We start from the raw sequence: 69910 nt of genomic DNA on the forward strand, positions 1-69910 counted from the left end.
GATATAAGAAAACAAGAACAGTTACATACTTAATACAAAAAGAGATATATTTAAAAACTTGTATTCCAGTCATGTTGATTTTGAGGACATAGGTTTGGTTATGATAGTTTGTGAAGATTGTTTTGAGATATATTGGAAGAGATATTAATATGCTCATATTCTTATTTTGGTCAAGTGCTTGGTTTTCCTGTATGGTTTATTTTTCTTTTGATTTGGTTTATTTAATGTTTGGTTTGATTTTTTTTGGATAATGATTCATTAGGCATCCATTAATTTTTTTTGACATCCTTCCTTTTTTTTTAATTATGCTTTTTTAGGTTCGTCTGTGCTATGCTATTTTCCCTTTTGCATCTATAAAAGATACGTGGTGTTTGTTATTGTGGTCATGTATGCACGTGATAATTTGTTTTGCTGGATTTAGAAGCGTTCATTGCTTGGTTTCTTTCACGCATGTTTAGCCTTTTTGCTCAGGCTGGATTGGGTACTTGGTGTTATTTGGTCTAGGTCTGTTTCTATATATTTGAATAACCTGATGTTTGAGCTCTTTTTCCGGGCTTAATTAGTGGTATCCATCTATTTGCAGGTTTGTTAAGTTACACCGCGAAACCTAAGTCATTCTAGTATGTTATCATCTTAATATTAAAAAAAAACATATCATCGTGGTTTTTTTAAGTCGGACCATATTTTTACCGTTGTTTATGTTAACTTTGGACCCATCAAGTAGACTAGATCAGATAAGAATAACTCTCATACAAATTAATTTTAAAATTAGACTAGCTAAAGAGTCAAATCAAGAGGTTTTAAATATAATCTGCTATGTCAAGTTTAATAACAATGTTAAATAGTTTTTTTTAAATCCATTTTCCAATTTTTTTTCTTTTGGTTGAATCTTTTTTTTTTTAATTTTGTTTTTCGATTTTATCCTTTAAGATTTGATTGGTTTTAAATTGATGTTCATAATTTATTTTGGTTTGTTTTCTATGAAGTTATCGCGGTCTCAAACAAACATTTTAGCCTTTGGTTGATACTTAATTTTACGAGCATCTATTTTGATTATCATATTATTAAGTGAAAAAGAATTTTTTTTAAAAAAAATAAAGTTGTTAAATTCAATAAAGTCTACGATTCAGGGCACGGGTTTAGCGGGTTAAGTCATGAAGCCCAAATCAATCTAATATGTCATCGTCTCTATATTAAAAAAATATTATCTTGAAATTTTTTTAAGAGTCAAGCCATATTTTTTACCAATTATTTTGAGTTGTTTTTTAATCAATAAAATCAGTTGAGTCATGTAAGAACAATTTTAACATAAATTTATTTTAAACTTGGATTAAATAAAGAGTTGAATTAGAAAAATTTAAAATTAATCCATTAAATCAAGTTTAATAATAATACAAGATAACTTCTTGCAGTATATAATTTTTATTTGATATTTAAATAATTTTTATCCAACCCACATCATCATAGGGCGGTAGATAAGCTAGTTTATCACTGTATCAATTTTATTGTAAATAGCGTATTGATGTGTTAATTTTAAACATAATTTTCTGAAGGCTTCCTTATTTTTATCACCTTCAATTCTCTAACTCATCAAATTCCTCATCGCAACTCATCATAATTTACATAAAAAAGTGGTATCTGGGAAGAAACATATTTTTCGCTGTTCTTGTGTATTCAGCTAGTATGACTGATGGCATAGTCACCACCACCATGTTTTAGCCTTTGAGAAGGTGGGATGTTTGGATCTGGGATCAGATAACTGCAGCTGTTAACTAATCTTCCAATGTCAGTGGTGAACGGTGTCTGCTTGCTTTATTTTGTATTAGATCAAGGTGGGGAGCTTTTGTTTTAACACAATAAAAGCTGAGATTTTGATAGGCTTCTTGAGATAGTTGATGCCTTTCAGCTATGTAATTTGAATTTTCAGACCCTCCATGCTTGGTTCATGTATAAGTTTGTTTCCTTGCCTGATTGCAGTTTACCAGGTAATTACATGTGTAAACGATATACTACTGGTTTAACTCTTGGCAAAAGAGTTTGGATCATGACTCTCAGCGAAGAATTTCTTGTTCTTCAATGGCATATAACTGCTACATGGAGTTCTGTATTTGTTGGCTTGTGATTCTGTTACTGTTAAATGTAGTTTGCTTGCACGATTTTCTTAGCTATGTACTTCCCCAGATAATCGTATCCATGGAAGTATAAAGCTTCGATTTCTGCTCTTTTGCCACTCTGAACCATCAGTGCCAATTCTTCTCTATGTTTCTCCTGTCAAATGTAATCGACTTGGTAAAGGTGCTGATTATGTTAAAAAGTGAAGGTGCAGTTTTGTTGTTCTACTGTTTCTTTTTATTCTCCGTAACTAATCTGTTGGCAGAGAGAGTGTAGGGCACCTCCTCACCAGAGCAAAGATCTTGAGAAATTGAAAGAGGGTAATATGCTTGCTAGCATACCTGCAAAGTTTCTGAGGACATCAAACTTTTAGCAATCTGCAAGTCTCTTGGCTTCAATGAGACTAAAGATTCTTCAGGTATTAGCTGAAGATCGTCCCCTCGCAGTCCCAGCCACTTCACATTGCATGCTTCAGAAAGGAAGAACCCCAATTAGCATTTGTTGTCATTTCGAGACAAGGGGACGTAATAGATAACAATCAGAATGACAACGCAAAAACTTACCATATCTGTAAGCCTCGAGACCCATTCCTATGCTTCCGAACTTGAAGGTGCATAGTATAGCTAATCCAGCTGGATTCCTTGTAAAGGTGAATCCAGGAATAATGTATAAGAGCTCAAAACAGAAGGCAGAAGCACGCCCATTAGAGTTACAAGTATTTAAGGTCATCCATACCAGTCAACCAGTGCCATAATTGGCAACTCAGGAAAAGCCCGGCTCATTCGGTGAAGAAGAAACCTGTAAGGCATTTAACATTGTGATAATAATTAAAGCAACCAAGATAAAAACAAAAGAACTTCAATTTTACCTTGTGGCTATATCTGGGTATCCTTTGGCTGTAATGAGAATGCTTGGAATGTGATTGAATACGCGATCCTCAGCCAATCGCTGGAATATTGCATGCTGCACAAATCCACGAGTGTCACTTACTGCCTGGAAACTGGAAACCCAGAAGAAATTTGATAAAAAGGACCAAAATAAACAAATACCTTCTCCACAATAATAATGTACCGGGCATCTGTCTTCATAACCAATCTGTCTAATAAATCCAAGTCACCAGAAATTGCATACCCAGAAGATCCACATTCAGAACAGTCCACCACCTCTTTGTCTGGCTCCTATCACATAAAACCAAGAAACCAAAGAGCATGAAGAGACCTATAGATATTTGCTTCATAATCTGCAAACCAAAACAAATTCAACAATCAATTATTTGCCTGCAACAACAAACGGCCAGCAACAATTCCTCTACTGGATGCCATGATTCCAAGACTATAACGACTGCACCGAAGCAAACCTACAACATCTGTGACACGCAAATTTAACACCATTCTCTCAATTGAGCAAAAACCAATACGCAAAAAAAAAAAAAAACAGACCTTGGATTGTCCGATTAACCTGCAATTGAGACGAGAAACAATCCGGCGAAACACAAAGCAGCTTATAAAACAGCTCACGCTGCGTTACCCGCTTTTCTTGTGACAAAATCTTAAAGCACATCTCCATCACCTTCCACACTGCATTATTAGCCCAAACAAAGCGAGATTTTAATTATTAAAAAAAAATGAAAGAAATTAGCTGCAGTAATTTTCATTTAGTTACCTCTAATAAATGCTTTAGCCGCGTTTGCTCTCATTAAAGTCCTTTTACAAAATGAACGGGAGAGGAAAATCCACGTATCATCATCCGTCAATAGTCCTTGACTTACTCGCCTATTACTCGATTTTCTATTTATCTTTCCCATCCATCTCAAACAAAATCAATTTAGCATATCTGAACCCCAAAAAATTTTCAATTATTTAACCCAATTCGAATAAGTTTTGCTTAATTAATTATCATACCAGAAGGAGGTCTGATATTGCCGGATCAGTACAAGTCAATATCTTGAGAAAATTGAGCACCGCTACTTCGATTCTCGCTCGAACCTTATCCAAACCAAAAAGAAAAGAAAAGAAAAGAAGGAATCATAGCTTGTTATTATTATTGTTATTAATTGGTTGAGGATGATTATTACCTCTGAAGGAGGGAGGATATCGGCGTAACATATTTCTCGATCGGCGAAGAATCTCATCGGCGACGATTTGCGGAGATCTTCCCTTTTTTCCCCTGAATTCGAACAAGAGAATATGATTAAAAAAATTGAAGGGGCGAGAAAGTGTAAAACAATTGAACGCGCGCCATTTATGATTTGAATTTTAAGAAGCTTCCAGCCCATATATTAATCTGGGCAACTTAATGGTCTAGACGTAGTCAATTAATGGGCTTTCTTTTGAATTCACAGCCGCCGTTTTATTATTTATTGTGGGTCTTCCTAAATTCACCGAAAGCACGGCTGCAAATTGAACAAAAATTCCATAATTAATGACGCTCTTTTAAAAACCATCTTTTTTCTTATGGCAATTAAATGAATATTTTTAAAAGTGTTACAATTTAAATTCCAAGAAAAGAAATAAAAAAAAATTTCAATTATTTTTTTTATGATTGTATGAAAAAATAAAAAATAATTAATAGAAGTAAATAATATAAAAACAAAAATTAAAATAATATTAAAATATATGTTTTGTTTTAATTGAATATTTATGCATAAATGTTTTAAAACCAGTACATATTAGTTATATATAATTATAAAAAAAATGTTAAAATAAAAAACTTAAATATTATTAAACAATTATGGAATAATTGATTTAAAAAAAAACATTATTGTAATTGATTATTTAAATATAATTTTATTTCAAGATGTAAAAAAATTATTAAAAAAAAACGAGAAAAGGAAGAGGGCCTTAGAGAATCAATAGGGATGTCGGTTTGAAAGGACGACCTAAGCATATTGGACTGGAAGACTAGTCCCACATGTTTAGGCTTAGAGTCTAAACCAGTTTTTTTAAAAAAAAATAATGCACTACGCATCGTTTGCATACAATAATTTTTTATTATTACAAAATTAGGGTCCATATTTTTAAAGCCATAAACAAAAAGTTCAACTGTTTTTTTACTCCAAAACACATCACATTCTAAACACATTAAGCAGTAAGGTGCTTTTACTATAGACTTTACACTATGCATTCTCTAATATATAAATAATTGTGGATTGAAGTAGAAATTTTTTGATATAATTTATAATTTGGTTTTTAAAACTTTTTTTTTCACAATTGAACTCTTTTGAACCTAAATTATTACTCAATTGCTTTTTTTTTTCTTTAAGAAAGGGCTTAATAAAAAAAAAACAGATAATTAAAGTAAAATAGACGGGGAAAATAGGTGGCAAGTTTTAATTTCATATAAAAAATTTAATTTAGTCCCCCAAATTTTTTGGTTAATAGGTAATTGATCCTTTTAGTTGTTAGAAATTTAATTTTGAAATTAAATTTAATTTTTCTCATTTTTCAATCCTTTTTTATAAGATGAGAGAAGGCTCTTCAAATTCTGATACAGAGAGAGAAAGTCATCATTAATACCTATTCTAACAACCAAAATAATTAAAATTAATGTTAACGGGTTCCATTCAGTGAAGAGAGTATTATAATTGTTGTTTTGGGTCTCAATATTGCCTACAAAACAAATCTAAGTTAAGGATGAAAAACTTTGTTTGAATTGATTTTGTGATTTATGTCATCTTTTGTGTTTATTGGGTTGATAAATTGGTTTTAAATGTTATAAGAGTATTTGTATGGTGTTTTTAGCTTTAAATGAGTTGAAAATAAGTTTTTTGGGTTAAAACTCAATAACTCTTATTTTTCAGCCACCATTAGGCTAGTAGATAACGCTTCGTCTGCCTTGGCGGATGACATTTTATTTGCTTATTTTTTAAAGAAAAAAGTTCAAATAACATATTGTCTATCTTTTTAAATAAGAAAAAGGCCCAGACTCTTGGGTTTGGACTTAAAAGCTCACACACGTGGTCTATTCCTTTCAAAGGCATGCATTCAGCCTTTTTTTACCTTATTTGGTTGCTCTTTTTTTTTCACTTAGGTTAAATATAGATTTATGAACAAAAAAAATATTAAAATCATTTGAGTTCAGATCTAGATCGCAAGTTTGATGAGTTAGGCTATAACATCCAGGTTATTATTTTTTTTAATGCATTTTTTGTTCCTCAATTGTTTTTTTAAAAAATTTAACTCACTGTTTGTTATCGATGATCTATTTTTTATTTAACTTAAAACTAAAAAAAAAAGCAATTTGATCTTTTGTTATCAATCATTTGTTTTTGTTATCTCAGTTTCACGTGTTTGTCATGGTTTTTTTTTTTTAAAAAAATATTTCATACAAAAACATTACATGCGCTTTATTGTCATATAAATTTATTAAATAAAAAATAATATCTAAGATAAAATATTTATTGAATCAGATATATAGCATGCATAATTTGTGTCGAGAGTTTGATTGGTTAACTTAGATTCACTTGCATTATTCTTTTTACTAATTTCATCCTTTAACGTTGAGTTAATCAAAGATTTAGCTTTTTTGTTTGTTTTTTTCAAGGTTATATCAAAAAATAGCTATTAACAATGAAGTCAATATATTAATATGAGATGATAAACAATAAATATACAGTAAAACACTCATTTTTTGTATAGAGTATTACTTTTAGGCATAGTTTGTATCTAATGTAAAGGAAACTCAACACACAATTAAGATTAAAATGACATGGAGAATTAGTTTTAGGCATAGTTTGTAAATATTTATTTATTTATTATTTTAAATTAATTTTTATGTATTTTTAGGTAGTTTTGATATGATAATTTTAACAATAAATTTATAAAAATTAAAAAATATTATTTTAATATGTAAACCGGCTCTTGCACGCAATCAGTTCAGAGTCATTACTTTTCTTAGGAAAATTTATTTTCCAATTGTTCAAAATGATGAAAATACAATGAACAATATATGGCATGTAGTAGCTCATAGCTAGGTCTTTGGTCAAATGTCGGTGGTGAATCACGAATTTTAATCTCGGTCCGTACAAGTCTTGCCTACCATTTCATTCGAAAACTTTGGCCTGTGAAATTTGTTGTGCCGTTGAATTTGAATTCATGGTTCACTCGGGGTGTGGTAATGATTGACATGATTAATTCGGGCGATTAGCCTTAATGATAAGAGAGTTATACTGTTTACTCGAATCATGTAGCAAATTGGATCACGGTGAGATTTTTTGTATCCCAATATTCTTACTATCGAACCAAAAAAAAAACAAAGGCATTAAATTGGATTAACCAATATTCTTAAAATTGATACTATGATCATCTCTTGAATTAATTTCCAATTGTTTCTGTAAGAATGCATTAAATTCCCTTATTGAACCAAGTAATCTTTACAATACCGAATAATTCCTCTTTCTTCTTTTTTTTTTTACTTTTCAGTCAAGGCATAACTAAAGAATGAAAAAGAAAAAGAATTAGCAAACAACATATATATCAATTTCAACGTAATTATATTCTTGAAAACCATTCAAGGACCAATTTCTTAGTATTTTTCATGGGTTGATCCAGGCATAGAGCAACTAGCACAAATCATTAAGTTTCGTAGCCAATGTCGTGTGTGAATGACTTTGCTTATAGAAAGATTCCTTGGCATGTCTCCTAGGGGCATGCCATTTTCAATCCGGGCCTGGACGAAGAATCTTATACTCCAAAGAATTGACGAAATTCCAGCCAATAAGAAGTAAGGTCTTGTCTCATTTTCAAGCAATTCAGCATACTAGGAAAAACAAAAGCTCTTTCCCAGCGTTAATGTTTGAATGCAAACCTAACAACTGACCCATCAAATTCCAGCATGCTTTCCTCTTCTGGTCATTTTCAATTCCATAAAAAAAAAAGAAAAAAAAAGAAGGAAAAACCCAGTTACTTCCCGGCTTGAAAGTCGCTGCCAATCCGCGTCGCGCAGCTCCTCCCAATTCACAACCGAGAGATTTCTATCCTTTTCAATTTTTTGCCACGCTACGCGCCAGTTGCCTGGCATTCTTTATAGGCAAAAGAAGCTGGGGCATGTCCAAATAAATAAAAATGAAGGTGAAAAGTACAATTACGTCCCTCTCCTATTTATCTCACCAATATTACCCTCGGACTATGAAAATCATGCCAATCTCATCCTTCCATCAGCAGGATGCTAATTTTCCATATTGAGTTACTAGCTAGTTTAGTTGTCTTCTTTTCTAATAGCCATTTTTAATTGTCTTGGCACCCACTTTGTTGTCTTTATAATGTAACTTTTTTATTACAGTAATTAACATATAATTAATGTTTCTTAACGTATATATGGTGTTCAAATCGATTTTAAGGAATCTGTGATCATATAAATTGGAGGAGAGTAACCCTGGCTAAGTTGAAGTCTAATTGACGAAGAGGAGATTGACACATGATCCAATTTTGATAACTCGATTCCAGAAGGTAACATTTGTGCAGGTAGTAGGAGATCAGGGACCTAATTGAATTCTATCTAATAGGTGGAGGGCGTGTTCGTAGTTCACCCAAAAACAAAAGACAATCGACGAATGGGGACAAGAAGCATATTCTTATGCGTTGAGCTGATATCACGGCCTGCTACTGCCGTATAACCGCGTAGTTGAAAACTTTCAAAATTTATTTTAGTTTTAGATTATTTTTTATATTTTTATTGTGTTAATATTAAAGATAATATTTTTTAATATATTTTTAAGTAAAAAATATTTTTTTGAAATAATTTCTACTGTATTCTTGGACATGCTTTAAATAGACCGAAAATCTTATTTCTTGAGCTTCCCTAAAATATACGTAATAAATACAAAGATCATGCCTTGCTTGCTCTTCCATGACGATATTGCTTCACGTTGGATAGAAAGTAACTACCTAGGTGCCTAAGATTTCCTTGCAACTTGCTAGCTGGCGCCTACCGCCGACTCTCTTTTCTCTCTTTGACCACCGATTGAACTTTTTTTTCTCGGAAAATATTTGGCAAAACAGGGTACTTAATTTGGAGGAGGAACTTGCTTGCAGTGACTTGGCTAGTGAGAATGAGCGAGAGTTTTCACTCGTTTTCTAGCTGCTAGAATGGAAATTATGGACACATGCATGCATTAGATTTGGTAAAAAGATCTATATATGTTAGAACTGAGATTTACAGATAATATAAAAAATTCTGAAATAACTAATTGAAAACAAGATTCCATAAAAAAAATAAAATCCCATTGCATTGAAATAAACTAAGAGTTCATTTGACGTGATTTTTTATTAGGATTTTTATTTTTAAATCATAATTTAATACCTCAACTATTATACTATTAAATAGTTTCAAGAGATAGCTTCGTCCTCATGAAACTCCTAATAAAAAGAATTGCTTGATTTCGGAGTAAATAAATATATTTGATTTGAAGTTGAGATACAACATCTTTTAAGTATAAACCACACTTTAAAAACTTAAAAACACAATTCTTTTACTAAAAAAAATCATAAATTACCTCTTATCCAAACATAAATAAACCGTAATATAGGTCCTTTGACGTGTAGGAGAGAAGAGACCGATTATGGTATTATGAGGATGTTTGATTTGGAGGTGTGGTAACTTTTTTTAAAAAATATAATACATTTTAAGTACAAATCACACCTAACAATATCTTTAAAAACTATAAAAACATGTTTTTTACAAAAATAAAAATACAAGTTACCTTTCATTCAAAGACTCTCTGGCAGCAGCAACTAAAGCAAATAAAAGACTCTTCACATTCAATTATATATTTATTTATCTTTTGTAGATCCTTTCATTAACAAGTTCCCAATAATTAAAAGAAAAGAGAGCCAACTTTTTTTCTTTTTCCTTTACAGAAGCAATGATAAGACTAACGAGTCTAAGCAAGTTGGGTTTGTCCTATGGGAATGTACAAAATCCAAATTATTGGTCCATATTCTGTTGTTTTACGTCTTTGACTTTGTAACAAAGTCAACTCGACGGAAATGCAATAGCAGCAGCAAAAATCAAATCCACCCTAGCTAAATGGAGAAGCATAAGACTTTCAAAGTATAGCAGTGCCTACTCTCCATTAATATTATATATAGACAGCCTGCCTGGAATCTATCCTTTCACATGTTTTCATCTCTCAAATTTTATATCTATTTCAAGTTTCAACCACAAAATCTGCTCCTCTTTCTTTCCCTGATCTCCTTTCTGTTTTAGCTGACAAATGTCGAGTGAATCTGTTTGCATGGAGGAAAGCTGGGATCTGCAAGCCGTGGTAAGGTCAGGATGCAGTACTAATTATCAAGAGTTTTCCAACATCATGAACAACCCACCTTCGTTATTTGCTCCTCTGAGTTTTGATCAAGATGAGCTTCTAAATTCCCAAGGAACTTATGAAACCCCAACTGATTTTGATGAACTAGATGGCCTTTACAGGCCCTTCTACCCTGTGTTGCACCAAACCCTTAATTCCTCACAAAACAATATCCTTGGTACCTGTACCAACACCACATCCATGTCTGCTCGCAAAGAAGTAAAAGAGCGACAAAAGGTGCAGAAAAAGAAACCTCTTTCTGAACCTGTTACCTGTCCAAATAGTAGTATTGATGCCACTAGTGCAGTCAAATCAAAAAGGAGGTCAGTAAATTTGTGATTTTTCTTCCTTAATGTGTTCACAATTCAATTCTTTTATCTTAGATGTCCTCGAACGATATTGATATTACTGAGCAATTGATGATTCAACAGGGAGAATCAGCACAAAAGAGTGGTTCAACATGTGAAAGAAGATGGCCTCTCTTCTGACATGTGGGCTTGGCGCAAGTATGGGCAGAAACCCATCAAGGGATCCCCATATCCAAGGTAAAGAAACCTCAATTTGTTTTTCTTTCAAAGTTTTCTGTTTCTGCGTGGCCAAGCAAGATTATACAATCCGAAAAATCCTATCATTTTCATACAAGCTACAACTTGGAGTAGCCTGGAAATGGTACAAATAATGATGCATGCAACAAGTTTGTTGAAGGTGTCCTTTGCATTTTTTGATGGTCCTTTATTTGCTTGGTGAACAACAAACAGGAGTTACTATAGATGTAGCAGTCTAAAAGGATGTTTGGCAAGAAAACAAGTGGAAAGAAGCAGTACAGATCCATCAATATTTATCATAACCTACACAGCTGAGCACAGCCATGCCCATCCTACTCGAAGAAGCTCACTCGCTGGTAGCACCCGAATTAAGCGTGATGCTATTCCTAAAGGAACCACTCCCAACATTGAGCCCAACATGCCAACAATCAAAGACCAACGTTCGCCGAATTTCGATGGGCTTATCTCTCCAACAACCCCTTCAATGACTTCCACTGAAGATGAATTTGTGCAAAACCTGAGTATTAAGAATGAGGAATTATTAGATCAAGGGCAGGTTTTGGAAGGAAATGAAAGCAAAGAAATTTCCGTGCCAGATTTAGTATTCAGCGATGATTTATTTCCAACTTTAGAGGATTGGGAAGGGTTTCTTTTGGATCAATAATTTGCAGATGCAGTTCCCTGTTGATCATTTAATAACTCAATGGGAAGCTACACCAATGAAGCTCCAGTTTATTTTCATTTCCGTTTTTGTTCTTGTTGCAATTTCAGTTTTTTGCATATTCCGTCTTAGAACACAAGATTTCAAGATATCACAGAAAGGTACAAAGTTGTATATGAGGAGATTACGTAGATTTTGGTTGCTATCTTATGGAATAAAAAATTAAAGAAGAAGAAGAAATTGTGCTTGTTTGTGTCACAAAGATATAGTGAACACTTTTATATTTTATATATTTGGTTTACGTGGGATAAAACAAAATATATATAAATTGCGTGTTATCATGAAACTTGCAATGTTCATTAATTTGGAATAATAAAAATAGAGATGGCACATGCTATGCCATGAGCCACACTAAATATTTTTTTGAACTAAAAAAAAGAGAATGACAACCCTTTCCTACTCAAAAAGAGAATGTCCACTTGGAATAATTCAAGCTAAAAAATTAAACCAAATTTCTAGGATAAGATTATATTTTGTAAAAAATATTGAGATAGTGATGTATATATTGAATTAATATATATGGGCTCAGTGGTCTAATCCATGTTTTAGATTATAAACTCTAAATTATTTAATTTTTTAAAATTATTTTTTATTTAATTATAGAATATAAGAGTTGAGTGATGTACTCAAATTGATTTTATTACTTCATTTTTTTGTTTAATTAAATGATAAAAATTAGATACTCGTATATTTAAGCACCTGTTAAATATTGAGGTGTTTGTTTAAAATAATAATAAATTTATAAATATTAAATCAAAATAAATTATGTAGTTTAATTTAAAATAAATAAAATATTAAAAAATAAAAATCAATAAAAAAAAATAATGGTGAAAAGAATCAAATGAAAAATAAATAATAAATAAAAATAAAAAGTTCAGATACGTGCGTCTACTAGCTATAGGCATAAAAAAAAACTTAGGCACGTGAATTCAGGGAAGCTTATTTTCAACAATTTATTTTGTTACGAGCAACTTGGATTTTTTTTTGAGAATTTTCTAATGCAAGTGGGGCTACAATTTCACTTACCGTCCATCATCTATCTAAACTGCGATGTTAAATGACATTAATTAATTAATTGGTTATATTTAATTTGAGTTGAATAGGCTTAATCAATTATATATGGACCTAACACCATGTTTAATTGTTTATATATATTTAATTGGTTATATTTTCATGTTTTGACTGCTGACTCTGGCAGTTGAAATACGCAAGTGGATTGTTATTATTATTTTTTTATAAGAGGGGAATTTAATTGATTGTTTATAAAATATCTTAAAACTTGACTTTCATGTTTTTATTATTTGGAGCGCACCCTATGTTTTATTTTTGGTAGACAGTCTTTGAGTTAGATCGATCTCTTGTTTTTATTATTTAAAATTAAAAGAATAGTAATCTATTTTCTCTTGGTGATAAATATGTTTTTTAATTAATTAATTAATTTACATGTCAATCGAGATTAAGTCTCTTGATCGTGGGGAGTGTACCTTTATAAAAGAAATAGTACTTGATTAAATTTTTTTAGTTGCTTAAAATTAAAGACTAGGATGTAATTAATAAAAAAAGAAGAAGTCTGAGGACACTTGGTCACTGGGGTGCAAATGGATCGAACCAACAGTTCTTGATTTTATTCATACCGGGAGAGAGGAATAGTGTTATTTATATGCTGTAATGGACCTCTCATTGGCATGTACTGATTCCCATTGATCCAACTTTTCGCTTATTTTTCAATTAGGTACCCAAAGTATCATACATTTCTCAATTAAGCCTACAATTTGAAATCCTTTCCTTTTTCGGACTATAAAACGTTAAATTTTCACTAAAAAAAGAAGAGAGTCATTTTATACGTTTTCCTATGAATGTTTAGGACACTCACCATAGCGTTTTGGGCCAAGAAACGACTATAAGCTTTGCATATTGATAGATGGTTTGCATTTGCCATTAAAAGGGAGGTTGAGAAAATTTATTCAAATTTTCTTTTATGTATGATGGTGATCACAGGTTTGCTTTTCCAAGCTATCATTTTCCTTGCCATCTTCTCCCTGTCGATAAGCCATCTAAATCGAAGCATTTGTGCCTGCCACGTATCGGAAGCTTTCTCCCGCCCTATTCGTCAAGTACCCTTGATTTGCGTGGAGTGCCTTTACATCAAAGTGACATTGATAGTATCCTTTCTGGTCGCTTGAACCTGACATGGCTGAGGCCGTGTTGTTCCAAGATGCCTCTTACCTTATACATACATGGTCAGCTTCTCAGTATGAAAACCTTGAATATTGCTGGGCCAACCTTCTATCTTGTCGAGCTCAAAACTACAAGTCTTGAAAGCTTTCGAGTTTCAAGGTTCGATCCAAATTGTGTTTTTGTTGGAGTTCCATTTCTGAAACAAGGTAGTTTGCTTGCAACTATGTGGAGCTCATCAATAGCCAGGATGCTAATTGCAACAGATCTTCCTCGGCTTCAATTTTTATCTCTGTTTTTTACGAGTGAGGTCTGCGAAGAAAAAACCGTGTCCTTGTAAGTTCGTTTTTACACTCCTCTTGTAACCTTTGACATTTGATCAGTAACATGTAGATTTTTTCTCTATACGTGCTCCCCCAACGGGCAATAACTCCTAAATTCAACCTTCGAGAATAACTGGTTCTGCTTGTTAATTAAGAGGTCATCAGATTTCGATATATTCACAATTACCCGCCTGTTGAGGGTTTCTCCTGTCCTACAGATACTACATGCGAAGGCTGGTCCTTAATTTTGTTTAAACCTAATATTCTGACATCTAAATTGATCTATTATAGATTATATTGATTTTTTTTTTATCAGAACATGAGCATACTACTCCATTCATATATATCACATGATGCATCCTTGTCTCTTTAAGAACGTAGTTGCCATCCTTAATTCCTACAGCAAGCAAGCTGCTCCATTTATATCATATGCACTAACTGGGATATCAGATGCCTTTATGACCTCACATTTCTTGGTTAAATCCAACACTGTTTATGGATGTAACGTCCCGCATTGGGAAGAGTAAAGGGTTGCCTTCTTTATTGGCATAGCAATCAATAGCCTTGTATATATACGAGAATTTGAGGATGAATCGAGAATGTGGCTAGAGCATTCTGGGAATGTAGTAGGATCATTGCAGTTAGTAGGTTTATATATATATAGACTGCTTGGCCCATAACAATGATATGAAAGCCAATTCAAAAGGATCGGTGCAGACTTGTAGGATCCTGCCTAATATCAAGTTGACGTCATTCGACAATAATAACTTGTATTGTTTCTGGATGGGAGACGTTATAACATCCCACGTTGAAAGAGGAGAGATGGATCGGTCTAGCTCAGGGTACTGAGCAATTATACAGAGATATGCTATATCAAAATAGGGATTTGCTACTAACAGTCTACTTGAAAGGCATGTTTTTAGAGATTAGTGACACAAGTTTAAAAAGAGATTCGTAGCACCAAACTAAAATAGTAATTAAAATAGATCATAAATTTTAATTTAATTATTGAATCAAATTAAAAATTTTATAGAAAATTCTCGACTCTAGATCTATGAAGGGACCACTTTGCCGGTCCATCCATTACGTTGATTTTCTCAAATTAGATTTTGAAGATTCTATTTTATTATTTTTTCTTGATTTTTTTTATTTTTATGATTTTTAGCATATATCTTTTTTTGTTATAGTATTTTGATTTTTCTATATAAAAACTTGTAAACCTTTTAGAGAGATAAACTCTGCCAGATTAATATTTCATAAATAAAAATAATATTTTAAGGTTATGTTTTTGTGTTTTAACTCTATTTCAACCTATTTTATATATTTCTATGGTCGTTTTTGTTCTTGTGGTGCTCCCATCTGGATCGTAGATTTCCTGCTATTTGTATCTCGGGCTTCACTTAATCAAGTTACTGCAGTAGTTGGAGGATAGATGGAAGTTGATAAGCATGCACCTCTTTGCATGCAATTTTTTCTGTGAGCACCTTTTAACTTCTGGATTAGAACATCTCTTTTTGTCTCCTCAGCTACAATCTTTACCAGCTTTATTTCTCTCAAAATAATTTATGCTAACTTATTTGTATCGAGTCTATAAACTCATTTTAAAGCACTTAGGTTGAGGAGAAAGGAGGAATTTTTTTGGGGATGGTAAGGACGCTACAGAGAACTTTTCATAGGATCGATCAGGTACGTAGTTTAAATCTTTCAAGCGTTGCATTGTTTCTCATGCCAACCATTTTACGGTTCATAATAAATTAATGTGCTTCTCGCATACCTCTCTTTTTAATTCTAACCTAACACTCCTTCGAATTTAATTTTCACGTCGAATTTATAATCTTCCAAGTACATGAATGGTACAGCGTGATCGATCTTAATTATCAAGAAGTTTCATTAAAGGTTTGATTCTTGTTTGCATAGTTTGGTTTACGCTGTTCAAGCTTGATGGCTCTTACCTATCCACCGGGACGAATTTATGATAGGTCAGCTTGTGTTATAATTCTCATTCTGGTATTTTCGCTGAGAAGGTCTGAGATTGTGCTAATGTTCACCATGATTTACATTTTACTTAACCTGCATTGCATGAGAGACTGAAGTTGACATAAATGTCCAAAATTAGTCAATTCCTTGGTTTTGAAAAGCTGTGCATATTAGTTATAGGCACTGTTTTGAAGAACTTGGTTTTAGGCCATGCCTTCATGAAGGCTCGCTGGATTTTAGTGACGGGTGAAGGGCACCTCTTAGAAATTTGGATATGTTGGGAATTCAATGGGAATTCATTAATTTTCTGCATGGTTCAATATACGTTGTTGCATGTTTACACACACACACACACACACACACACACACACACACATATATATATATATATATATATATATATATATATATATTTTTTTTTTTCTTTTGGTAATAAGCCATTTATCTTCATCATGTTTGGATCATATAGCTGAGAAGGTAAGAAAGCTACATTTCATGAGTTTCACAAGTCTACCTTTCCATATGAACTGTGAACGTTTCTTTTTCTTTGTGGCAACTTGATGTTGACAGTTATGGACCTAGAAGACAAATTTATGAGCGAGCATTATTTGCACCTACATTTAAAGTTGAAGGGAATTAAATTCGGGGGATTTAGTGGAGTATTGATGAGCTGGAGCTCGCAATGTATTTGCTCCGAATTGCTGTTGCACTGCTGCAAATGGTTGGTTGATTGTCTTTTGATTAGCATAAACTTTGAAATTGATTTGTGGAGTAAAAGAAGTTTTCAATCTGGTTCTTATTCCTGTTCTTATTCGTATTCACACTATTCTTATTCTTCCTGTTCTTATTCGTATTCTTATTCCTGTTATTATTCGTATTCGTGTTCTTATTCTTAATCTTATTTTAGCATCTTCTAGAGTGGTACTGTTCAATTCATAATTAAGGTTTGGGATCATCAACTATACGGATTTAAAAACTAAGTGGATATTTTTTGGCTTAGAGAATGGAGGTTGATGTTGCTTGATTAGAGCCCCTTAGCCATTGCCAGAGATGGAGCTGTTGTCCTTTTCGGGATATTGCCCCTTAACTATTCAAAAAAATCTAAACGTTGTTTTTAACTGGGAAAACACTGGAGGGAAGTTAAACAATAGTTGTGAGTGAAATCTTTTTTTTATTATTAAATGAGAAATGAAAATAAAAGTCCATAGGAAAAACTATAGAAAATGAAGAAAAATAAAGAAAATAAGAGGTTTGCCACAAAATTTGAAATTCAGTAGACCTTACTTATATATATAAATTGTTCAGTAGTTCGATATTATTTTGTGGCTTAATACAAATTCATGTCAGCAACAAAGCTTATAATTGAACATAAGAGACAATTTATAGTACTAAATACTAATTACATTCACTTCATCTAAGCTACATGTAATCAGCCACCTTCTTGTTTCCAGTCAGCTGCCACAGCTGTGACGGGCAGTCTGCTTTGCTTTCAGCTACTAAAGCAGCCACTGAGCCCACGAAAGCTGCGTTCATATAAGTTGTAGGTTCAGCGTGAGAGTAGTCTGATCTTAAATCTTTGTATTGGTCATTTGAATCTGGACCTCCGACAATGGCACCTACATGTGTGTTTGGATTTGGTTGACTAGAAAAGTAATAACTAGAGTAGCCATCATTGCAGCCAACCTTTGATGGGAGAGCTTGGACTGAGGGGATGGATGCGCCCCTATGGTGCATTTGAGTTGGATATTTGCTGCCAAACCCCACCATATATGACATCTTCATGGGGTTGCTCCCAAGTATATAGTCCACCTAAAAAAACACATGAATGAATTCACATGGTTAAGGAATTTTCTCTTCTTTTTGGTGATCCATTGGAAGGATGTGGAATCTACCTGTGATTTTGCAAAGGCTTTAATCTGAAGTGCAGAGAAATGTGCAGAGCCACACTGGACTCCATTAACATGAGCTGCTGTCAAGGTATTGGAGTAGATAAATAGCAGCATGGAAGAGCTTGTGACATACTGCAAATTAGAACTATCTCTAGTATACAGAAGCCCACCTTCAAATGAACAAAAAATCTCATCTATTAATGATACTATCATAAATTTGTGCTGTTCAAATTAGCTACTGTAGTGGCCTTAATCATCCCTTTTGTTTTGCTTACCAGGAGTCGTTTTAATCTGTACGGAACTACTCCCTGGCATCAATGCACATACAAATGACTCTGCATCACTCTTAAACTTGTCCAAATCCTGCTTCCCACCATAGAACTCCTGTACAAAAGTTTAGCACTTGCCTTTCAGGTTCTCAAAGAATGAGGAGTCAAGTTTTTAGTTTTCTTATGGCAATACCTTTGCAAGTAATGTCTGAGCTCCGGCAAATTTGTTGTCCCAACTGAATTCTGACACTGCCTGACTCCATCCTTTATTGCTCGAGATGTAGCTCAAGTACTTGTTGTCTCCACTTGCCTTGTATAGCCAAGTTGCAGCCCACAACAATTCATCCTTCACAGAATTCAGAAATAGTAATTTCATGACAAGACATAAGTATTACCAATCTCAGGGCCAGTTTCTACGGGCAGCTTTTATTTTTACCTGATAACCTGAGAATGAGCAGTAGAAAGGGCAAGAATCTTTAAAAGATGATCTATAGTTGTCTGCCAGATCAAACAACTGCATAGCATCCTTAATGAGTCAGCCAAAGAGTTTTTCATCATAGCTTAATTGGTAGCATTTAAAATTTTTGGCCTTACTGATTGTGATTGTTGTAATAGCTTGGTGGAATAGCTGGGGTCAACAGCCTTAAAAACAATTGAAGCGGCTGAAAGAGCGGCTGATGCCTCGGCTGCAGCCTCAGTTCCTGGCGAATTTGGAGTTATCTTGTAGAGTGTTCGAGGAGTGTCCATATCTTCAGGACGTTCCCAGCATTGATGATCAGCATTTCCATCCCCAACCTACGATAGTATCAGAAAAATAAAATAAAAAACAAAAAAAATACTTCAAGACTTTTAGATATAACTCCGATGCTACCAATAAGCCATCACAAATCATATGGAAAAGAGAGACCACCTGGGTGTAAAATGCTGTGGATGAAGTATGACATTCCAGAATGAAGTTAGTGCCCCAACGGATTGCGGTGTGGAGATAACCCAGCTGGTTGACAGAAGATATCTCTTTCTGGTACTCAATTCCAGCCCAGCTCAATAAAGTAACAGTAAATGCCATTGGCCATCCAAATTTAACATTATCCCCAGCATCATAGTAGCCTCCTGTTAAATTCACCTGCCAAAATACACCACATAAATTATCAAATTACACCACAAGTACTAGCTTTGCACTTGCTGGGTGATTTAATAAAGTTGTTCATAATTCTGTTATGTTCTTGCTTGTTATTTAGGCAGAGAGAACAGATTCTAGTCCCTCCAAAATAATGGTGGTTAATTTTGTTTACCATACCTTTTCAGGCTTGCCATCGGAGAGAGCAGAATTTCCCCTCCATTTTACTCGCTGGTCGGAAGGCAGTTCCCCAGAACGTTGCCCTTCAAAAAACAATATCGCCTTGCCAAGGGCATCACCATAGCTAGTAGCTCTGGAGCATGGCTCTTCACTTTCCATGGCAAGACTAACCAAGACACAATACAATACAACACCCCAGACAACTCCACTATGCCCCATGATTTTTTTTAACTCGATGACTCCCATGTGTCTAATTTAGATCACTTAATGGTATTTATAGACCAATTTACTACAAATATGCTGTATGGTTATTGAGTGTTCCTTTAAGTTATTTTGTTACGTAATTGTAAAAATGGTGTGGATTCGTCAATGGTTTAAATGAGGATGACAAAACAGAATGGAGATGGCGTGAGAGGTTCACACAAAGTCTTTGTGAAGGGATGGGTGGCGTGAGAGGCTTACACCAAGCCACAAAGATTATACAATCATGATACTTAGATACTGGCACCCACTCCTTAAACGTCATTAGCTACCATCATACTCTTATGCATGTATTTTACATGATGTGGAAAAAAATAAAATTAAATCTCTCTTTTTCTTGGTTACTCCTTGACGTCTCTTCAGCAGAACAGTAACAGTAGCCCTAGTCTAGCTCTAAATGGAGATTTTTTGTATTAATCATAAAGCTGTCTCCAAGGGGACAGTGAATCTTTTTCTTTAACATTCATCTAAAATATTATACCCTCTGCTGTATTCGAACTTGATAAATCTTAAAAAGAAGCTTTGCCTTTGGGCAGCGAAAACATATGAACGAACGGCTACCCTTCGATGTGAGACGACTGAGCCCAGTCCTTCTTTAGGTGAAACAACTACCGCCTGAAACTTTTTCATACACGGCAATGTAAATCTCATTTCTGTCTACGTTCAAGGCGATTCTTCTAGCCATGACTGTTTCCTTGTGGTGTCTTTCTTGCGTGTATCTATTTTCCAATTAATGTTGGTAGAAATACACATGTATAGCTCTTTTTAATAGAACAAGAAGTAAACTTTATCACAGGATATTCCCCGGACTTAACAGCCCGTTTTTTCAGTAGCAACAGAGCCGCTGTCAGTCACTTCACTAAACAACCACATGTCCCTCTTGAATTTCACATCGAGTGGCCTTATTTGTTAGGCATTCTTGAGAGATGAGTCTTTGCCTTCGTGTGCATTTGCTTGTGCTTTCTGCAATATTTAGCTTGTAAGATTACAAATTTGATCTTATGATATCCTTATCCCCAGTTATTTGAGAAATCAAATTTATCTGACAGCCTTTGTCATACTGAGTTTCGAAAATGAAGCATAAAATAAGTTTAAAGCATAAGGACCGCGACCTTTCCAATGGATGACATATAAAAAAAGGAGTTTACATGCATGGACTGATAATATACAAAATCCTCGTATATGTAAAAGCAGCATCTGTGATGAACTTGTTTTAACTACATTTTATTTCAAAGAAATCTTCAAATTTGAGTATATGTGCAGAGTGGTCTTCTGTTTCTCGCTCCTTGTTTGTACATGCTACGAAGGCTTTTCCCCTGAATTAGTATTGCATCAGATTGCAGAATATCCGGGTGCTGTCCACAGGCATAGCCTTCCTCCATAGATGATCTTTTGTTCTGGTTTTTTAATGTGATGCAGGTAGCTTCTATTCTAAAATCAAATCGAACATCCATATCCGAAAACATCAAGAAAATTATGATTTCATGATCTCACAAAAAAATACTTAAACATGCTGTGAGAGGAGGATAAGCAAACCATACACGCACAAGCTACACTCTTTTCATTTGTATTTGTCATGTTCTTATTCTCCGCTGATTCTTGCAAGTATTAGAGCATATTGCAGCAACTGCACTTGGTATAAATGGTGCAAATGGTAATCAGCACAATAGTGAATCAATAATTTGAACCTCAAAATGGATCTTGATATCCATTCCCAACAAAATCATTTTGAACTTGGATCTTCCAAAAAGATATGAAGTCCAGCAAGATTCTTCGCAAAGTAGATTCTGAAAATGAACTCTTTTAATTATAGCAAGTTACAGAAGTGTTTCTCTTCAACCGAGTTCTCTAACTTTTCGACTCCTATACAAAATCTCTGAAGCAAATTTGAATTTATAAATGACTGCAATATCCTCCCCATTTCTTACATTCTGCCTAGATATGTACCTCCTTTTAGGAAAAGTGAAACAAGAGTTAGGAAAAGTGAAACAAGAGTGTAAATAGTGTATACTTTCATGCCACATGAAAGCCGTAGATATTCTGGGAAGCCAGAACTGCGCAGGAAAGCTTCAAGCATTATAAGAAGCCATAGAAGAGCATTTTCCTTCTTGAGAAGGAAAACCTAAATTGTTCTGTCTGTCCACAGAAGCACTTCTTGAGACTAACTGAAGCACGGTTTGTGGCACCATGTAGGAAATCCTTCTGGAAGCTTTGCCCATAAGAATGCGCATCATTTGATATTTCTCTTTTTCAGTGAATCAGACGTTTGTGAAGAGATGACATGATGCTTACAATGGAAAAGCTCCCAACTCCAGACCATGCCTTGATAGAAGTACCTTCCGTTCGCCAACCCATTGTAGCTGGTAAGAGAGGTCCAGATTATGTATTAACAATTTCAAATTGTCTGCATAAGTCGAATCCCGGGCTTTCTCCTAAAAAAAAAACATCACAAAAGTGTCATAACCTTTTCAAATTAGCTGTGCAAATCAGAGGAGATACTTTTGGTTTACACTAATCTATCTTGTACGGGATTAAATTGTCCACCAAAGAAGATACAGCAATTCAACAAAAAATGTAATTTTAACCACTTGAGGTAGCATTTTGCACAGTTCACTAGCTAGAAGGAAAATCACCTGCAAATTGGCCTGGTTATCATGCCCCAATATGCTTGCCATTATGCTAGACCTAGAAGAATTGGGTGAAAATCCTTCCCATGGAGGTACAAATATCAGTTTGGTGCACTGGACAGGAGCCAAGTTTCGACTAAGTTTCTCCCACCACACAGATCCTAGTGACCACCATCTTATCATCAAGCCATGCTCAGAAAATGCAACCAGTCCCTGCACGTTTTATAACAAAATCAGATAATTGCAGGAAAATCTTAAACAACTAACAAATTACTATTTTCATCTTTTGTTGACTGATTGCACCAAAAATTTAAGAGGCTTCCAAGCCTCCAAACTATTCAGGATCTTGTCAAAAAGGTAACATTGATAGGTTTCATAGCCAACAAGGTTGCAGCAGATACCTTTACAATTACCCCAAGGATATATGAAGGTGTTAAAAAATTTTTGAAGTTCTGCATGCTTCATACATCTATCAGAGCTACTCTCAACTTGAAAATAGAACAATTCCACTTCATGCCACATGTATATATGACTAAGTTCTGCATTCAAAATATATACTTTCCTAACTCACATGGAATTCCTATTTATATCATGTGTTCCTCAGACTAAACTATGAAAAACTTCAAACCAAAACTCGCAGACTCTTTCTTGGATTCAAAGAATAAAATAGAATGCATAGGCATGGCAGAACAGCAGATGACACATGCCATGATCATGTGTGCATGTGTGTTGTGTGTGTGCGCGTGTGTGTTTGTGTGTGTGTGTGTGTGAGAGAGAGAGAGAGAGATCAAATATTATATGAATAGCCCACAAAAAAAGTTCAAAACTTTTATGCAGAAAGTCAATTTGATTGGCGGGTAGCCCAATCATGTCCATGAGTCAAAGTCAAGCCTTTTAAACCATGTTGATTGCACAGTCTGAGCCAGAATTGGCTGGCTAGTACAAGTTTAAAAATTGTCTATTTGAGGCCTTTGAACAACGTATACCTCTCCATCAGGGGCAAAGCTCAAAGCTGATATTACAGTGGTCACTGCCATTTCTGATGCTCCTGAAAGCAAATTTGGAAGACCAGGGGGTCCACATGCATCCAAGACTTTTATTTTTCTCACACTAACATTAGAAAGCAAAGATAGACTTAATATCCCAACAAATAAAAGATATAACAAGCAAGAGGCGTCAGAGAAGTATAAAGCCAACTCCAGCAGCACATTCAAAAAAAAAAAAAACATGAACTAATGGCAAAATTTTACTATTCGCTCCAATAATATTCTCTGACTTACAGTACAATTTATCATGCAAAACTCCAACTTCTGTTAACAAGTAAGCAACTAGTAATATAAGCATTGATTGATTTGTCCTTATAATCCGGCCAGGCAATTATGTACTTAAGAACATCTTTGAAACTAAGAAAACTCCAAGAAATTTATAAGAAGCCAGTAATTCTCCTGTGTATTTCGTTGGGATCTCAACTGCTAAAAGGACAGGTAGGATCAGGGAAGAACTTGGCTTAAAAACATACTGAAAGAAGAAAAGCGGAAAAAGGTATGCTTGTTTGCCGGAATAGTTCTACAGATAAGGGACAAGCAACCTCTAGGGCTGTGGGCCTTAGTCCTGAAAAGCAAGGGTTCTTATATCAATGGACGCTTTGAGCCAAGGTAATCACGGAGGCAGATTGAATGGCACACACAGCTAATTGAAATCACAATTGTCTTTCACCTGGTATTGTGGCTGTTATATGAGCCATCTAGCTGAAAACATAAACCCAACTTGATACTTAACCATTGACACCGAAAGAGCTGGGAACTTTAGTTAAGTGATGGCCATCACGGCCCCCCTTGGGACAAATGATCTATGAAAAGGAGAAATCTTAGAGCATATCCAGACTTGGCAAACTTGACTCCTAGGATGACATGATTCAGTAAACTTGACATAGATAAACATGAGAATTGTACAGACCCCCCCAGGTCCCGAAAACAAAATATAATAATGTGAAATTCTTTTGAATCTGAAAATCATGCCAGCCATACCTTTGCATGTCATAAACTGAAATAGTAGCATTATTTATCATTCCAATTGCATCGCCAACAGCCAATCTGGTAGATGTGTCATTCAGGGCTACCATAGGAAATGCCTGTACCATTTCCTTTAGTGCTGTCATTGAACTTTGAAGACAAGTTTTGCGCATGATTGAGTTGCCAGGATCCATAGTGTGTAAAATGAAGCTAACCACCTGCAGATCTGTCCATGTGTTACATGAAGATTCAAAATATGAAGCATACAGTCTAAAGTATTGTGCATGATTTTATTGTAGGAATGTAATCAATCCTGCTGACCTTATCAAGATATTGAGCCAGGTGCCGTGGAGAACCACGCACAACCCTTATTAGTGTTGTGAGGGATACCAGATGAACAGGCGAATCAGATGCAGTAGACCAAATTTGGCCCTCTATGACAGTTAAAAACCCTGGTATATCAGCCATAGCTAAACTTGGAAAAAGAATCCCAACCAAAGTCTCTCGAATGAAAGATGGTACAGATGAATGATGTCCATCAGAGTTGGCAGATTGACCACTTACACACTCTATCTGGTAGAATATATCCCCAATAAGGCGAGGTATTTCAGAACTAATGCATGCCTCCCATGTACTCTCCATACCTTCTGCAAGGAGCTCTGCTGCAGTGGAACTATATGTTTCATTCATGTCCATAACCAACTTAATTAAAGGATGAGCAACTAATGTGGCAATACTCGGTTTGACAAGGCTAGGGTACCACACTGCCAATGCAGCTGCAACAATGACGTGAGATGTCATTGCATCTTGACTTGTCCCTCCAACACATGAAATCCAGTCTTGCATTTCAAATGACTCTAGCCAATCAAGTATTTTGGATCTTGCTGCTTCAGTAATTCCCTGTTTTTCCAGTGACTTGACAGGAAATTCTACAGCCTGAGGGGTTGCTTGTGGTTCAGGTGACATGTCAGATGCCAAATCATTTGTAGATGTCCCTCCTACATTTGAAACTTCAGCTTCATTGTCTCTAATTTCACTCAAAGATCTCACAAGTTCTCTGTGTGCATTCATTTTTTTATCACATAGAGGGAGTGGGATAGCCCGTGAAGCAGCACAATGGAATAAAGTGCGGGCAGCCATGCGTACATGTTCACTTTCATCTTGCCAAAAACTAACCAGAAGCTGTTTCCAAAAAAGCACACAGAGACTTCAGTTAAAAATAAAAATTAGAGGATAAAAATAGTAACTTGTCAAGCACAATTCCATCAGTGCAAGTTTCAGGACTGATATGATTGTCAAGATGCTTCAGGGAAAAAAGTTGACCTGGAGTAAAGGGGGCTTTATATCTGGAATTTTGTCTGCAAAACTCCGAGTGTAAAATGCTGCTAAGGCACTGAAAACAATGTCCATTAAATCAGAACTTGTGAAAGTTGACAGCAAAATGCACATGGGTTTTTGAAAATTAGCAAACAAAGAACACTGATTTGATCTGTAAGACTAGTGATTTGTGTATCATGGTACTAGTCTTGCAGAGTAGATGCTAGCGTCTGCAGGAAAACAAATATGCAGTGTCATAGAATGCCACATGAAGAATGAAGACATGCAATAGGTTTCCTCTGAAGGTCTCCTGCAACAGACCAAAATAAGGCTATTTACAATTTTACATTTAAATTATTATGTAAAAATAAATTAAACCAAGAAGCTAAATATTATCCCAGTGGCCATTTATTGGCAGCCTAATATTGTAAAAGCATAATTACAACCAGAAGAACAATCTTGACCAAACTTCAGAATTTGTGAAGGAAAAGGTCGTTCACACACTTCGTTACCATAAACCATTCAAATTTAAATATCTCAATTATAGCTATTTCCATTTCCACATTTTGATTTATCTCACGATCCTCTACAGAATCCTGATAAATAGCAGATTTAGTTTTAACTCAGAAAAACTATATTAATATAAAGAACCATAATACATAATACTCAGCAGCTTACAATTTTTGGAGAATTCGCTAAGAATATGTAACAGAAGTAGTCTGATATCATAGGCGCTTCTATGGAGAAGCATCACAATACCTGCTGACTGGTGAACTGCAGTGAGACAAGCTAATCATGCGTTGGGCAATGGACACCATCGTAAGTGACCTCATGGCACAAAACTCTGATGATGATTTCCAGAGCTGAAAAGTTATCAACGTCTCAAAGAAAGTTGAAATGAGCCAAATAGGAAAACAAATCCCAGTATTTAATAGGTTCATCCAAAAGTACCTCAAGAATAGAACTCAAACCAGGAAATGACAGGGTCAAAGACCCCTTGTCACCTTGCAAACCAGAAGCTATGATCAAATTCTCTGGCCGATTTAGCTTCATTTCTGTTACTAGCAATTTATCAAGCTCACTATCCAGATTCCACAAATGCAAGAATGACAAGCTAAATCGAAGTGAATATTCTTCTAGTGACCTAATCCAGTCATGCTCCTCACTGGTATCAGTTGAGGTCCCATTCTTATCAGAACCACCATCAAAGTTCATATCATGAGTTCTTGGGGTGCTAGTTCCCTGTTCCTTGACATCTATATTCTCTTGCTTAACAACACCATTAGCTGCCGGCTCATGTTTCTGAAAAGGAAATATCAAGGACGCAAGGTCAAAACTCAAGGCTGCAATCCCAGGGAACGGGCAAGTGCATCCAATGGCATGCTTGTTCATTTGTAGGAAAGATGGCGTGGTTGGAAATATTCCTTTCTTGACCTGTCCTTGGGAAGCAGTGGGGTCCATTGCATTTTTCATGTTTGACATCATTCTTGGTGAGCTGACCTTCTTCTGCAGAAGCTTTGAGTGGGATTGAGAGAAGGTTTCATCTTCAATTATTGGAAGAAGCAATGAGGACACTGAAGTGTTTCCATTCAATATAGAACCAGATATAGAATGCACACTGATTTCTTTACAAAAATGATCGAACATTGAGTGAGAGGCTGTTCCGTGAAGAACGCGCTCTCGGGCACCGGTTTTTACATCCCATATGTACAGAGCATCGACAGTATCAAATAATCCTAAATGGCTCTGGCAGAGACATGCAATGTAACCTCTTGCACCATCCCACACAACCTTTTCAAGATAGCTTGGGTGCCCTGGAAACATTCTCTCTACACGCAAAGTTTCAAGAGAAGTTAGAGCAACACATGAGTCCTCCCCGACAGAGAGAAAGCAATCAGCCCAAGGACGTTCTGTCCGTGCTGAGGGTAAGATTATTTGACGCACTGAAGCTATATGTTGGTGCATCACAGTAATGAGGTTTCCAGTGTCAAGATCCCAGATGCGAACTGTGCAGTCCGTGCTTCCAGAAACTAAAACATGACTGAAACTCCATCCTCTGGCAGCACCCAACATCCGATGCGCTGCCAAACAAAGCACAGCGCCTGTGTGCCCTGAAAAATATTGCCTGGATACAGGAGAATCTACATCATTACGTGGACTTTCACCGTGAGAATCTGGTTCAAGAAGCATATCAAATCGTACAACTTCTATTTCACCATTAAAGAAGCCATATACAACAGCATAAGGGAAAAAATGATTTTCAGAAACAACCATGGAAGAGGATACAGTTTTTCCGTTGCACACAAAACCAAAACTTTCATCAGCATGTTTATTATTTTCAGTTCTTGAATTTGGAACAGAGCTTTGAGCAGAAGTTATCCTCATTTTCCCGACACCTTGGTTATTAATTCCAAGGAGGCTAGAGTTTGAGACCCAATCAGCAAAAAAATCGCTTTCACCAAGCATTTTGCATTGTTGGGATGACTTTCCATGGTTATCATGCTTTCGACATAGAGACCAGATTGTGACATGGGGTCTCCACTGTAAAGGCTCTTCGTCATCAAAGCAAACAGATTCAATTCGAAGAAGATAATTGTTCAACTGAATGAAAGAAAACAACAATCTCACATCAGCAGGATAAGAAGCAGCAGGAATCTCCCAGAGAGTTTCAGATTTAAATACACTGTTCAGATATGATACAATATATACAATAGCAGAACCTCTACTATTCCAGACAGCAAAATGTCCACAGAAATTATCGTGCTGGCCCTGGGCACTCTGCATTTCACCAGCTTCACCAATTTCAAGAAACATGCCTCCCAAAACATGTGATTGGGCAAAATGGTCCTCGACACAAAGGATATCTTCAGCAAAAGAAGTCTCTCCAATTGTAGTTTCGCTGGTCAATAGCCTAAATATGCAACGTGTTTTTAACACTAGAGCAATAAGGTTCCCACGAGTTGCACTTGACACGACCTGTCCTTCTTTACTCAAACCATTGCCCCAGTTAACCACTTCCAACTGAGAACTCTTACGCAAGCCACTCCCACCATCACCAACTGGATTTGACTCCTTCAAGATCGGAACCAATTCCACCTTACCAGATGAATCAGCGATAAAAACAGAATGCTTCTCCCCATCTTCACCCAACAAAACTACATCCATAAAATCCAATCGCTCAATTGATAAATTCCCATGAAAAACAGACTGTACAATAGTGAGACTATACGTATCAACAATCACAACAGTACTCTTCGGATGTTTCCCGGGCAGACAACCTTTATCCACTGAAACCTCACCCCCTTCAAGAGAATCGATAGAATGACGATCTGATGAATGAGCAGCATCAATAAAACAGCACCCTATACACACATATCTCGAACTCGTAGGCAATGTCCGAACAATACACGGACTTCCAACCCAAGGGGGAAGTTTCCTTCTACGCCGGCAGTGTCCACTTCCTCTACTCCAAACACACAATACACCAAATTTACACGCACTAATTAACGCATCATAAGTATCGGAAGCAGAACTTCCATCACCATTACTCGAACATTTCGTTTTGGTATCTTCTCCCGTGACCACCATGGGACAACAAATGCTAAGATCAGCTATCGGTGCAGCGTGGCCACACAGCATTGCAACCGGTTTAATTTCCTATCAAATAAAAATTAAAAATAGTTAACCTAAATCATCAGCGACAATTTACATTGATAACATAAGAGAGAATAAAAAAGAAGACTGTTTGGTTGCTGGGAGATTAAATGATACAGCTAACAGAAAACAGATTCGGTAACTAATGACGTAAGTGTAGTTTAAGAGAAGGAAGGGGCTGAGGTGAGTTACCGTGTTGGAATCGGAAGAAGAGAGGTTCCAGCAGAGAATGGAGCCATCGGATCCACCAGTGTAAAGGGTTGGCGGGTGGTTAAGTGAGGCGGAGGCGGTGACTTTGTGAGATGGAGGTGTGTCCGGCCATATACACGCCACGGATCGGCACTTCATGAACTGTCTGAGTCAGTTTTGGAGTGGGAGAGAGGAAGGAAATGAAGGAGACGAGGAAGGAAGGAAGCAGAAGTTGTTTGCTTCCGTTGAATTACTCTTGTTTCGAGTTTGTATTGTAAGCGGAGACGGGCTTTGTGCTTTGTATTAATCGGCTTTTTTTTTTATCAATGGGCTTTAGTATTACCCCAAATGGACCCATCTTTACGTAAAATCCATAAAGATGAAAAACAATATTTTATTGGCCAACAATAAAATAATAAGTCATTAAAATAGTTGATGAATGTGATATTTATAAGTAAGGTAAGCTAAAATGGTGGCTTATCCTAGCCTATTATAACCACTACCCTTATCAGCGGGCACATGAAGAGATATTACTATGAATTTTATATAGTTATTTTCAAAATCTAAAAGTAAAAACATATTATAGTAAGTAGTGATGGATAAATTTATAAAATAAATACATTTTATTATATCAACTCATCCATTTAGAGCTCAAGAAATAGCGTAAGTATTTCTTGATTACTTTTACAAGTTTCATGGATTACTAGCCACATTCATAAGCTTATTTTGGAATGAGTTATTTAAAAAGCTAGGAGTAAAGCTGTTAATAAGTTCAACTTATCATCCCCAACAACATGGTCAATTAGTAGGGTAAATTAGTGTTTGGAAACCTACTTAATGTGCATGACAATGTACAATCAAAAGAAATGGCATGTGTGGTTATCATTGGCTCAATAATAGTATAATTCAAGTTTTTAATCGGTTATTAAAATGATTCCATTGCAGGTTTGTATGATTATCCTCCACCCTTTAGGGAAACAGTTACATAAGAAGTAATCAGTGTAACTATTGTGAAAAAAATGGTGCGATCAAAGAAGAATATAGATCAAATTATTCAAAACCAATTGGCATTGGCAAGGCATATGATAAAACAAATACCAGATAAATAGAGGACTGAAAGGAAATTAAATGTTGGTGATCTAGTCTATCTTAGATTCCAACCATAGTTTTGAGATAGAGTTTCAAGCTTAATCCAATATTTTATAGTCCTTATAAGGTTATTCAGAAAGTTAGTGTTGTGGCTTATTGTTAGATAAAGCTTCAATACATCCAGTTTTTTATATTTTCATTGCTTAAGAAGAAGATTGGGAATAATACAGTAATGTTTTATAAAGTAACAGTTGTTGATGAATATGAAAATGTTAAGGTGAATTCAATGGCTATTCTTGATAAAAAAAAAAAAAAACTGGTGAAGAAAAGCAATAGAACTATCATAATAGGGTCAGTGAATGGTTTAATTTGTTTTAAAAAGATGCCATATGGAAAGACTTTGAAGAGTCCAACAAATAATTTCCTAATCTTTACATTGATGGCACTGATTCTTAGGATAATAATCCCTTTAAAGAGAAGGTGATATTGCTAATCTTTACATTAATACTTTTTAAAGTTGATTTTGTTTTTCAATCTCGTTCATCATCATTTGATTTTATTTAAAAAATTTATCAAATTTAGTCTTTATTTTTTATAGTTATTTTTTTGTTTTTATTATTTTTTTAATTTATTTTATCTTTCATTTTTGTTCCTTATTGTTTTATTTCGTTTTGTTTTTATATCATATTTGGTTCTTATTTTATTTATTTCTATTTATTTTATTTTTTAATCTTTTCTTGATTGATTTTTTTTTTAATTTTATCCCTCAATATTTGGATAATTGGGGATTTTCCTTTATGATTCTTTAGTGTTTGCCTTTTATAGTGTAATCTCGATCTTATAAACTCGATCACAGGCTTCGAAGATTAGCCCAATTTGATTTTGGTTCCTTTTCTAGGTCTTTTTTTAAAATTGATTGTTTTTATTTTTATTATTTGACATTAGGTTGTTAAAACTTGAGCCTCATGACTTTTTTTGCTTTAATTTATATGGGATTATCTTGAATCTCGTTCTTTTTTCTAAGATCTCAGGCTAATTTAATTAACTTGAGTTGACTCAGGTTTTTTTAATATTTTTTTAATTGATTTTTTTTTCACATTTCATCATTTAGCTTGCTTGAAAGTTGACCTTCATTGTTGTTTTTTTTAATTTATTTTATATAGAATTATTTCAGTCTCATGATCGAGCTGTGGATGTGCCATGCCTAACTTGAGTCAAGTTTTTTAGTCATTTTTATTTTATTTTCAATTCATCATTCAACTGTTGATTTGTTAGTAATTGAGCTTTGTTTTTCTTTCTCTTTATGAAGTTATTTCATTCTCATTCAATTTTTATTTTGTTATTATCGTTGAGATCTTTTAACAATATTCAACGGGTATCTTTTCATAACTTTGGTAGACGTTCATTTTTTTTCACTAATAATTATCATTATCATTTTTATTTTTTTGTCGTTGGTTTTTTTTTTTTATAATCATATTATTCAATTAATCAAATTTATTAAATTCATTTGAAAATGATTCAAGTCCGATATTTTTCTTTTTTCTTTGAAAATGTTATCATCACTCGAGATTCTTTTTATATATTTCAAAAATTGACTTAGCTCCCGACATAACACTAACAATTTAAATTAGGATAAGAAGATGGACTTGGTTTTGAGATTAATAGCGAAAATACCTTCTAGAATAGGTGGTCAGTATTATTATAATGGGATGGTTTTCTTGAGTCGTCGAGTGTTTGACACTGTAACTTTTAGGTAATGTTTGATATTATAATAATGTTTGTTTTTTTAAGTATTTTTATTTTAAATGTGTCAAAATAATATATATATAATTATTTTTAATATCGATATATTAAAAAAAATATAAAACAAAAAACAATTTAATTTTTTTTAAAAAACGCAATTCTGCCTCAATAACAACCAATTCCTTATGAACTATGAAAATCAGGTGGGGGTTTGTTTGTTGCCAAATGCGAAATTATTACGTGGTAGATTATTCATTAATCTCTTCGGTTTTTTTATTATGAATGAAAAAGTAAATAAATTAATTTCTTTATGTATTTTACTTTCCTTTGTTTTAACTTTTAAGATTATGAAATTAAAAATTTCGGTCAGTATTCAATACTAAAATCTCAAAGGGATCCGGCTTTAATTTGTAAGAACTAGTTTACAAAAAAAATCATCATCATCATTGAAAAATAATTAAATTTCTTGCAAGTCAGGATGTGTTTCATTATTGAAAGTCACTTCAAATTGGATTGCGTATGCAAAAGTTATATATAAAAAAATACTATGCAATAGTTAAAATACAAATATTCAAAATAAAAAATAAAAACTCATCTACAGTAACATTCAAGAATTTTGCAGCTAACGACACTCAGAACAGGTTTGCATGATGTGATTCATGAAAAAAATATTCTCCAGAACTGTGCAGTTACAGCTCAGAAATCATTTCTCATAATTAACTTGTGCTGATAATAATTTAGATTTAAATATATATTTAACAAAAATTAGCCCAAAGCAATCTTCTTAAAAAAGGAATGTAGTACAAGATAATATCAATATGTTCAATTTTCTTTGCTAATATTCCAATAATTTATTAAATTCTTTAAATTTATGACAATATTATAAAAGATATGTTTTAAAAATCATCTAAAAAAACTGCATAAACTAATATGAAAATAATCACTATATTTGAATAAAAGAATATGTAGAAAATCAATTTTTTGGTAAAAGCTAAATTTGAACTAAAATTTAAAAAATATATTTTTTTTACCCAAGTCAAAACACAAGTCAGAAGTTATATTAAATCATATGAATAAATTTAGAAAATATTTGAAAATGTAATAACATTTGCTTTTTAAAATATTATTTTCTCAAAAATATATTAAAATAATATTTTTTTATTTTTAAAATTATTTTTGATATTAATATATTAAAAAATATAAATAATAATATTTAAAAAAATCAATTTTTTTTAGAAATACTGTTTCTACGGAATTCAAAACTGCCACTTAAACTTGCCAAGAAATAGTTCCCTTGTACAGTTAACAAGACTCGTTTAACGTGAAAAGCAGGAACCGAAGATTTGATGAATTTGCTCAGAAAAAATGAATTACCAAGGGAACTGTATAATAAAAAATTATCTAAAAGCAATTCGTTGCCTTCACTGCGTAAGATGTGTTGATGCAATTCAAACACAAATTCCAACTTTTCGAAACCCAATAATTATATCCCAAAATAATGTTTCTCTAGCAACGAATAGTGGTGCAGTGATTCAAAAGGATATGCTACCACCTATGCTAAACAAATCTGGTTAAAATGTCACTGTTCTTCATTAATATTAATAGAGAGCGCGCCAAAGCCAGGGAGGCGAGGAGAAAGAAGCGTGGAACATCCAGTGCCAAAATCAATGGATAAGTCCCCAGTGCCTCTTTTTTTTTTGTTCTATGGTCCAAAATCATAAAATGAGATCAAATTATTGAGCAACAAGCAAATCACAAACATGCTATGCGAGGTTTGTGACTCGGTTCCATATCTAAAACATTGAATAGGGGATGCAATCCATCATAAAATGGTAAATAGCATAAATCACACTTCCTTTCAAATGAAAGTGTTTTGCCTTAATTGAAAGCAACTGAAAAGGAAGTATTCTCATGAGTCGAAAGTTCCATTTTACATCAATTAAAACATAACTTTATTTCAAAGGATAACAGGAGCATCAACTCCTTTAACAAGGTTCAATAGCATAATGTCTCCACGTTCATCTTGCACAGGCGCCTAGGGTTTCTTTCAAAAGGTGCAGGAACTTATGCCTTCACATTTTATCTTTTGTGCCAAAGGTGGACTCAAAAGTTACTGTGATTATGCCTAACCATAAAGAAGATGATTCTGGCCAGAATGACTTGCACAAGACAGAGCAAACCAACTCCATTTGCTATATTCCACTTCAGATTTTTAATGCTGTGCAAATCAATCAGCTCTTCCCCTTGAGAGAAATGAGGGGTGTTAAAACTCATTAAGCTTTCATGAAAATCTAAAGTTCACAAAGGTTGCAGTAAGGCTTCAGGCTAATAATTTCACAATGTCTTGCATTGCTCAAAAGAAAATGCATTGCAAACAGAAATTGTGGACAAGTCAGCACACAGCACAAGGATAGACATATGATGCCAAAAGATGGTAACAATTTTGGATTAAGTAGAATAGTAAGAGAATTGGTTGGTATAGAACCATGGCAATTGTGTTCACCTTAATTGTTGCAGAAGAAGAATGGTTTACATCAATTCTCACAGGAACAAAATTCCAGAGTCAAACCACCCCTTCAGATATACATTGTCATTCTAGGTGAATTCTCATGTTGAAATCTGTAATGATGAATTCCCAATAAGATATTCTATTTTGCATTTTAGATCTTTTGATAATGTTGCAGCCTTTCTTTATTTTTTCCAATTTTTGTTGGGCGAGGGGAGGGGAGGCTTGAAAACGATTTTCAGGAATTTAGTCTTAATAAACTGACCAGGATTCAACCTTATCAAGTCTTGGTCATAAGTCAGAACAGTGCTTGTTCAAGAAAAAAAAAGCCAGAACAGTAACACAATGCCAATCTATGGGGTGTGACTAAATTCACATACCTTGTGAGGTGGAGTTCCTGGTCTCAAAATGTTGTTGCCAAATCCGCCTTTGCCTTTCTTCTCAGAGGCTCTAAGGATTTGAAAGGAACAAGTCAAAGTATCATCGACACTCATCATGGCGCCAGCATTATCGAACTCACCACAGTAATTTGGTGCAGAGAATATTGTGACCAGCTGCCGCTTTGCAAAAAACTCATAACCATCTTCAACAACCTATTGATCACACTCATTCCCACAAACCGGATAGACATTAATTAAGCACTTCATGATGCTAACAAAAGGATTTCCATGCATGGCTCATAACAAATAAGCACATAAAGACACACTCAGAGAGTAAACTAGCAGGCCAAATAACAATGAAGACCCAATTTTTTTATCAAGCCTAAACACATGAAACAAGCAAGAACAAAAAAGGAAACCATTAAGCTAGCAAACTCTACAAGTATAAAATCTTTTTGCACATGAACAGTAAAATGCATGCCCTGCATCGCCAAGGCCCTTTTCATACAGCTAGAAATCAAAAGCATGAGGAGAAACACGAATGAAACACAAATATTACTAAGTGAAGTGATAGGGCATGCCCTGAGCATGCATAAATGTGTGCACTGGCATAAACACACATGATTGATAATGATGTGATCAATCCCATCTATTCTACTTCACAAGTTTCCCGGGAGGTTTGACATGCAAAATTCTGCTGATAGAAATTTAGAAAGTCATTCACATGTCTGCAGCTTTCACTAAAACAGTGAACGATAAATGTGATTCTTGGAGATAGTCCACCCAAAAATGACAGGAATCGAAGTTGGATCAAGAAAGTTTCAGGCTTTCAGCACAAATGCACCAATGCTAAAGTATAAGGGTTAATTTAACTAAAATTACCTGATGAGCTCGGCAAACAAGATCAAGGTCCTGTTTCCGAAGAAATTCAACAACCTTGTCAGCCCCAAATGTGTATGACACACCCCTGTCATTCTCTCCCCAGCCTTCCATATCTTTATCCGGGTCAGCCCACAATAGATCACATAAAAGACCATGGTCCGGCACATCAATAGGGCGAGCAAGATTCCTGATCTGATCCAAGTTCTTCAACTCAGGAGACAATCCACCATGCATGCAAAGGATCTTTTCATCTATAAGAGCAGCCACAGGCAGACAATTAAAGCAGTCAGTGAATGTCTTCCAGACACGAACGTTAAACCTCCTCTTGCACTCATCATAAAACCCATATATACGGTTGATGGAAGCACATTCATGGTTGCCCCTAAGAAGGAAGAAGTTCTCCTTGTATTTGATCTTGTATGCAAGGAGGAGGCATATTGTCTCTATGCTCTGTTTGCCACGATCAACATAGTCTCCCAGGAACAAATAATTTGCCTCAGGTGGGTAACCACCATACTCAAACAATCGTAGAAGATCCGAGAACTGACCGTGAACATCACCTGCCATACTGGTTGTTAATGTATAGAAAGCCTATAGAAATTATCTGCAGTATTAGATTCCTTATATGTGACAGATCAAGAAATGAAACAAGTCAATATAGATGATATTCTATTGCCAAGTTAGGTATGAAACATAACTTTCTAAATCTCTCTAGTCTATTAACCCATCACCAATACAGTAACAATAGAAAACAAAACCAATAATAATAATACTGACAAATAAGGCACAACAAAAAGAGTTCCCTCCAGAGTTCATTTATACCATTAGGCATTGGAGACAGAGTGATGAAACCATGAGCTCTACCTCCCTGCCACACCATAGCTTCTTATATGACAAACTATATCAATTGTCATTATAGGAGACAAGATTCAATGTTGAATGACCATCAAGACCTACAGGCACTAGAACCCTGTAGCCAAAATAAAATAACCAACCAACTAGTATCGATTCGCCACATCATCAATGAAATTATCCTTTCAAGATGAACGTGGTTGATCATCTAACTTTAAGCAAAATTCAAGCTGAGAAAGGAAAAAATTATCTTGCTTGACAAGTATCACTGAAATCAAATTATTCTCCATTTTATTCCTCTAAAATAAACTTTAAGAGTTTTACAAATGTGTTTACTTAAAGGTTGGAACCAAATCATACAAGAAAAGAGGAGATTGATTGATACATTCAAAACAAGAAGGCAGTAGGCTACCTTTTTTGTTTCAATAAAATATTTGTAAATCTCTTGTAATTAGAAATCATCTATGTGGAGGTTTTTGAACCACATAAATCCGAAAAATCAACTCGAATTACAACTCTCATCTACATCTTCCTGTAAGGCTAAGAGCTTGTATTGCGGTAGCAAAAGGGGATCGTGAGTATTTCAGGTTTCTTACAAGATTTGTAAATATCTTGTAATTAGAAATCATATATATGGAGATTTTTGAACCACAAAAATCTGTAAAGTCAAGTCATATTACACCTCTCATTTAAGGCTTCCAGTAAAGCTAAGAGCTTGTACCACGATAGCAAAAAGAGAATCATAAGCATATTCCAGGTTTCTTAGAAGACTAACAGCCTGCGGAACGGGCAACTCAAAAGCTATAGCAGCAAGAATTTAATTTAACAACGGTGATGGTAAGAACTGATAAAGGCTGATTCTTGACCTTTACTCAGACAATTTGATGCAATAAATTACATTTATTTCACCTTAATCGCATTACATAAAATAAAAAATGTATTCCTTTCCGAGGACAAGGCTATCACCACCTCCCACCTCCCCAAAACAGACCATAAAAGTTTTAGAAAGGCTCCTGCTCAAAGCATGCATGCATTGTCATGGCTATACAGTCCCCAAAGACCTAGAAAAAGGCAAAGCTGTGTGTTTTATATGATACCAGTCAATGCTAACAAGTATGCAACTCCTTGCAGTTACCATCAACTGAACGTAAGACCAACACTATCCCTTCCTAAAAGAAGTGTTATTAACTCAATTCAGATCCCAAGCACTTACTTGAAGCCTACATACTCTGCTATGTGTCACAGTATCCCAATAAAATCCTAGGCAGAGAGATCGAAGAGTAGGGAAACTTACAAAGGCTAAGCTACCAAAATTCCTCAATGACTGTCCATAACATAACCAAAACAAACCATCACAAGACAGTCATGGAATATCTACATGGAACACGCCCTGCCTAAGGCTCCAGCAATTGTCTAATTATTTGTTTACATTTGTTTCCCTTCTTGCCAACCATAACAGAAGAGAGGAACATGACAGCTAAAAAAATTAGATAAGATATATCTCACGTCATAAACACAATTACAGGGACAACCACTGCCTAAGTCATTCATTCAATTCCAGTAGTTTTAGCATCATGATAAATTAAAAACCACCCTCTACTCGCACTGATTACATGGATACCAATCACTAGTTATACAAAAAACAATCACTCACACGGTTACTATCCTAACTACCATACTCTCTAATGATCCCATGACGCAACTTCCATTCAATTAACACATACTACCTCTTCCAACAACCAAGCAACTCACTTGCCATTCGCCATCCAGGTAGCCAGCTTATAAACAACACAAAGCCAATAGTCCATTCAATTAATACATACTACGTCTTCTACCAATCAAGCAAATCACTTGCCATTAGTCATCCATGTAGCCAGCTTATAAACAAACACAAAGCCAGTAGTCATCTCAGAACTACAAATATTCAATGATGTTTAAAACATTTCCTATTGAATGCTCCTGTCTTACATTCTTAACTTATGTCTCCACAAACTATTACAGAAAAAGAATCGAAGTTCACATCCCTGATCCTCCTTTTATCATCTATCAGGAAAAAAAAAACAATTATTCACCTGCTCGCTTTCGCAGCTATTTTCTTACCGGCGTGAATATTCCATTCTATTTGTCCACAAATGAGCTCTAAAACTACTTCTCAAATTTCACATAAATAAGTTCAAATTCACAATATATTAAACCAAAAAAAAACAATGAAAAACTGAAAAGAGAAAGAAAAAAGAGCAGACTTTTCCATTTCTTTACCACAGATCTTAATAGGTGCTTCAAGCTCGAGAAGATTTGGCTGACTAAGAAAAACCCCCTTAGAAGCCAAACAAAGCTGCTTGATTTCCGCCTCAGTCAAATGAACTTGTTTCGTCGTCCTCCCATTCTTCGCTTCCACTAACCGCCGTATTATGTCGTCAAGTAAACTCTCGTCCATTAAAACAAACCCTAGCAAAAAACAAACCCTAGCAAAAGCTGCAACCAAAACAACTCTCCCTCGCGATAAAGATTTCTTTGCTTTCCTTAAAGTGACAAAAGAGATTGCGGCGTTAAAACTAACGGCGGGATATGTGAGATTCTGGCAGTGGACAGTATCAGTGGGTAAGGTTAGTGGCGGCTATTTTCCCGCTTGGCGTTGACAGACGGAGTTAGAACAAAAATGATATTTACTGATGATTCGTGTTTTTTTTTGAAAAAAAAAATTATATTAAGTTTTATATATAATTTTAAATTTTTAATATACTAATATCAAAATTAAATCTTAAAAAATGAAAAAAAATATTGTGTTAATATATTTTTAAATAAAAATATTTTAAAAAATAACTAAAAAATTACAAACAGTAGTTATTATGGTAGATGAGGAGCCCAAGAAAAGTTGAAAACTAGCCAGGTTTTATTGTTTAATAATTCAAAAAGATTTTGAATTTGTGATGAGATTAGCCCATCCTTTCAATTCTATTGAAGTCAAAATTATGAACCCAAGAAAGACGCGTGGCAGACGTTGATTAGCTGAAATCTCAATCAAAGTTTGACAACTGGCCAAATTTGATCTAGACAGAAATTGGAAACTTGGATGACACTTGAAGGAACTAGCTATACCCTAAATATTAGAAATCCAGTCGTTTTTCTTTTTTGTTGTCTGTATTTTTTATTAATTAGATAATTGAATTCTCATTATTAATTTTGAATTCAGTTAAGTCAAGTGTTGTCGTTTTATAATGCATTGAATCATACCCATTTGATTTAGATTTAACATGGGAGGATTTCAATTATCATATCTACAGCTTTAAATAAAAAAAAATGAAAACATAACCGAACTAATTTAGAATATTTTTGCCTTTTCTTTTCTGTATTATTATATATTTAAGTGGTAATTTTTTTATTTTATTTTCAAGTATCATTACAATTGTACTTGATACATGGGTAAACTTCGATTTTTTTTTCCTTATAATTTTATCAATATTCTGCTTTTACTCTTATAGTTTAGATTTTTTTAATGTTATCGTTTTGATGCTATCCCTTAGTGTTAAAAAGTCTACTTCAAAAATTTTATTTATGAGTTTTTCTAGGTTTTTAGTTATTTGCTGTGAGATGTCATGACATGTATCATATATGTGAACTTGAGAGGGCAAAATGAGAAAAGAGAGCAGAAGTAAAACAAAAATATGAAAAAGTTGGCTTTGTGTTGGTTATTTAGTGGCAAATAGGAGAAAATGAAAATATTTATAAACTCTTGGGAAGAGATGGAACATTGTTAAATTTACAAGGCAAAATATAGGTTTTTTCCTTGATATATATATAAGAAAAAATATTGATTCATTAAAAAAATAGATGGAATCCTTCACATTTAATTAAACTAAAAAGATCAGTTCTTAACAAATCTATTGTCGAAGTATGAAATTAAAAAAAATCAACTTTAAAAAAGCAACAAAAAAAACTTGAGTCAACTCGAGTTAACTTGTTGAATCTACCACTCGATCGGTGAAACAATGATAATTTCATTAAAAAAAACTATGCTTTTCTAGAAACACAAACAAAGCGAAAAAAATATTCATCCCATCATAATCCAAAAAATTTTTATTAGTGTATGATTTTTTAAAAAATAAAATCTTTGATTTTGATTTTATTTAAATGAAACAAAAAAATCTCTTAAGGAAAACTCTTTAAAGATGAGCCTAAGAGTCTGGTCCTAATGGACTAGTTTGTGGGCTCAAAGCAAGGGCAAGCATGTGCGCCTGCCCCGTTTAAATTTATTTTTTCACTTAGTTATGCAAACGACATGTTATTTGTCTAACTAATTTTTTTATAGGTGATGCAGACGTTATGTTGTCTATCTCTTCGATTCTCGATGACTCTCAAATCATTGAAAAATCAAGGTTGGGGTTTTTCAACCCCCAAAGTTCATTCTCTCTCTCTTTTTTTTTTACCCAAAAACACCTACAATCATAACCTAAAAACCAACATAAACCCTTTAATTCCTTTAAGCAACAAAAAAAATTGGTCAAAAAATGAGAAATTAACCTGAAATTCAAAAATTTACTAAGGTTCGATCTATTTTTTCAAGTCATTTTAAGGCAAAATAATACCTAAGCTAAATCCCTCTCGTCGAATGGAACCTGTGGACACCAAGACCGAACTTTTTTATGGCCAGAATTGGTGTTAATGGTAACTTTCTCTTTTTATTGCTATAATTCAACAACATTTCTCTCTCATATCCCTAACCAGGGAATAAAAACAAGAGAAATGAAGTTTTGTACTAACATTAAATTTAGAAATCTTGAGAGATTGAAAATGTATCATTGGAAAAGTAAAAGGACAAAAGTAAACTTTCTTGTGCAAACTTTAAAACGGTCACTCATTTTACTTGTTCTTTTCACCTTAGTCCTCTGTATTTAATTTTGTATTCCTTAATAATTTAACTTAAATTGGCCTTAGATTTGGTTTTGGAATAGTGAACTTGAAAAAAAAATTGATGGGAAAAAAGATTGTGAACAATGAATTCATGGTGTTTTACGAGGAAATCAACAATGCATTTTGAACAATGAATCCCCCTCCCTAATTTTGTTAATGTGGATGTTCTTCATTTGTACATGTCCATTTACACATACACACATTGAAAAAAATAGAAACTAAAGGTGAAGGAGAAGTTATTATAGCTCAAGACTCAAACTACTATTAATTTGAATAATGTAAAGACAATTGTTGCATGACAATTAAACTTTTAAACTAGATATTTGGCTCAAGGTGGTCTTTTCATCATAATATAAATGTTTTTTACAAAATAAATAGGGTTAGATTAGTCATTTATTTTTATTGCACGGTAAAATTACTAATTTAACTTTATAATAAAATAACCTAATGCCTAATACTCGGGGAATTTTTTGTATTTTCAATTTTTAAGAATAATATAATCATTTTGATGTCCTTAAAGACAAAACCAACGAAACTCCAACTCAGGGGTTGTTTTGTTATTTTACATTAGTTTTATTATAAATTTTAAAGGTACTCATGGGTATTGTTGTAAGTTATAGTTATTAAATATAATAAAAAATCATTGGTATGTGCAATGCATGCACTAGTGTGTGGACGACCCCCGAATTATTTGTGCGGTGTAAGAAAGGTCGTATGACCCTCTATCACCGCCTTTTAGGGTAGCTTTTAGAAGATCTTGGCTCCCCTAATGCAATAAGACAATGTAAGTGTAATATTCCACATCGGGGGGTGAGAAGTTGATAGCTGACTTTACTAGTAATGTTGGATGCTAACTTGTTAGACGCGTTTTAGAGTCATACGTAGCCACCAAGAACAAAACCGTGAGGGCAGTAAGGCAAAAAAGTGGACAATATCTGGCAGGTTGGGTCGGGTTGTGACTTTTGATATCAGAGCTTATCTCACTAGCTGTCCGGTGGTGCCGACGGGGTTGTCGGGCTCCTTAACGAGGATGGATTGTAATATCCTATATTGGTGGGTGAAGAGTTGATAGTTTACCTTATTAGTAGTGTTGGTTACTAACTTGTCAGACGCGTTTTGGGGCCATACGTAGTCACCAAAAACAAAACCGTAAAGGTAGTGAAGCTCAAAGCAAAAATATCTGGTAGGTTGGGCTGAGTTTTGATTGTATGCCTCTAACAAGCATCTAATTTGGCTATAGTGATCGTTTCTTTTTATATTTATATAACAATGAAATTACTAAATTATAAAGGTATTTTATTGATCAAATATTTCTATAGAATTCATGCAAAATAAACTCCCCTTAACCCTTTTTTTTATAATTCTGTAATAAAAATAAATGCTAATTATTGTGATGTTATGTGAACTATAAAGATTGACATGTAACTGGAAATGAAGCGCAAAATGTTGTGCTTTGAAAAATAAATTCAAAACCACCTTATTTTTTTTTTTTTAAGAAAGAATAAAAAAGACAGAAGTTTCCATCCTTCATGATCTTCAAAATTCCACCATTTGAGCCACCTAGTTTCCTTTCATTTACAAATTCAATAGGATAAATCCACTTCATAAAGCACAAGACTTAATTACGCCCGCTCAACAAACCCAGACGTCATGGATTAGGCTGATGTTATTGTCATTGGTTATGAGTATATTTGTTTTATCTTTTAAAAGTGTTTTTTTTAATTATTATTATTATTATTTATTTTAAATTAATTTTTTGATATTTTTATATATTTTTGATATGTTAATATTAAAAATTATTTTTTAAAAATAAAAAATATTATTTTAATATATTTTTAAATAAAAATTACTGTAAAAATCAATCATTTTCATATTGCTAAAAATACATTATCACTATCAATCATATTAACCTATACATAACTTACACTATGCATAATATTCTTATAAAAATGATGTGTAAGTAACATATGGTATTATAATTTATCAGATAAATAAATTATCAAACCACTTTATTGAATGTTATTTATTTTAATAATATTTTCCACTAAAACTTTTACCCTATGTCAACAAATTCAATTTGAGGTTTTTACCCGTTCTGAAAAAAAGTTTCAATTTCTCAAAAAATATTTGAAGATTTTTACTCGCTAGAGTGAATCTTATTCATAAAATAAAATAAAAAAAATGAGGAGGAATATCATGAATGCCTCAATCAACAACTTGATTATTATTGTGATAATGGTGTTTTATGTTTAAAAATATATTAAAATAATATTTTTTATTTTTTAAAATTTATTTTTAGCGTTAGTATTTTTATAACCCAATCTTTTATTTTATTTTATTTTTGGTGAAATAAAAAGAAAATGAAATGAGAAATGAAATGAAAGAACAAAAATTAGAATTTGGATCAAGACAACACAAATTGAAAGTTTTCAGAGTTAATTAGGGTGGAATTATAACTTTTAAAGTTAATTTTGGTAGGAATTGAAAGAACTGATAAATTTAATGACTTAATTAAAACTTTGAATACGTTTAATTAATGATATCAAGAGTTTAATTGGAGAATTGATAAGTTTTGGGACATAATTGAACTTGAAATTAGTTTAATTAATGAAATCATGAGCTTAATTGAAGAAATATCAAAATTTGGGGTTGATTTAGAACAAAATTGCAAGAAATTAAAGTTCAATGATCAAAGTAAAAATGAGGGAGTATTATAGGGAGTTTAATTGATTTTTCCAGGGGTAATTGTGAAAAAATTAAAAGTTGAAGAGTCAATCAAGGACTAAATTGATTAAATTGGAAGACAAGGACTGTTTTGTACAAGACACCGAAATGCAGGGGTCTAATTACAATTGTGCCTAGGGGTCCGCTTAAAAAAATTTTAAAACCTCGAGGACCGAATTGAAAAACGACCGCTCCATCACAAAAACAACGTCGTTTTCATTTCCTTTCTTCATCTTCTTCCTCTGGAAACAGAGGAGGCCCCTTGCGAAGGAAATACCAATTGCCACCCAGACAAGCAACTCACACCCACAACTTCCATCACCAGTTTCTTAGTTTGTTGTCGTTTCCTTCACCGCCATAACTGTTGTGCATTCCGGCTCCTCATGCGCGGACCGGTGGTGTACTGATAGTTGCTCATATGGAGGGTAAGCACACTGACACAATAATTTACGTGGTTCGGCAAATCGCCTACATCCACGGGAGAGAGTTCATATTATTTAGAGATAGAGAAAGGATACAATAAATACATGGAGGAGGAGGATCACTCAACTCCCAGCTCACACACTCTGCTGCATATGGCAGCAGCTCCTCTTTCTCTTCTTCTCTTCACGTTCTCACACACTCTCACTTCTCTCATATTTGCTCTCACATAATATGCCTCCTTTATAGGCATTTCTTAGCAACTTTCTCCAGCAATAGCAAGGGGACAATGGGTCCCGAAATCATGCCACTAATTGTGGCATTAGTGGTGCTTCCACTAAGCCACAATTAATGGTAGGTTATTGCCACTAAATGGCAATATCCTAACAATAACAAGCTATTGAGGCGTGGAGGAAACCACTACCAACAATGCAGCAATGATAGGACTGTAGGTGTTCCAATCCAACCACAACACGAAGTCTCAAGCTCCATCTCCACGTGAAGATCAGTGTCCGGGGAAGATAAATATCAGTTTTGAGCAAGAAAAGCCTATAAAAGGCAGAGGACGCAACGAATCCAAGGGGAAGGGAGAACAAAAAAAAACAGGGGAAGAAGAAAGCCAAATAGAAAAGAGACTGAGAGAGAAGTGACTAGAGGAGCAGGAACGAAGAGAACAAAAGGAAGCCAAAGACAGAGGCTTCACCCGCGACAAGCGCCTGTCGATTCTTTGTCCAAGACGTCTGCCAAAAAAAACCCTGGTAAGCAATCTTTCCCTCCTTGCAAATTTAATTCACTCTTTGGTGGAGCAAGCATGCGTGAACAGTTCAAGCACGCTTGCAGAAACAAAATCAACTGGTTATTGGTTTGAACCAGTAACCAGCCCGAGCTGGCTGGATCTGGCTCAATTTGTGCAGCTGGGCTAGATTAAGCCCAGTAAAATAAGTGTGGGTTGGGTCTGGACTTTAGGCCCAACAAGCCCAAATTATTGTGTTACCAAGGGTGTGTTCGACAAAACACATCATTGTGCTCTTTTCATGTATTTTATTCCTTTTTTATTTTGATATCTAGCCAAATGAGTCTCTTTTTGATATTTGACAATTCTGGAAATACTTGGGGATCTTTGTTGGTTTATTTGTGAGTCCCTCGTGCTTCGTTTTATTTTTTTCTTTGCATTTTGTATTTTTCTGCTATGTGCTCGACTTGTAGATCATTATTGTTAAATGCATAAATGCAAATTTGTTGTGTAATGTTATTTTTTAAATTTATTTTAGTCTAAAAAAAACTAATAATAGAAAAATGGTAAACAAAAAAAATGGGGTAGAAATTTTTTTCATTGAAAATTTAATTTTTTGCAAACTTATTTATTGACATTAAAATCATGAATATTGTATATTTTTTGGGTTTGTGTAATATTTATCAATGTCAGAGTTAAAAATATTTATAAGAACTGTTCACTGACATCAGAATCAAGAACATGATAGGAAGAATAAAAAAAAAGGGGTGAACAAATTCCTAATAATTTTAGGCAAAACCAACAATGCAGTCTGTCTCAGAGAGAACGTTTAAGTGATGATATCATCTTTCCTTTCGCGTAACCAGTCCCGTACCATAGAATCTTTGTTGACCAATTAGGGTTCATAGTGATTATAATACTTGATGACGACTTTTCGAACTAGACATTTCCCTTTAAAAAACATGTCAGATATCTGTCTTTTTTCAATCAAGAAATTTTAAGTAGTCGTCGCGATGTCCCGGATATGATAAATATATCAAAAAAAAATTTAAAATATATAAAAGTATTAATTTAAAGTAAAAAAAATAAAAATAAAAATAAAAATAAAAATATTAAAAATAGACTTAAAATCCAAAAACAAACAAAATCTAATGAAGTCATTTCACGTTTCCATAAATGAACGTTAGAGGATAATACGGTAAATCTACCAGATTAAACAACTTTCCATTGGTCACAAACTTCAAAAAAGTTCCACCGTTTTTACTTATCGAATCCACGTGAAAAAACCACAGAGACTAAACTACCCTCAAACAACAAACTCTGGCGTTGTGGATTAAGCTGGCCAACGTTATAATTACCATACCGGAATATACCCAAATCGACGGGGACCATTTCAAAATAAATCACCTCACCAAATCCCGAAAACTATAAATACTTCTCATTCTCATCCAAATTTCTTGCCCTAATAATAGCCCCCGTGCCCAAACAAACCCCTCCCTCTTTCCCCCAGCCGCAACCATGCCTTCCCTATCCAAACACCTCCTTTCCCTTCATCTCCCCTTCAATTCCTCAATTCTCGTCATCAACTCCTCAACACGACACCGCTTTCGCTAATTTATTGTTAATTATACGGCGGTGATGGATGCGTCGGTGGAGGTGAATTATCCGGTGGATGTTGTTGTTGCGGCGGCGAAGAAGAAAAAGAAGAATTTTGTTATGGGATCTGATGAGGTGTTTGGTAGACATAATAGTAATAGTAATAGTAATAATAATAGGGTTTCAACGGTTGCTGTTAAAGAAGTTGAGGTTGAGGAGTCGATTTTAGTTAGCCCTAGAGTAGCTGATGCTGCTTCGATTCAGCAGTGCAGCTCTTTGTTTGCTCAAAAAGGTTAGTCTTTTGCCTTTTTTCTTGTGAATTTTTGAGCTTACACAAGAATTGTGTTTTTTTCCCTATACTTTCTTGAATTCTTTGTTTTTGAATTTAAATTTTGTTCTTGTTATATTTAACTGTATAATCATTTCTAGCTGTAGATGCGATAACTTGTTAAGGAATTGATCGGTGAGGGATTGAAAGGGAGAAACTAGTTAAAGATTTATTGTGGGGAACAGGTCTGGATCTAGTCAAGCATGTGGTAGACTCGTGGATTGTAGAAGATGAATGTTCGGTGAACGAGTGTGAGGTCAGAGAGGCTGCTATATTGGGTGCTTGAGCTTGATTTTCAGTTTTGTATTGTTAATTAGCTTTTAAATGCATCATTAAGTGTGTTTTAGGGTTAAAATTATTGTATTTCAAATTAAATTAATATAAGCTAGGTTATCATGTGGATGTATAGTCTGTTATCTATCAGTTCAACATCCGTGGCAGATGTGCTATAAGTTATAACCCTTAGAAGCTTCTAGAACTGGGAATATAGTTAAAGAAGTGGTTATGGGGAGTGATAATTAAAGAAAAAGCCAATTTTGGATGTTTTGTTTTGCTAACATTAAAGCTTTGTATTAATTAAGATTATGATGTATTTATCATTTGTGGCTGCTTGCGTGTGCGGGTGTGTGGTCTTTCTCGGTGGTGTAATGTTCTATTAACCATTGTTTGGCAGATGAAACGAGCTCAATCACCGCTTTTGAGTCAACTTCATGGGAGAGGGTTTTACCTTTGGAACACTGTGAGCAAGTAATTCAGATGCCTAGCTTACCTATTAGAGACATTTCTGAACAACTCCATTGTGTTGGCTCAAATGGGCCTTCATGGATTCCTAGGCCTGAAGAAGTGCAAGTGCAAAGAAGAGGAGGGAAAATGTCAAGAAGTAGCAGTGGTTGCTCTAAGAGACCACGATTATCTCCATCGGAAGATTCCACCGGCCCAGCTGTTGTTGACAACTCAAAGGAATCATCTGATAAGCTAGGTTCAAATCCAACCAAGAGTGACTCTCATGGTAAAACCCTTTTCCCTGGTATAAAATAACCAGTTGACCTGAAGTATTTTTCTGTCTACTTAAGATGCCACTGGCGGAAGCTCCTTAAAATGATTTTCGTAGTTGTGGTCATTTTATTAACAATTATAATGTTTTCTTGTACATACATGTTTAATGCTATATTCATATAATATGGCAGCTCTTCACCTAATATGATGGCTGCCTGTGTCTGCAAGCTATGGTGAATACCTAGCAGGATTCCTATAAGTGTGCATTTATTTCCTCGTTGTATTGCTTGCAAAACGCACACACAGAGAGAAAGCAGTTTTGGAACTGCAGCATACCTTTTCTCTAAATCGATATTCTTTCGCTGTCTTTTCTTTTATAATTCATGTGTTACTTAAGTCAAAATCTGAATTGTGCCAGGATGAATTCTCAAAATGATCTTGGATAGATTTAATCTTTCCATATCACTTACAACTGCTGGCATCACTGAAATTCGATTGTAGCACTTAACAATAACCTATCATATGTTCTTCTATTATGTGCAATTTATTACCGTGTGTATAAGAATATGCAACAGTACATATTGATATAAAAGCTGTTGGCCAGCTCAATCCTTATACTGTTGTGTGGTTTATATATCTAATGTACATTTTAGAAAAAACTCAATCGGCAAAACAAAAGAACAACTTTGGCAGCAAGCGAGGTGAGAGGAGACACTCTAGAGTTACTGTGAAGACTAAATATGATTCCTTCTCTGTTAAGGCGGGTTTGTCAAGCTTTGGTTCAGCTGCTGGAGGGAACAGCTTTTTTGGTATGATACAGTCACGTGAATATTTTGCTTTTGTTTTATGATCAGTTTTGATTGACAATATGCGTAAATTCTGTAATTGTTGCCTCAACTTATTCTATGTTACATCCATGCATACAAATTTAGTTTTCATACATTAGAGATATATGCCAAATCAACCTTCTAATATTTATGCAATTAGTGTAATGTTGATATTTTTTTATGCATGATATAGAATTCAAATTAATGAGGTTTGCTTGAGACTTATTTGGCAAGTTTTTGAAAGAAACCCATCAATTTGGGGTGAGGGAGCGGGGAGCATCAGGATGTTGTTGAAGGCACAAATCGAGTCTATTGCCTCTTTCTTTCCTAGTTTGAAACTGCCCTAATTTCCTGCTGCTAGTCTGGTTCGCTGAAGTTGTGTGCTGTCCTGTTCTGGTGATGAATGGACAATTGATTTTCAGTTGCCATCAGTCTATGAGATTTAACCATATGATTCATAATTTCACAGATTTTGCTTCTTCTTTTTTGCGCTTTGAAGATTATGCCTCTTATCTTCACTTTCTGCAATACTTTTTTTTGTCTGCTTCTATGGCGCTGGTAACTTATTGTGCTATGTATCTTCTCGTTAGGTAGGTTTGCATGAAACTCATGTGTTTATATTTGGATATTAATCTCAGGACTATGTGGTTTGAAGGCGGATGTTCATGACATCACAAAGCCTGTAGATGATATATCATTGAATGATCTTCTCAATGGCACTTATGACTGTCCCAGCTTAGGCAAAGACAAGGGGAAGAAAGCTGCAAATACGACTGAAAATTTTCTGCATTCAGTTAGAAAAGCCTGCTCAGTTCTCCAGTTCCCCAGGCCTGCACAGTTCCAGAATTTTGCCGAGATGGATGTCTGTTCCAGTGAGAAAATGCCCACATGCCCATCTAACTCTGTTTCTATAGTGGAAAATGGAGATTCTTCAGCAACTAATATATCTTCTTCGTCTAACAAGGTTAGTTTAATGAAGTTATTGGATGCAAGAGAAGGTAGACAAGCATGGCTTAGATGAGAGTCTAACAGCTCACTTAATAAGTAGCTGTAAACTCTTCCTCTCTCTACCCATCCCTAACACACAAACACACATAACTATTCACATTTTCTTTCTAAAATCTTATTATTAAATTTCAAACTTGAGTCACCTCGAGTGTCATTTTACTCCCGACAATATCCATTGGAAATCAGTTTGTAGAGCTGATTGAATTTTGGGACGACCTGTATTCAATTCTGTGTGATTTTTTAAGTCTTTAGGCTCAAATGAAAGAAATGTTTTGGTATGTTGTCATCTTACACGCGAGTGTTACTTACCCTTTGTAGATACAGGATTCTTGCAACAGGCCTGAAACTCCTGCTAATTTGCTTGATTTTTCGTTTGACCAACCTAAAGATACTTTGGAACATTTGGCACTTCCTCCACCCAAGGATCTGGAGTCCTTGCTTCTGGATGCAACCAAGCATGCTGCATCATCGAGGCATGTCCCTGATCCACGTCCAGGAAAGACAACATCTCGCCGAGCTAGCTTGCCAGCTTTTCCCTGGTCACACACTTTCAGTGGGCACTCCAGAACTAATTCTGATTCAGTTAAATGTTTGCCAAGTAGGAGTACATGCCAAGGTAGATGGGTAAGAATAAGAGACAGTTTCAATTCTCCTGGGTCTGCCTCTGATTGCTTTATGAACTTGGAGTCTCTTGCTTATGATGAGACCTTAGTTCCTTCACAAGGACCAAAGTTGGCTGTTGTAGGAAATAATGTTGATTCATTGAAACCTTGTTGTGGGTGGAGCTTGTCATCATCACTGGCTTCTATAACATCCCATGCTCTGTTAGGTACAGTTTCTTGAAGGGCTAGTTTTTTGAGATGGTCTTTTCAGGCTATTATTAACAAAGATACATGCAGATCTTTGAAATACCACTAATTGGGTCATTTTTCTTCCAATTGCAGAATCTGAAGTTGACATAAAGTCTGAAGGAAAAGGTAAAATATGAAGATACTGGATAAATTTGTTTTCATTTGATTTGAAATACTCAGCTGCCATTTTGCAACTGTGTGTTTGATGTCGAGTAACTAATTTATGAGTTCAATGGCCTGGATGCACGCGCTCTTGGCATTAAAGACCTTGGTTTGATTGCATAATCATTGCTTTTTAATGTGTATTTGTTTTTCGCGTGTTTTTCCTTCTGTCTTACAGATGAACTTTGTCCGATACTGTTGGAGGCTGCTAAAATCTTGTATGGCATTGCCACTCAAATGGCGAGGCAAAACCAAAATGGAATATCAAGGTGCCCTGAGAAGCTCTCACAAAAGGCTATGAAAGCTCGCAGGACAAAATCAAACGAGAAACGTGAAGATGTATCTGCAGCATCAACTTCGTCAATGGGTGGTGTGGACCAGATAACGCGCTCAAAGAGGCCTAAACTCTCAACAATTGGGGACAAAAAGGATCATGGTCATATCAACGGTCTTGGGAAAGGGGCAATAAATTGGTCTACTCCAAAATCTAGTAGATCATCTCCCAATAAATCAATTGGAGACTCAATTGCAGAAAGTAGACATTCTGCTGCTTACATCTTAAAGCAAGCGTGTATGATGCCCCCACCTGCAAAAGTTCTGCACAGGACTTACAATGGTCAGCAAAAGGTTCGTAAATAGATGCAGATGGATTGAAACAGAGAATGTTGGGCAGGGCTGATATTTAAGATTCAGAAGCCCCTTCATTGTAATCAATTCATGTAATTCATCAACACCGCTGTTGGGCCAGCCAAACTGTGCTGGACAGACGTGTACATATTGTGGGATTGTTGTATGGGTTTTTAGACTGTAGGCGGACGGGATTTGTTGTTAGGGTTCATCTCGAGGGATGAACAACAATGTTGTACCATTAAGGACAGTAGTTGTACTTTACAGCAGGTAATTCTTTGCCTTGTGTAAAGCATTTCAATGAGGCAATAGGAATTTCAGCTCTTTTCCCTGTTTGACTAGTTGAAGTTTTTATGAGAAGCTGATCAGTTGACGTTGAATTTTTGGAGAACCACTTGTATTTTAAAACGAAAAGAGTTGCCAGCGGCCTATAGTGCAAAGAAACCTGTGGATGTTCTAGGTGAGATCTGGTTAATAATCTGAAGTCCTATGCAAAATAATATTTAGATTCAAATTCAGTAGAGACATGATGCACGATGGTTCCAGGCAAGATGTCGTCTTGCAATATATTCATATCACTCTCAGATCACGGGGACGTGGCTCTGATAGCAGAGCGCTCGAGATGTACGGGGATCAAAACCCGCATCTCTCCATTCTTCACGCACCCAGAAGCTTTGGTGGAAACTGAAGAGATTAATTTGTGCACTTCTTATCGAGTCCTGTACACTGAAGAGAGTAATTTGTAGACCTGTTATTTTCTATCCCAAAAGGAAAAGCTTAAGATTGCTGGTATTACTTGCAGCTTTGAAAAGGCTAGACTGTTTCCTTTTCCTTTTCCTTTTCTTTTTTGACTGTAAAAGAAGGATAGAACCATTCTTTCAAAAGAACGTCCCCGGGAATTTAGAATGACACTTTAACTGCCACAACCCCATCTCATGTTCTTTTTTCAACTTTACATTTCATCAATGGAACAGAGAGAGAGAGGGAGGGCAATTCCTTTCATCAGATCAGAAGACAAATGGGAATTAACTGTGTTTTTTTCTTAATCTTTGGAGCCAAGATTGATTGTCGCCTCAATAATAATCACCACTCATTCATATTTCTTTTTTTAACCGATCAGTGCTCCTTGGGACGTCTATTTCCTTAACATTGTGGCAAAACATATGGACATTCATATCTTGCATTCTCATTACAAAGACTAATTCCTAGCCCAAGAAAAGAAAAGAAATCAAAATTAGGAAAATATTTGATCCAATATGAGAACTAAACCCATGGCAAATCCAGGATCAAATCCCGGCTCTACATTCAAAACAAAAACCTCTACCCCATAAGAAACACCTCCAACTATAGCTTCTTTCCTCTTGATCTCTGCCAACACCTTTCTTGATCCATCTAACACTTTGCATGATCTATGCGTATAAGAACCTTCGATCACAAACGAAGGTCTTTTATCCGAGGATCCTCGAAAAACATAAGCAAGTGCATTGTGATTGGTATTCTTCCTGACACACCAAATTGGATTCTTTGATAATTTGGTTCTTGCGCAATGGTTACCTACTTCACCTTCATAGACAAGCCAGCTATCAATTCGTACTCCAAGCTTCTGCAATTATAATAATAATAATAAAAAAAACAAGTTTTAAGACGAGACCGATATATCTTAATTTGATCCGTCTTTATAGGGTCCCAGACTCCCAGGTTCGAGTTCTGCCCTTTATTAGCCTAAAGAACTCAAAAACGAATAAAATGCGAAAATAAAAGGGCTAATTACCTTACGTCGACGCATTGTGAGGATTGATTTTCCTGAGCCATCCATAAGAATGAGTTCCTCAGGACGATCAATGTAATTATCAACGCGATAAACTAAATCTCCACAAGAATTGATAACTGTAAACCCATTGCAACTGATTAAGAGTGACTTTCTCCACACTGTTAATAAAGTGCACTTGCCATCAGTACTAATCTTGTTCTCGACCTCCTCGGTCTCAGCAACTGGCTCGTGATAATGTTCTTGATCATGGACTGATCTTGACAAAGATTTCAGGAAAAATATCATCTTCAATATAGTGGTAGTAGTCTTCGCTCTTGAACCTTGAAGAGACATTTATATAAGCCACCTGTAGAATGTTTGAATGGCTGTCTTGTCTGTGTTGTGATTTTGCTTGCTAGAAAGGAGACCTGCGCGTGTATGGCGCGTTGCTATTGTGGGGTTTCCTTGTAAGAAAAGGAAAGTTTAACTAGTTTTTCCCTCTTGGAATTCTAAGGCCCAATCCAACAAGACTTTACCCAACTAGTAATGCCTCGTCAGTTAGAGTCTTGATTACGAGATTAATAATTTCATTTTAATCTTCAGCGTTAAGATTTTGATTGGACTGCATATGTTGGTGCAGGAAGATGTGACACGTTTGTGCTGCCATTGTTGGTCTCCAAGATTCCAAGGTTCATCCTGTACGAAGTAGAGTTAGGCATTTGTATTTTAAAAAAAAATAAAAAGACTTGTATGCATATGCACATGGGAGTTGATGATGAATTCCAAGGAAGTTGTTTATTATGTGATATGGGATTTTGATGAACATTTTGTATTCTCATCCATCGGTAGTTGAATTCTGATTAAATTTTTTAATGGTAATCGATCTATAATTATTTGTATCTAGCTTTATTGCATTAAAATAGATGCTATGTTATTAAATAATTAAAAACAATATCACATTATTAAAAACTCTCTCTCTCTCTCTCAACTTACTATTTTTCTCCATCTTTAGCTTGGTCCCTTCCTTCCTTTAAACAAACTCAGTTAGAAAGGTCACGTGTGTTTTGATTTCAAATATGAAAATATAAAAAATAATTTTAAGCATAAAAAATTGAATTTTCACAAATCTTTGTTTGGGCCATATTCTTAAACATGGTTTACATGTACAAATCTCTGTTTGAACCGCACTCCCAAACATTTTGTTTTGATATAATAAAAAATAAAAAAAAATTAAATCAAAGTTGTAAACTTAGGTTAATTTAGGATCGAATTTGATGGTTTGTTTTAGTCAACTCCGTATGAGGTACTCATGGTGTTGAGAAAAAATCTGAACGCTAAATTGATGCTTGATTTGGAAAAATTACATTAGATCTTATTGATTTAGAATAATTAAAGGTTTATTTCCTTAGTTGGCTTTGTATGGGGTCCTTGTGTTATCGAGTAAATTACGACACTCGGTCGATTATTGATTTGACAAAATTACATTATATTTCATTAATTTAGAACAATTGAAGGTTTACAGACCGAATTTGAAATTGAAACATATGTTGAAAGACGGGGTTGAACAAAAAAGGGGTAAATGGCCGACGCGTGTGGGAAAGGCCACTGCAATTAGGCGGCACGTGTTATGAACCCTAAACTTTAGAGATGATGGAGACGACTACATTTTGGCTCTTATAACCCATTCTTCTTGGGTTAACTCGGGTTGATCTTGGTCAATGTAAAAATAAAAATGGTTATTATCATAGTTTTAAAACTCGACTATAAAGGTCAGCCTAAGAAAAAACTCGGGTCACAGATCAAGTTGACCATTGATTCGAGTTAATGTAAGGATAAAAATGATTATTATCATAGTTTAAAATTGACCATTGACCCGGGTCAACAAAAGAATAAAAATAATTATTATCATAGTTTTAAAACTTGACTTGAGGGTCAGCTCAGAGTTAGGCCTGGGTCACGAGTCGGTTTGACCATTTACTTGTGTCATCGTAAGGATAAAATGATTATTATTATTTTTTTAAAACCCAACACTAGAGTCGACCCATGGCCAAGCCTAGATCACAAATCAAGTTAACCATTGACTTGAGTCAACATAATGATAAAAATAATTACTATCATAATTCTAAAATCCGACTCAAGGGTCGACCTAGGACTAGGTCCAGGTCACAAATTGGGTTGACTATTAACGTGGATCAACGTAAGGATAAAAATGGTTTTAAAACTTGTCCAGTGGATTGACCCAGGGAAAACCTGAGTAACGAGTTGGGATGGTCAACCCAGGTTAATTCAAGATGATGTTAGAATAAACATGGTTATTATCATTATTTTATAACTCGACTCAAGGGTCGACTCGACACTAGGTTCGAGTCACGGGACTTGATAGGTTAACCTGAGTTAATTTGAGTCAATTCAAGGATAAAAATAATAATTATTATAGTTTTGAAACCAAACTTAAAGGTCAACGTCTAGGGGCAAAGCCAGGGTCACGGGTTGGGAGGGTCAACCCGACTTGATCCAAGTCAATATATGAATAAAAATGGTTATTATCATAATTTTAGAACCTAACTCGAGAATCAATTCAGGGCATAGCCTGAGTCATGAGTTGGGAGAGTTAACCCAAGTTGACCTAAATTTTTGTTTAAAAAATCAAAGCAACCTCATTTTGACAAAAAAAAAATTCAATGAATTCTTTACCTATATTTTATCTTGGTTGACCGAGTCATAGGTCGATCTGGATTTTTGACTGAGTCAGGTTGGATCAATCATTTCTCTATTTTTTTTAAGCCAAACTGGTCCAGGCTCCAGGTCAGTTGGATCCTGTTCAATGTCTACCAAATACAAAATAAAGACAAATTATCTAGTTTAGTCCAAAGCACACTATACACAAGATAAGATAATTATTTGTCTAGTCTTGTTCAGTATAAGCCGATCAAATATTGTCTGACATACCAAATACTACCCTAAATATTTGAGAACACAAATAAATAGATTACATGTTTTCCTTATATCAATATAGTGGTTTCATTATTATCTCTCAAAATCAACAATATAAGGTTTCTATTGAAAGCCCGTTTAAAAGTGAGTTTCAACTTGCTTTTCATCAAAATTTGAATTTTTTATGCTTCAAATTAATTTTTTAGTATTTTTTTATTGTTTTGATGTGTTGATGTCAAAAATAAATTTTAAAAAATAATTTTTTTATATACTTTTTTTAAAAATTTTACTTTAAAAAATAACTGTTATTACACTTTCAAACATCCTAGAAATTAGTTTTTAATTAGTTAAATTGTCAATATATACGGAGCTAGAACAAGTTTGTTCATTTCAACGTTACCAAGAGGGTCTCCGATAATTGGTGTGTATTTGTTGTCTTGTCACCTTCATTGTCTCGTAATTAAGAAAAAACTAAAACTGCTCAGTGTTTCACTGTGTAAGTCCATAGTGAAACGCTGAGCAGTCTTCTTCTTCTTCTTTTTTTTATTTTTTTAGTTTTTTTTCCCATTTTTTTTCTATTTTTATTTTTTTTCCCATTTCCCCCCCCCCTTTTTTTTTTGTTTTCTATGCCTTTATGGGTTTTTTTTTTGCTTTTTTTTGTGTATTTTTCTTTTAATGAATTTTTTTTGTTTAATTTAGTTTGTTAATGTTAATTTTTTTATTTAGTTATCAAATTTTCATAACACGGATCCCGGGTTTGATGGGTTAACCTAGTTTAATGAGTTAACCCGAATTTTTTTTCTTTTCTTTTTTATTAATAACATATACTAAAATTGTTCAGTGTTTCACTGTACAGTCTACAGTGAAACGCTAAATTGTTTTTTTTTTAATTTTTTTGCTTTTTTTCTTTGTGTTTTTTTTCTTTTAATGAATTTTTTTGTTTATTTTAGTTTGTTAATGTTAATTTTTTTTTAGTTATCAGACTTTCATGACACGGATCTCGGGTTTGACGAATTAACCTGGTTTGACGAGTTAACCTGGATTTTTTTTTTGCTTTTTTTAAAGTTTGACGAGTTAACCCGGAATTTGTTTTTTGCTTTTTTTCTTTTTAATTAATTTTTTTTCGTTTAGTTTAATTTTTTAATATTAAATTTCTTTCTATTTAATTATCAGACTTTCTTGCCACGTATTCCGGGTTTGACGGGTTAACCCGTCTAATTTTTTTTCTATTTAGTTATTAAACTTTCATGACGCGAATTCCAGGTTTGAAGGGTTAATCTGGTTTGAAGGGTTAACCCAGTTAATTCAGATTTTTTTTTCTTTTTCTTCATTAGTTTTTTTCTTCCTGTTGGTTTTTTTTCTTTATTTTTTTTAATTAATCTATTTAATTATCATACTTTTATGACACGACCTTGCAGCCAGACCCACATTCAAGACTCTTGGGTCCGGTATTGTAGTCAGACTCACTTAAACTTGAGTCATGTAAGTTTAATATTATTATTAATATTATAAATATTACTCTTGGGTCAAGCGTTGCAGCTAAACCAAAGGCTCTTGGACATATCTTTGCAAAAAGAACCAACACTCTTAGATCTTAGCCTTTTTTGATATTTTTTATGCAAGAAAAAAAATTAACCCGTGGCGTATGCCTTTATTTTTTTTTCTCTTTTCCTTTTTAAGCCTTTTACTGTGGATTGCACAATACAGTTCACAGTGAAAAAGCTGATGCCTTTTTGTCTTTTTTTTTTTAATTTTTTTTTAATTTAGTTTCTTAATATTAAATTTTTTCTATTTAATTATCTGATTTTCATGACATGGATCCTAGTTTCGACATTAATCCTTTTTTTTTAATTTATTTTATTAATAATAAATCATTTTTCTATTTAGTTATTACACTTTCATAACATGAATTCCAGGTTTAATAGGTTAACTGGGTTGATTCAGATTTTTTTACTTTTTCCTCATTAGTTTTGTTCTTCCGATTTCATCTTTTAATATTGTATGCAGTCCACAGTGAAAAGGTTAAAGCCTTTAGTTTTTTTTTTTTTGCTTTTTTTCATGCATTTCATTGTGGACTGCACAGTGCAGTCTACAGTAAAAAGGTTGATGCTTTTTTTTCTTTTTAATTAATTTTTTAATTTAGTTTGTTAATATTAATTTTTTTTTTCTATTTAGTTATCAGACTTTCATGACACGGATCTCAGGTTTGACGAGTTAACCCAGTTAGTTTATTTTTTTTTCTTTTTCTTCATTAGTTTTTTTCTTCTTATAAGTTTTTTTTCTTTTATTGTTTCTTTTTATTTAATATTTTTTTATTTAATTTAGTTCATCAATATTAAATTTTTTTCTATTTAGTTATCGACTGATGCCTTTAGTTTTTCTCTTTTTTTTCTTTTTTTTTGTTGTTTTTATGCCTTTAACTGTGGACTGCACACTGTAGTTCACAGTGAAAAAGCTGATGTCTTTTTGTTTGTTTTTTTCTTTTTTAATTAATTTTTTTCATTAAATTTAGTTTGTTAATGTTCAATTTTTTTTCTATTTAGTTATCAAATTTTCATGATACGGATCCCGGGTTTGACGGGTTAGCCCAGTTAATTTTGTGTTAACCCGCTAATTTTTTTTTTCTATTTAGTTATCAAACTTTCACGACATGAATCCAAGGTTTGACGGGTTAACCTGGTTTGAAGGGTTAATCCAGTTAATTCAGATTTTTTTCTTTTTCTTCATTAATTTTTTTCTTCCTTTTGGTTTTTTCTTTTTAATTATCATACTTTTATGATATGACCTTGCAGCCAGACCCACATCCAAGACTATTGGGTCTGGTATTGCAGTCAGACCCACTTAAACTTGAGTCATGCAAGTTTAATATTATTATTAATATTATAAATATTACTCTTGAGTCAGGCGTTGCAGCCACACCCAAGACTCTTGGGTGTAGCTTTACAAAAAGACCTAATACTTTTAGATCTTAACTTTTTTTATATTTTTTATGCAAAAACTATTGACCCGTGGCATCGCGCGAGTCATGTAACTAGTTAAATTCTATACATGCACCCACTTAGTCATTGTTGTGAAACTCATCCTGGTATGAGAAGTTTACTTGAAAAATTTAAGGATCAAAACCTAACTTAAATTAAAATTTTAATTAAATCAGATAAGATATTGATTTAGTAAAATTCAATTAAACCAGCCTTTTTTTTAATAATTCAGCGAGTCAACACCAAGAAAAAAAAACAAATGTTATCATTTTAATAAAAATAAATAATTTAAATCGACTCAATAGTACTCCCCTGAGTCACTCAAGTTATTTCCCGAATCAATCTCCAAAACCTGTTTAACGTGTCTTAAACAATAATTGAACACATGTTTAAAAACCTTTGGATATCATAAGATCAATCACTTCAAAGTGATTCAGCCGACCATAACATTGTTGGGATCCTTTTCCACTACAGCTTCCTCTCTCTATATATCTTTTCTTCTTCTTATTATTTTTTAAATTTCAATCAACATGATTGATATTTAACTTGATAATCCGGTCCAATACTATAAAAAAATGGCTGAATTAATATTGTACATATCCATTGTAAATTGTAAGTGTTACATGGCTATTAAACATAATTCAAGTTGTACCATTAAAATTTATATTGAGTGTTTTTAAGTTCAGATCCTAAAAGAATATAGTAAAAAATTAGAAATAGAAAAGAATTAATCCTTGCATGCTATAGGAATGAAAATAACATCAAATTAGCTTAGTTTTTAAGTATCTGAATTCGGATCTAATTTTTTAAAAAAAATGAACCAATTAAGAACTATAAACATTCTAAATAATATCATTTTGAACTAACAATTAATTCATGGATTTAGATTTAGCAAAAAGATAATTTATAGTTATTTTATGTTTGAAATATAAAATAATAAAACCGATCGATTCTTAATATGAACTAGTTTAATTCGGTATAAGATTTAAAATTTTAATTGAACTATTAATTCTTTTGGTCAAAATTAATCCATCCTCATTTCAAAATTCGTTGAGCTTACATTTCAGCCCTTTAGGTAACCTCCCAAGTCTGGTGGGTCCGATTGAGAATTTATTCCCCGCTATTTTAAGAAAAACATGGCATCAGACATTGAAGTTTGAACTACTTGTCAAACCACGTGGTTGAAGTGCGATAGGGTTTTTCTTTCACCTCCATGATCGGAAAGATATTTCTAGTTTCATTGCCGGTCCAAAGTCTTTTTAAACACGGAGTAAAATATACAAGCTTTGTCAATATATTTTTTATTTAAAAATAATGAATTCAAACTTTAATATATATAAAGTAGATTTTCTAACTATTAAAACGATGATATATTTAATCAATTCAAGTTAATTCAAGATGTTTTGTTAAAATCATAATTTATATCAAATAAAAATATAACATGAGAATCATTAAAATATTTATTTTATTATAATAAATAATACATTATTCAAGTGCTATTCTTAAAATAAATTACTTCACTTGAATCTAATAGAATTTAGAAAAGATGATATTTTTAATTCAATTTCTTAATTATAAACTAAATTTTAAATAATAACTAGAGTATATTCTTAATTAATTTAAAAATTCAATGAATTAATATATTTATAATATTTTAAAAAATAAAATAAAATTTAAAATATAGACAACACGCACAAGATTAGTTTAAATTAAAGAGTCCAGCCATGATCGGGCTTGAAAACTTAGGCCCTAGACTTGGGTAATTTTTTTTAAAATTTTGGTCTTAAGATCAGACAACTTGTCGTATGCTCTATTTTTTTATTAAACAAGCAAAATGTTGCATGTAGTGGCAGATAACATGTTATAGGCAATTGCCTAAAATCCAATCACCATTATAATAGCCAAAAAATTAGGAGGAGGGGGGGTTTCGCCCTAAAAATCTTTTTTTTTTCAACACATCTTCATTTAAAACAACTAAAAACACCTTAAAAATCTTAATAAAAAATCTCTCGAATCAAAACACCTTTAAATCGATTCTACAAAAGCAAATTGAAAAAAATTATCTTTTAAGTCCAGTCTACTTTCTCCAGGCAATATGAAGGCCAAAAACAACCACCATCGAACTCCTTTATCGTTTTCTCATTAAATTTTTCTCTCATTTCTCTAATTCAAAGATTGAAAAATGACCAAAATAAACTTTGGGACAAAAATAAAAATTATTGAAAATTTGAGATTGAATGCTTCTTTTTTTTTTTCATGTTTTGCTTTTCAATCATTTGTCTTTTAATTTAATATATTTATCATAGTTTGAAATCTAATTTCATCTAATTAGGTTATAGAATGATTCAATTGAATAAAAAAAAAGTTTGAAAATAAAAAATAATAATTAGATGTTGCATTGTTTATATGAACGATGAAGTAACATAAGAAAACACAATTGTATATTGTATTATAATCCCACCTAGTATGTTATTGATCTGGTTTTTTTTTTTCAGATTGTGAAGGTATGATTTGCAGTAATGATCTATAATAAAAGGTTTTTAAAAAATTACAATAATATTGATCGACTTTAAATGTTGTTATAGAAATATAAAGAAATTTCAATAAATTAGCTCTATGATTAAAACAAAATAGTTTTAATTGATTCATAAAATAATTAAAAAATATTTTTATATATAAAAAAAGTACAATTTAAAAAATAGATGTTAACAAATATCCATTTTTTCATAACTAAATTTAAATAAGAATTGTTGAAAATAGAACTAGCTACCACGCTTGTTCTTTCGAGATTCATGCTTCTTTTTCTTCTTGTTCTATCTTTTCATGTTAAACTAAAATCAACTTGCCGTTAACGAGATTAATGTTGCCATATCAAGGCTTGTATCATTTAAGATAAAAAAAAAAAAAAGAAGTTTATGTTTAATTATTAGCTTGGATGCAGACAGGCATTAGCACATAAAGTTATTCAACCCATTAAAAGTTGAAGTAATTAACAAATTCCTTTTATTTCTCCAGCATTGGCGATGTTCTTCAGTTAAAAAAACCGAAAAAAAAACAAAAGATGATCCTCACACATTCATGAACTTGACCTGAAATGATTCTAATATGATATACCATATAATAGAAGTGTTCACAATCTAGTTCGGTTTGGTTTGTGCCAAAACATTCAACCAAACTAGGAGCTATAATTTCTGAAAAATTTAACTTAGACCTAACAAAAAACCAGTTTAAACCGAACCGTTTTGGTTCAGTCTGTGTTAGTTTTTTCATTTGAAAACTAGAAAAACTGATAGCTTTGATAAAGTTATAGCTTCAACATGTCATATGGTTTTTGTTTAATGTGCATACACATACTAAATCTCGTACTCGAGGTATTGATTAGGAATATTACCCCATTTTACACGTATAATATTGTAAGAGTAATTATTTAATTAAAGCTGCATATTAACTCAGGTCACTCATACTTACCTCGTGAAGCATGTTGTAGTTACAAGTACCTGCACGGAAAATGAAGTGATATCACTAGTAGAGATTGTGGTGCTTGTTATGCTTGATGACAAAGTTGATGGATTGTCATTTCTAAAAAATAATCATTAACATAGAAAATGTGGTATCTACATGGAAATTTTATACGTGCCCTATGTGGTGTTTGCTTGCATGTGTAGGGAATGCATAGAGATTTATGACAGGTAAGGATTGGACATACCAAGGTGAGTCGAGATTAGACGAGGAAGAGGTCATTCAGGCTTGGATTTTGCTTAGGAAGCGCAATACATGCACTAGGTAAATAGGATATTGTTGTCTTTGTACAGTATGTGTGACCCACTCTGGCTTTTTTTTATTTCTTTTCTTAGTGTTTATAAATTTATCTCATCGAGATCTTTTTAGCAATCCCGAGTGTTATTAATAGTCACACATATAATAATTTTGATATAAATATGTAAAAATACCCATTTAAGTTAATAAAATAAATACTCCTTTGAGTAAAAAAGAACTGATTTTTTGTCTCGATGATTTTCATATATAATTGAGCTTATTTAGGATAAAGTTCCAACCACCAATACATGTTAAAAAGATAATTTAATCAATTTAAATAGAAACCAATCGTACTATGTATACAGTATTCAATTTTAATGAAATTAATTTGCAGGAAGGTATATTGCAGAATAAGAACAAACTAATAAATTATAAGTGATTGATTTTTTTTTTGAAGGATATAATTGATAAATTATGTAATAAATAAGAGCATTTTGAAAAGTTTGCCTTAAGATCAATCTTTTGGGCTGACGAATTGGGCCCTCTATAAATATGGACTAGCAACCAAGCTTTCTTCCGAATGGACTTTTCTCTACGTAGCTCATAGCATAAAAAAGGCTACAAAAGCTTTGACTCGCATAAGGAAAGCGGACTTCCTACCAAGTAAATGTGGGCCATCCTATGGGCTTTGTTTGCCCAGTCTATGTGTATATAGGGATCTATCTCTTTCAGTCTGCACTCCATTTGTAAGTCCAGTCCATGGAGAATTTCCTTGTCATTTCTGTTCATTCTGACAAAAATGTACTTAACATATCAAATACGAGTTATGACTCGCGATTCGTAGTATATTGGATAAAATTTCTTTTGAACAGAAAATGTCTGACATAACTTAAGTTATTTTTAAATTATTAAAAATATATATATTAAAAAACAAATAAAAAATTTAATGGAGTATAATCTTCAATTAAATAAATATTGATAGATAAAACTAAAAAAAAAAGCTACAAAAAATTGAATGTTGAAGCTAGAAGGATAAAATAAATAAATAATAATAATAATAATAAGGATTAAATTTGATAGAAAAAAAAACTGAAGAAGGATAGAATCACAAAAAAAAATCAATTTTAAAGATTATCTCTAATAAAATAAATAGCAATAAAAAGAATGAAAAACAAATTTAACTTATAAGATATTAAAAGATGATGAAATTAAAAAAAATCTAATTTTATAAATTATTTTAAATAAAACAAATAGTAATCAAAAGAACAAAAATTGAATATGAAGAAAAAATATTGAAGGGTTTTTTTAAAACTTTGTAAGGTCATGTCTAAAGTTCAAGGAGAAGAGAGAAAATAAGAATAAAAAATAATTCCACTAATATCAAACTATAGGTCATCTAACCACACATACCGTATAGGGATAAAAGAGTCACCAAAATGACTCAAACGCCACCGTGAAAGCCATCATTTGGCCGCTTAAATCCCTTTCACACATCACTCAAATGACATAGAAAGAGCCCATGTACTAAAATTTACAATGCATGCATCAATTACTTTTTTGTTAATGTTAATTATATTTTTAAGGTTATTACATTACTCATATATCAACCTATTTATAACAAAAAATAAAAAATTACGATGAAAATATCAAAACACTCTTAGATATTAGTTAAAGAAATTTTACTTTTAAAGAAGATGAAGTTATTTTACTGAAGAAATAAAAGTGCATAAACACTTCAAGATATCAGTTTTAGCTTTATTTATTTATTTTTAGAGTATTATTATGCTTCATAAATCTAAAAATACCGATACCTATTATATCAATGTTGTAATCACTAGCGAATTCTCGTAAAAAGAAAATATTAATAACTAGTGTATTGATTTTTGTTTGAGGCAAAATGAGTTTTTTAACTGTAAATATCTACCACGAAAAACCCACGCATTCATTATAGACTTCTTGAAAAGGCCCCCGTAGACTTAATTTTGGGTTTTGACTACTAGGCTAGCTATCTATAGGGTAGAAGTTCAGAACCATTGCACCCTAATTTTCATTCTAGACTTATAGAGTTGATGAACTAGCTAAACAACAAAAATATATTAAATAATTTCTAGGCCTGAAGTTTGGAACCTCTGATCAATCATGCTAATTTATAGACATATTTAGCAATTAGTATAGAAAGTAAAAAGAATAGGAGAATTTAAAAAAGTTTCGGTGAAACATTATATTTTGAAATGTCGTGTTTCATAAATGTAATATTTAATTAATGTTATATTTATCAAACATGACAAGTGATTAATGTCGCGTTTCAGATCCGCGATATCAATTAAATATCACGGTTATAAAATATAATATCCATTAAATGACACAGTTCTAAAGTTCTAAAACAAAATAATTAGTTGTCCTATCTCTATAAGCAAAGTAAAAATCATTTGTAATTAGAATTATTTTCTTCATCTATAATTGTAAAAACCAACGGGAATCTTCTATTTTTAACCTTGTTATCTCAAATGAATCTAAACTCTTATGATATACCCTATATAAATACCACTTATACTTATGTGCTTGCATTCATTATAAGTGAACAAAGGTCGAGTTCAACCATTTAAATTAGTATTTAACTGGATGTGCAATGTGTTACCGCTCAACTACATTAACTAAATCATTTGTACTACTAAATGTTTGTCCAATCTCTAAAGCATAGTCTCCTAGCAAACATCTACAACCAAGTGTTCAATCATGAGAAACAATAAATGTAGACCCAGAAGCATCTTTAAATTTAGAAATATTAGGTATTATTTCATGATCAACATCATTATTAACATTTATTATCACATTCAGGTCTAATGCCTCATCATCTTTGATATGAACACCTCTTAATACACGAAAAAATTAGATTTAAATGGTTTGCAACTTTATCAAAAAAAAGTCTGTCTTAGATAATCAAAGTTATATGCAATTATCACTCTTTCTCTGTGCCTATAAAAAGTTGCAAACGAGTAGTATAAAATCATAACAAAGTTGATTGATCATTAAAAAAGTTTGCAAGTTCAATAAAAAAATTAGAATAAAAATCACTCAACCACACAAAAGATAGCAAGAGTGTCAATTTTTTTATTAAAAATATATTTTTAAAAAAAGTCTCCATAAAAGATTAGTTATACTAGAAACAATCATAAGTATAATAGGATATCCTTAATGAATATGAATAAATTTAATAAATAATAGTAATCCAATAAATTTAAGTTTAAATAAGGGATGAAATTGAAAAAAAAATCAAACAAAATATATATCAATTAAAAATTTGAGGATCAAATTTGATATAATCAGCAAATAATATGATATTTCTAACTTTTTTCACAACTTCTGTAAAATATTTTTCATCCAAAATAAAAAAAAATACTTTTTTAAAAATTAAATCAAATTTTTATTTGATTGAAAAGTATTTTTTGATTAATTTTTTGCCGCCCCTGATTGAAACCAAATTAAAGTTCAACCACGTAAATACGTAATCATGAACCAAGTGTTAGTTCAGCAACACGCTTTGAGTTTTCAACACCGAAGAACGTTCAAACGTGCAATACAAAATGCCCTCCTGAAATGATAGATTATTGCACAAGTATATTACATGTGGAAACATTGCCCATAAAATAGGATTGAGTCATCCTGGATTAAAAATAAATTATTGCACAAGTATGTTTGTTTGTGGCTGGCCTTTATCCATGAGGACCTGTAAATACATATTATTATTATTTTGCAGGGATTGTTTGGAGAAGAATTTTCAATTTGGTCGATTGCTTAGAAAAACTGCAGTGTTTGATTTGTTATGTCAACAAATTATACTTTGTAACTCGTTGCACAGACCAATCTTACTGTTTTTCGTCCACACAAAAGAAATTCTCAATTTGAGGCCGTTCATAGCTTCATTCATTCGTCGAATGTAATTTTAGATTATTTTCTAAAGTATTTTTTACTTTTAAATATATTAAAATAATATATTTATTATTTTTAAAAATTTATTTTTAATATACTTTAAAAATATTTAAAAAAAATTTCTACACAAAATTTTTTTTGAGCTTACAATATTTAAACCGCCGCAATGTAAAACGCAAACACGTACTTATTATTATTTTTTTTTAACTATTTCATTCCCTCGAGTCCTTTATTTTTCTGTTAAATATGTGTACATTTTAGTAAAACAATGTACCAAAAGCACACAAAATTTGGCACTCCCCCCCTGCATTCCCATTTCATATGATTAATTAATGCTTTTACACAGATATTTTTACGAAGTCCATGCCTGCTCTGGATATCACTCCATCTATCATTGTACAAATGCTCTCGCCAGCTAGGAATGGCGACTAATTGCCTGAAAGGTCTTCTGCACTTGGCATGGTTGACCGAGCAAGCGTAGTCAAGAAGACCACTTTTGGGCTCAACTAGAGGCTCACAGCTAATGCTACCTACTCCCTGTAAGAAAAAACAAGGGAATAACATGGACCAGTCACTACCTACAAACTCCATGAATCTTGACTCTTCATCGAGAGGGATGTGCAGAAAGTGGCCCTTAGTTTCACTCGTCATACTATTCATTCAACTAGGGTTCTGATTTTCTAAATTCTACCAGCCCCCAATTGTCAGCCACTAAAATATAAGATAATCCATGTTTTTGCCCCTACAGATTCGAAAATGTTCGACTCAAGTTACTATATAGTTTATACCTTTTATTATTATATTTCAAAAATATTTTAAAAAAAATTAATTTTTTTTTATTTTTTTTCTTTACTTCAAATTAATATTTTTTTAGTGTTTTTATATCATTTTGATGTGCTAGTATCAAAAAATATTTTTTAAAAAATAAAAACAATATTATTTTAATATATTTTAAAAAATAATCGATACTATATTCTCAAATATCCTTAGTATGGTTCTCCATCCATTGAGTCCGAGTAGTTAATGCAAACTAATGCCAATCCCACTTGATGAAATGTTTCCTGGGGGTTTTAAGAATAGCTAGTTACTTAAAGGTTCAAGGCCGTATTGAAACCGTAGGATTAACATAACAAGAATTAAAATACAGGAGCCAAAGTAGAACATTAATTATTGAACGTATAAGGGTTAAAGTATGGTTTATTCAATATTAAAATAATCGAGAGGGTGTAATAGTATAGTTTTCTTTGGAGCAGAAAAGTCCATAATTGCCACCACTCTAAGATAATATAGCTATTGATAATGGATGGCAATTCCATCTCAGAGTCGAAGAACAATATATTAAGTAATCACAGGTACGTAGATCCAATTTCTTGCAATATCTTTTATTTAATAAAAAACTTGACTGGCTAGGTCATTTTGATCAAGATGCGTAATTTACAAGCATCAAACAAGAACTAGTATGGAAGCCCAGCTCATTTACTGGAATTTGCCTACTTTTGTATGTATACGACCATGATACAGGACACCACTCCACAGCTTTTACAAGTAGCGATTGCTACTGTTGTATTAATTGAATTTTAAAATATTTTTTATTTTTTAAATTTATTTTTAATATTAACATGTTAAAATAATTTAAAAAATTTTAAAAAAATTCAAACTTTTTATCAAACTTCGTTTGGGTTGCGTTTTCAAACCCCGCCAAAATTGATAGATGTTAGACTTAATTTTTTTTTAAAAAAAAAAAACATATGTTTCTTTGTGAGAATATTTGTTTTTAATTCGACACCATGCCTGTAAGATATATGAATAGTCATGTGAAAGCATTCATTGATTGAAATTAAGATTGGGTATTGATTTTAGAGTCTGTTTGTTTTTTTAGTGGAAAAATATTTTTGAAAAAGTTTAAATTTATTATTTTTGGTTTTTATTTTTTTTTATGTTTTTAGATCGTTTTAATCACTTCGAAAAATAACCACTACAACAATGTCAAACAAGCTCTTATGAGCCATTTGAAATTGAATTCCAAACGGCATTTCTATAAAAATGAATTTTGTTTTGCTAAAAATTATTTTTTTATATGTTTTTGGATCGTTTTGATGCACTGATGTCATACATATTTTTTTAAAAAAAATACTATTTTGATATATTTTTAAATAAAAAATATTTTTTTAAAAAATTACTATTATATTTTTAAACGTTTTTTTTCTTTAAGGAGAGACTCTAAGCATATGGAACAAGATCCAAGAAGAATGAATGA

General features: G+C 33.3%; 7 protein-coding genes and 1 long non-coding RNA gene across 12 annotated transcripts; 3 read left to right on the plus strand and 5 right to left on the minus strand.

Annotated features, from left to right (window-relative positions):
* Window positions 1-1869: 1869 nt before the first annotated feature.
* Window positions 1870-4353, minus strand: LOC133681194 (meiotic recombination protein SPO11-2). Its single transcript, XM_062104363.1, has 11 exons — window positions 4187-4353; window positions 4014-4097; window positions 3775-3907; window positions 3552-3689; window positions 3390-3478; window positions 3162-3290; window positions 2981-3075; window positions 2848-2910; window positions 2676-2752; window positions 2454-2581; window positions 1870-2268 (listed from the first exon to the last, which is right to left on the minus strand). Exons 1-11 carry the CDS (start codon window positions 4241-4243, stop codon window positions 2134-2136), a joined length of 1128 nt encoding a protein of 375 aa, XP_061960347.1. The 5' UTR covers window positions 4244-4353; the 3' UTR covers window positions 1870-2133.
* A 5861-nt stretch (window positions 4354-10214) lies between these two features.
* Window positions 10215-11899, plus strand: LOC133684277 (WRKY transcription factor 22-like). Its single transcript, XM_062106827.1, has 3 exons — window positions 10215-10737; window positions 10846-10959; window positions 11173-11899. Exons 1-3 carry the CDS (start codon window positions 10325-10327, stop codon window positions 11621-11623), a joined length of 978 nt encoding a protein of 325 aa, XP_061962811.1. The 5' UTR covers window positions 10215-10324; the 3' UTR covers window positions 11624-11899.
* Window positions 11900-15267: 3368 nt separating this feature from the next.
* Window positions 15268-19757, plus strand: LOC133699005 (uncharacterized). Of its 2 annotated transcripts, XR_009843226.1 has the most exons (4): window positions 15272-15654; window positions 15793-16876; window positions 18929-19334; window positions 19619-19757. It is a non-coding gene; the product is annotated as an uncharacterized LOC133699005 (long non-coding RNA). The 2 variants fall into 2 exon arrangements; XR_009843225.1 differs by having other exon boundaries at window positions 15268-16876.
* On the minus strand, window positions 17418-19856 carry LOC133698994 (endoglucanase). Its single transcript, XM_062122120.1, has 8 exons — window positions 19611-19856; window positions 19224-19436; window positions 18908-19108; window positions 18750-18827; window positions 18507-18659; window positions 18320-18428; window positions 18048-18214; window positions 17418-17964 (listed from the first exon to the last, which is right to left on the minus strand). The coding sequence occupies exons 1-8, from the start codon at window positions 19854-19856 to the stop codon at window positions 17575-17577; spliced, it is 1557 nt and encodes a 518-aa protein (XP_061978104.1). The 3' UTR covers window positions 17418-17574.
* Window positions 19857-21656: 1800 nt separating this feature from the next.
* On the minus strand, window positions 21657-29929 carry LOC133678159 (uncharacterized). 3 transcript variants are annotated; one of them, XM_062100389.1, is made up of 9 exons: window positions 29674-29929; window positions 26779-29484; window positions 26587-26690; window positions 25834-25903; window positions 24832-25692; window positions 24526-24728; window positions 23485-23608; window positions 22505-22711; window positions 21657-22303 (listed from the first exon to the last, which is right to left on the minus strand). In XM_062100389.1, the coding sequence occupies exons 1-9, from the start codon at window positions 29827-29829 to the stop codon at window positions 22160-22162; spliced, it is 4575 nt and encodes a 1524-aa protein (XP_061956373.1). In that variant the 5' UTR covers window positions 29830-29929; the 3' UTR covers window positions 21657-22159. The 3 variants fall into 3 exon arrangements, 2 of the variants coding, with proteins under 2 accessions (XP_061956373.1, XP_061956380.1); XR_009835905.1 differs by lacking the exons at window positions 21657-22303; window positions 22505-22711 and having other exon boundaries at window positions 24526-24736; XM_062100396.1 differs by lacking the exons at window positions 21657-22303; window positions 22505-22711; window positions 23485-23608 and adding an exon at window positions 23636-24347.
* Window positions 29930-34324: 4395 nt separating this feature from the next.
* Window positions 34325-39777, minus strand: LOC133678176 (serine/threonine-protein phosphatase PP1). The gene is made up of 4 exons (XM_062100412.1): window positions 39382-39777; window positions 36271-36830; window positions 35389-35601; window positions 34325-34745 (listed from the first exon to the last, which is right to left on the minus strand). Exons 1-4 carry the CDS (start codon window positions 39557-39559, stop codon window positions 34734-34736), a joined length of 963 nt encoding a protein of 320 aa, XP_061956396.1. The 5' UTR covers window positions 39560-39777; the 3' UTR covers window positions 34325-34733.
* A 7573-nt stretch (window positions 39778-47350) lies between these two features.
* On the plus strand, window positions 47351-52646 carry LOC133678187 (uncharacterized). 2 transcript variants are annotated; one of them, XM_062100422.1, is made up of 7 exons: window positions 47351-47798; window positions 48508-48843; window positions 49484-49639; window positions 50296-50621; window positions 50984-51494; window positions 51610-51642; window positions 51857-52646. In XM_062100422.1, exons 1-7 carry the CDS (start codon window positions 47549-47551, stop codon window positions 52315-52317), a joined length of 2073 nt encoding a protein of 690 aa, XP_061956406.1. In that variant the 5' UTR covers window positions 47351-47548; the 3' UTR covers window positions 52318-52646. The 2 variants fall into 2 exon arrangements, with proteins under 2 accessions (XP_061956406.1, XP_061956414.1); XM_062100430.1 differs by having other exon boundaries at window positions 50990-51494.
* Window positions 52647-53454: 808 nt separating this feature from the next.
* LOC133681181 (protein LURP-one-related 17-like) lies at window positions 53455-54535 on the minus strand. The gene is made up of 2 exons (XM_062104347.1): window positions 54077-54535; window positions 53455-53908 (listed from the first exon to the last, which is right to left on the minus strand). The coding sequence occupies exons 1-2, from the start codon at window positions 54407-54409 to the stop codon at window positions 53540-53542; spliced, it is 702 nt and encodes a 233-aa protein (XP_061960331.1). The 5' UTR covers window positions 54410-54535; the 3' UTR covers window positions 53455-53539.
* Between the last annotated feature and the right edge of the window lie 15375 nt (window positions 54536-69910).

Source organism: Populus nigra, chromosome 1 (genome assembly GCF_951802175.1).
Source record: "Populus nigra chromosome 1, ddPopNigr1.1, whole genome shotgun sequence".
Classification (NCBI taxonomy): Eukaryota; Viridiplantae; Streptophyta; class Magnoliopsida; order Malpighiales; family Salicaceae; genus Populus; species Populus nigra.

What these genes read in the sequence shown, in the direction of transcription:
- LOC133681194 (XM_062104363.1), bottom strand. Translation starts at nt 4,243, where the DNA reads ATGAGATTCTTCGCCGATCGAGAAATATGTTACGCCGATATCCTCCCT. An exon ending in GGTTAATCGGACAATCCAAG is followed by an intron (nt 3,479 to 3,551) that starts GTCTGTTTTTTT and finishes TGCGTGTCACAG; the next exon opens with ATGTTGTAGGTTTGCTTCGG. An exon ending in ATTATGGCACTGGTTGACTG is followed by an intron (nt 2,753 to 2,847) that starts GTATGGATGACC and finishes CACCTTTACAAG; the next exon opens with GAATCCAGCTGGATTAGCTA.
- LOC133684277 (XM_062106827.1), top strand. Translation starts at nt 10,325, where the DNA reads ATGTCGAGTGAATCTGTTTGCATGGAGGAAAGCTGGGATCTGCAAGCC. An exon ending in GCAGTCAAATCAAAAAGGAG is followed by an intron (nt 10,738 to 10,845) that starts GTCAGTAAATTT and finishes ATGATTCAACAG; the next exon opens with GGAGAATCAGCACAAAAGAG. An exon ending in AAGGGATCCCCATATCCAAG is followed by an intron (nt 10,960 to 11,172) that starts GTAAAGAAACCT and finishes AACAACAAACAG; the next exon opens with GAGTTACTATAGATGTAGCA.
- LOC133698994 (XM_062122120.1), bottom strand. Translation starts at nt 19,856, where the DNA reads ATGGGAGTCATCGAGTTAAAAAAAATCATGGGGCATAGTGGAGTTGTC. An exon ending in CCGATGGCAAGCCTGAAAAG is followed by an intron (nt 19,437 to 19,610) that starts GTATGGTAAACA and finishes GTATTTTGGCAG; the next exon opens with GTGAATTTAACAGGAGGCTA. An exon ending in GCTCATTCTCAGGTTATCAG is followed by an intron (nt 18,660 to 18,749) that starts GTAAAAATAAAA and finishes AATTCTGTGAAG; the next exon opens with GATGAATTGTTGTGGGCTGC.
- LOC133678159 (XM_062100389.1), bottom strand. Translation starts at nt 29,829, where the DNA reads ATGAAGTGCCGATCCGTGGCGTGTATATGGCCGGACACACCTCCATCT. An exon ending in TAAAGCCCCCTTTACTCCAG is followed by an intron (nt 25,693 to 25,833) that starts GTCAACTTTTTT and finishes TTTTGGAAACAG; the next exon opens with CTTCTGGTTAGTTTTTGGCA. An exon ending in TGGCTCAATATCTTGATAAG is followed by an intron (nt 24,729 to 24,831) that starts GTCAGCAGGATT and finishes ACAGATCTGCAG; the next exon opens with GTGGTTAGCTTCATTTTACA.
- LOC133678176 (XM_062100412.1), bottom strand. Translation starts at nt 39,559, where the DNA reads ATGGACGAGAGTTTACTTGACGACATAATACGGCGGTTAGTGGAAGCG. An exon ending in AGCACCTATTAAGATCTGTG is followed by an intron (nt 36,831 to 39,381) that starts GTAAAGAAATGG and finishes CCAGTATGGCAG; the next exon opens with GTGATGTTCACGGTCAGTTC. An exon ending in TTGTTTGCCGAGCTCATCAG is followed by an intron (nt 35,602 to 36,270) that starts GTAATTTTAGTT and finishes TGTGATCAATAG; the next exon opens with GTTGTTGAAGATGGTTATGA.
- LOC133678187 (XM_062100422.1), top strand. Translation starts at nt 47,549, where the DNA reads ATGGATGCGTCGGTGGAGGTGAATTATCCGGTGGATGTTGTTGTTGCG. An exon ending in AACCAAGAGTGACTCTCATG is followed by an intron (nt 48,844 to 49,483) that starts GTAAAACCCTTT and finishes TGTACATTTTAG; the next exon opens with AAAAAACTCAATCGGCAAAA. An exon ending in TATCTTCTTCGTCTAACAAG is followed by an intron (nt 50,622 to 50,983) that starts GTTAGTTTAATG and finishes TACCCTTTGTAG; the next exon opens with ATACAGGATTCTTGCAACAG.
- LOC133681181 (XM_062104347.1), bottom strand. Translation starts at nt 54,409, where the DNA reads ATGTCTCTTCAAGGTTCAAGAGCGAAGACTACTACCACTATATTGAAG. An exon ending in TCACAATGCGTCGACGTAAG is followed by an intron (nt 53,909 to 54,076) that starts GTAATTAGCCCT and finishes TTATAATTGCAG; the next exon opens with AAGCTTGGAGTACGAATTGA.